Here is a 72,089-nt window from a genome sequence, read left to right as displayed (position 1 = left end):
ACAGAGGATGAAATTCGCATAGATGCCTAATACAATTGCCTTTTGTATTTTAGAACAATACTTTAATAGTTTTATTGTTTTAAATTCGGCCTGTTTAAATCAGATTTTGAATACGATTTAGGCGATTTAGATTAAAGCAGTATACATTTAATATAATGGGTTACCTCTAGATACACAGATTTGAACAATTATATTATCAAAGAGAAAAGAGCCTTGTTTATTCCTAAATATCACACTTTTCATTAATTTCGATTAAAATTTTCTCGGCATCCCGGAAAATTATAATTTGCCATAATGACTTATGCCGTTACATATGAACGTTTTTATTTCAATTAGGTCATTCGACCTTATATACTAGTCTACAAAGTAAATTTGAAAGTCAAGTTCCTATAGTCTTATAAGCTCATTGACTAAATCAATCTTTATTGCGTGCATAATTAACCTAGATCGTTACCGTATTTGATAGGGAAATCAGTGAGCATTACGTTAATACATGCAAAAAAAGGATTTGTTTAAAATCATACAAGTAGTCTTTGTGTTATGTGATTACAAATTACTGATACTGAATTTTTTATATTATGGTAATGATACGTATTACAAGTAATTATTAAATTTGACCCAAAAAGGGCCTTTAAAAATGCTAAGAAGGAAGATTATTATTTATTTACCATGCAAATTAAGTTTTATAACCAAAACATGTGTCTAGTCGATAAATTTTAACAAATTGAAAAAGCTTAGTACAGAGACGCCTTTAGAGCCTATTAAGTAATGAGCAAGTGGTTTGACATAAACTATGCGTGTGGTGAAAAGTTTTATGCGTCTCTTTATAGTCGCTTATTGTTAACACGAAAAATATTGTATTTATGTGGTCAGAAGTGTGGTTACGTTTTAATTTGAAGATGTTATTCTCCCTAGATTTAGCTAACAATACATTGAAATGTACATCTGCCCCTTACCCCACTACGGGGACACGGGACTTCACTATACTATATACATTGAAATGCATCTAATAAGACCATGCAAGAAACACTTAAATTAAATAAGTTTTGCGCCATATTTTAGTACATTAAAATGCCTCTATTCTTATTCACTTTTACCCAACTGCGAAAAAATTTTGTTTTTCGAGTGTATGTTTATGTATGTTTGCAATATTTTTTTGGCATGCCCTTCAGTCCAAACCACTGGACGGATTTTTGTGTCGTTGTAAACGTCAGGATTGTGGTTGTGACATATGACTACATAAATTAGAAGTAGGGTTTTTTGTTGTAATAACGGTATTTCGTCCAGCATGAAAACCTGGATTCCTTAAACATTTTTCTGCTTCAGTTTCAACTAAGAAGAAAGAAGGAAGCAATGGTAGTTATCTCTTACGAAAAGCAGCTTCAAGTGCGGATAAATGCGATAATATTATTATTTATTAGCAAATAGAATGCGGCCCTGTGCTTTGCAGTCATTGCAGGCTCCCCCTGCTGTTTGCAATAGTTAGACAAACCTGCGTCTCTATAAAAGGGACTGACGATTACAGGCTAAGTACAATCCGGCGCAAACGTCGCCGACCATCATCACATGGGATATTATTACACCCTTCATACAGTTATCAGTGCACTGCGAAGATGATTAAAATGGTAAGTCGTAGTTTATATAATTTACATCGGAATACAGCATTGAAGTATAGGTATACCTAGGTATATATTATGTTATGGTAACTTATAAACTTCTAAATAGGTAAATTGCTGTTGTCAAGACTGTAAAAGTTTATTGCTATTGGGATATTTGAATACATACTAAAATTTGGTATAAATCAATATAGGTAGTCTATCATAAAGTGATAAAAATCATTAAATATTTTTATAGCATATGCTGATATATACATGTCATTAAGGTTTAATGACTTGACACAATTAAGGAAATTAATTTCGTTTTTAATAGTTTATCTTTGAAATATTTTATTTCGATAGTGTTTTGTTCTTTTCTGTATCTTTTGGCACCATTTGTTGCTTTCTGTTTAGCTTGGTACAAAAACTAAGTATTATTTTCACAAGTATAATAGTATCTTAAAAATTGCAATTAACGAGCAATAATAAGGTAATTTTTCTTAAAAAATACAATTGATTAATAAAAATAAAATATAACTTTTTGTAATTTCGGAATGATCCTAGAAACAAAATCAAATTTCTATTGAAAAGCGTATAATATAAATTTGATTAATTAATAAATGAATAGAAAATTTTCGACATTTAGAAAAAAATATAATATATAACTTTACCTACTCATTATGATACTATCATATTGAAGCTGATAACAAATCGTAAGTTCAAAGCGCATCTTAGCATTTGTCGCAGTCGACTAACGCAAGACGGGGCATTTATTGCATCCACAATACCTAACCTTTGGCAATAGTAGTTTACCTTACTGACGGGCTCATCCTTATAAATTTATTTACATATGCAATCTTAAAGGGCGCTGCTAAGAACCGTATAATATAAAGTTCCAGCGAACTACGCAATAATTGATATGAATTTCAAGTGACAAAGGTGAGAAGGTGACGACACGTGTAATTTATATGTAAAGCATAATCACGCTCAATTGAAATTTTGCGAATTTTACAGCACGCTTTTAACTTTCTCATTATTAAATCCAATAAAATAAATGAATGTTAGTTGGGGAGTTAATAAACCTTGTTCACTTTGATTTTCATTCACTGTTACTTAAAGTGGTTAATGAAAAAAGCAATACAAATTGCAATATTTTTTTACATTTAATTTATATAATTAAACAAATCTCCGATCAGGCCCTGTATGCTTGTTTAGGCGTGCGAGTGCTTAATTAGGCGCACGCCTTTTGTTATTACTAGGAGGACATTGTTTTTTCGAGGCGACTCTCAAATTGTGTGTTCCCACAACTCAATACACTTACAAAACAGCTAATTATGCAGACGTCTGTACGTCTTACTGAGAAGTCTCATTTGTGTTTTTGCACGTTTCCACTCATTTGTAAATATGAGCTCTGAGTGAAGGATCTTGCGTGACACAAGAATAAGTTCACACGTCACAGCAATGATGAAGTTGAGACTTATTTTGCATTCTCGTTCATTACAACATTTCCATTAAAAATATATTACCATGCATATATGTTGATTTGTTGTTCAGTGTACCTTAATAATACATGGTGGTATGGGAAGGAAAATGCCTATGATTTTTTTTATGGTAATTAATTAGTGTTACTTTTCTGCGAAATTCTTACGTCTGCATGTACGAGACTCATCGAAGATTAATTATTCCATTATGCCCATATGTTATAGATTTTTTCTTTGAAGTATTTCCTTATTGAATAAATTTTATATTTGTCCGAAATTAATGATTCGTCAATAGGTACTGGGTCTGCAAAAGAGGTAATTCATAATAGCTCTATGTAAGGTATTATGCCAGTTAAATAAAAAGTTTAAATTATAATTCTAGTGTTCTATTTTAGCTGTAAAGTGACGTTTCGAACACTTTCGCTGTTCGAAACGTCGGGAAAATAATATAATAAACTAGCTTTCCGCCCGCGGCTTCGCCCGCGTTTTCAGAGAAAACCCCGCATAGTTCCCTTTCCTGTGGGATTTCCGGGATAAAACCTATCCTATCTCTCAAGTTGGATCGAACTGCACATGGTGTGCGAATTTTATTATAAACGGTTTAGTGGTTTAGGAGTCCATTGAGGACAAACATTGCGACACGAGATTTATATATATTAAGATAAATCTCGTTTAAAATCCGTTAAAAATCTTAAAATTCTAAAAGTTTAAATAATATCAGCAATCTAGAATTATATTATTAGCAAATTGTTGGAAAATATATCATATTCTAACGTCTTTTATATAAATAAATATCATGTATTCAAATATCTATAATAAATTAAAATAAATAATTATGTGTATACTGTATAGTGTATATTATAACCATAAATTCATGCATACTAAAGAGATAAGTTAGAATATTGTAATTTTTGTAATCTAGACTCTTGGAATAAAATCCTTCTTAAAAAGCTATATTCATAATAAACATTATTGCTTATTATAATTATCCATACTAATATTATAAATACGAAAGTAACTCTATCTGTCTGTCTGTTACTCAATCACGCCTTAACTACTAAACCAGTTTGCATGAAATTTTGTATAGAGATATTTTGATACCCGAGAAAGGACATAGGCTACTTTTTACCCTGGGAAATAGGATAGGTTTTATCCCGGAAATCCCACGGGAACGGGAACTATGCGGGTTTTTCTTTGACTGCGCGGGCGAAGCTGCGGGTGGAAAGCTAGTATTATTATAAAGCATTCATTAGCTAATAGCTATCTCATTGGAATAACATATTTAACAAAGTTTTTAATAAAAAAAAAAAAAAAAAAAAACATTTTTTTGAGTATTGTCAGTACTATTTATTGTTATTTTCATACAGTATATTTATTTATTGTTACTTTGTCTCGTAATAGGCTGGCATAGCAATAGGTATTAGGTAAGGATCATTTTAAATTTAGATTAAAATAAAATAAAGGGTTTTTTACTGCTGAAATTGTCATCCAAGATTCAGAATACATACACTTTTATTGCTTACGAATTAATGAAAAAAAAAAAAGATAATTTAAATAAATTATGCATGTTTACTATTACAAATCTGTTGATATATAATATGTATATTACTTAATACAAAAAGTATCTTCTTCATAAGTTATACATAAAATAAATTATTTATAGGACATACACATAACTACGTGTATTAATCCTCAATATTAAATATAGTTCTTACTCACCCATAAATGGGAATTAAATTCTATTTCTATTAGTTTCCTAATGATACTTTAAATGTCACGTGTACTAAGTATAGTGCATGCGATGCGCAAGCCGCAAGGTCGAATGCTTGTCAAATGTTAACAATGCTTAGTAAATGTAATGACTTGTTAGTTAGTTAGCCATTTTTCACAATTAGATTTTTTCTTTTCTTCTACACACTACGCGGATGCAAAAGACGAACAGGCTAACAAATTTAATTTCACTGTTACTATTTTTTGACACAGCAAAGATGTACACAGTCGTATTGCCTCGCTCACTTCATTAGGAGCATTTTTTTACGATATGATGACATTCTAACACTAGATAATAACATCATCGGAATTTGAAGGCTACTTGCGATGTCTGTATTACGAGTTATTGTTTTGCGCGAACACAATTAGCGAGTGGACTTAGCGTGTTTGCGTTACGTACATGCGTGACCTAAATGACATTTCTGAGGCTGTAGGATGCGAACCAGGAGATGCTTTAAATATTTCAATATGTATGAGGCGATAATCGATTGTAATGGTTTTAATATAAATATGAATCGCTGATTGCAATTAAACATACAATTAAATTATTATTTCATTCTTTGTATATATTATAAACAACATTTTATAATACAAATAATTAAAAAAAAAATTACACCATAACATAAATAACATAAGTTTTTTTATAGTATTGTAAAATAATATATGTACTTACTTATTACAATTCACATTTTAGCAGAATTATTGAGAAAACAACAACTTAAAATCAAGCCCATTTAATTTTCATTTTAATCTCCATTACATTTTTTTCTATATTAGGATACAAAATAGACAATATAATATATTCTACTAGCTTACCGCCCGTGACTTCGCCCGCTTTGTCTTAAACCTAATAAATTATTTATCAAAACCTTCCTCTTCAATCACTCTATCTATTAAAAAAAACCGCATCAAAATCCGTTGCGTAGTTTTAAAGATTTAAGCATACAGAGGGACATAGGGACAGAGAAAGCGACATTGTTTTACATTGTTTTACTATGTAGTGATTTAGTTATATATCACATACAACAATTTACTCTCGTACATTTTTGCTAAATAATATATTCAGGCGCCACTTTTTATATGAACATTTCAGAGTTTTAAAAGTAATTAATATTCATAAAGAGTGAGTTTATAATTTTTATATAACGCTTTCAGGAGATCATATGTTTACTGGGTGTGGTTGCGTTGGCGGTAGCAGCACCACAAGGTCCTGGGGATAAAGTCATAGCAATTATTAAGCAAGATTTTGACCAACAAGCAGATGGATCTTATGTTTACAGGTTCGTACCAAATATACTAAATATTATTTTAATATGATAAGATTTAAGCAGGTAATATTATGATACCAATAAAAATTGATGTGATAGAAGTAAAATTAAGATTCAGAATCATATTATAAACTTTTTATTCCTGAATTTATTATGTAGGTACTACTAAAATGACTATGTCGAATGCTTAATCCCTTTTTTGCTTAAAATCATAGAACGTCTCGTTTTGTTTAGCATTGGACAATCCAATAACAAATCATCAAGTACTTCTCATATTGTATATTTTAATCAAATTTCATTAACTTTCAGTTATGAAACTGAAAACGGTATCAAGGCTGATGAAACAGGAACCTTGAAGAAAGCCAGCGGCCCTGACAGTAATGACGTCATAGTAGCCCAAGGAGCGTTTAGCTACACGGCGCCTGATGGAACAGTCATCAATCTCAATTACGTAGCTGACGATGAAAATGGATTCAGGCCAGAGGTAAATACATATCACTTATTTTCATACATTTAAATGCATAAATATTTTAGAAACAAACTTATTAGGATGTCTTATGTAATTTCAATAACAAAACTCTTTTAGCGCAGCTGTATATTTATTTATAAAAATTTCTTGCCTATACCTATTTGCAGAACAATTTACTAGTCCAAAACATTAATGCACAAAAAAATGCTCACTTATTTTTTTCATAACTCTAAAAAGACATAAATGTATTCATCCCAATTCCTTAGAATGGTTCTTATTTTGATATTATGAAATAGACCGTCAATAAATTGTAACTGTTTTCTTTTTAATACCAAAAATACGTATTTATTCATCTTTTCAAGAACTACACTTACCCAATATTGAAGATATTATTATCAGACGGAGATGATAAACAATTGATTACATAAATCTAAAATGTCGAGCGTGCTATTTGCTAGACTTTATTTAGACATATTTTAGTATTACAATGACATTTACATACCGGTTATCAGGTAGAGAATCAATGGTAGTTGTGTGCCAGGGTCTGTGTATAATTCCCTAATTATATATAAGTAATATTAAATATATCAGAATATTCTTTGTTTAAAGTGAAAAAAAATTAATATTAATCATAACTGTTTTCGTATAATTTAAGGTTAATTAACGTTGGAAAATTATAGAGAATATGTGTGAACAATATACTAATATAAATAACATACTTAAATAAACAAATTGTGTTTCCAGGGTGCCCATTTACCAACACCGCCCCCGATACCGCCAGCAATCCAAAAGGCTCTCGACTACCTTGCCACGCTTCCACCGCCGCCACCATCCCGGGCTTAATATACCAATCACTGATGACCTACAGCTGCGATTCTGGTCAATGATGTCTCATACCACTTTGAACACGAGTTTGTATAAAATTACTTTTATCCCTTTAACATAAAGCAACACTAGCTCGTTTTCAAAATGGTACTTACTCTATAATAAGTAAAGCATAAAAAAATCAATAAAAATAAATGCTCAACAATTGATCTGTGATAAACATGAATGTATGCATGTAAACAAATTATTTTACCAATACGATATTATTTATTATTTATTGAATAAATGCAAAAACAGTGCCAAAGATGCATTGCTAATTATTTTCTTGTTTCTTTTTTCGATAAGCCGATGTCGCGTTTGAGATCAAACAAATGATTCTGAACAAAGGTTATAAAAAAATTTATACACAAGTGTTAATTTTCGACGTTAGATCCGAGAAGTTGTAATCATCACAAGTAAAACAATAGGCCAAATGCGTGACGCTATGGTCAGAAATAACTCTTGTTAATGTCAAAATTGATAAAAATCACGTCATCATATTACTACTTAGTTAATCGATGATCTTGGGATTATATTTTCTACCTGGTGTCTTATTACACATTTTATACTTCCTTGAGCTTTATAGTTATCTATAGACTTGCTAAACTGTGAAAAATAATTAATCAATTGCAACAGGGTCAATCTCCAGCCAATAATTGAAAACTGTAACATTATTAGAAAGAATTATAATTACACTTAGTTAATTAAAATGAATATAATTGTTTAAGCCTACATACATAACATTATTGTCTATCTGTAATTAAATTGGAAATTAATTAAACTAATACCAGCTTTTGCCGGCGGAATGCGGATTCGGTCGTATGATAACAGGAAGTAAATAAATGTAGCGTAACTAACACTCTTTAGCTCCCGAACTATAAACAAACACAAACATTATGATGTCATCAAATAACACACATTTATATCAGTATAGTTTTATAGGATTTTTAAGGATGTATCCAAAAACAAAATTGTAAGTGCACAAAATAATAACGTGTTCATGATACCACTATGCTAATGGGCTAGTCATTCACCCCTTTATTAGAAGCCGCTATTATAGTATATTATAGTTATAGTTTTACCTCATTGTACTACGTATTACTGAGAATTATTCAGGAAAAAAATGTTTATGAAAAACCCAATATTCACTATAATATGAAGTAATTCGAGAAGAATCATCGAGCAGAAAGACCACACAATATGCCGGCTACAACCTGTTTTGTTTGGGTGAACGTTGATGCAAGGTCACTATGATTACATCAATTCCATTTTAGTATTTTAATTTATTGGAATATGTACAATTCGAACTGTTATATGAAGAAAATGGTCATAATCATATTAAAAGTGAGTTATTATATTAATATGATCCTTCCGACATATTATATTTTCAAGCCATGAAGAGTCTCTTTATATGGTGGTTACATTCACAACACAATTATTCGCATTGTCATTATTAATACTATGGTCCTATCCCGCATAACTCGGTCAATCGGCCAAGAGGTCGTAGTACCTACGTTTATGCTGTTGACTAAGTAGTTGTCCTGACCAGGCATGTCTGAATGAATTGAACTGAATATTTACTGTGCTTTTTTAATATGAACATAAAACAATTATTATAAATGAAATAATTATTTCTTAAAATATACGTAACGGAGAAAAACTCATACTACGTACCTACATATATATACTCATAACGCGTACTAAAAATAATTTGATAACAATTTTTACGCACATAGAATTCTTATTGAAAATCTACCTAATTTTAAAATATTTTCGGTACTATTAATTTTCTTTTATTCATTCACGCATATTTCAATCTAATTCAAATTGGCTGTGTATTTAAGCACGCGAGATTCTGTTACATTAGTTAAATGTCACTGCATAATTTAACAAGACGAGAAAACAAAAAAAATACTAAAATTATGTCATAAAAAATTTCCTCTTGTCACGGATGTTAATCAAAAAATTTAACAATTCATTGTATATTCGAAGAACTGAAAGTTTGTCACGGAATCTATTTATCATTATTTTACTTAGCAATATGAATAAAGAATCTGCCCAACAGGCTGATCTGCCCCCCTAGACAAGTGGCTTTCTATTAGCGTAACGTTTGATAGAATAGATTATGAAATTATGAATGTATGAGATTGACGTAAGCTGTCGAATACACTTGTCTAACCCCTCTGTTATGCGAGCTTCTCACATAGAATTTTGTCCTTTATAGAACTTTGTAGTAATTAATTATTATTTACCTCATGGTCTGATCTTAATATTTTAGGCTGTGTTTCACATTTTACCTGTATTAGTTTTTATACGAATATATTTTGAAATGTTTTAAATTTTATAGCAATAAACACGTTTTCTTTTTAGTTTTCCATCTGGCTTGTATATTGAATAATAACTAGATGTTAGCCGCAGCTTCAACATAGTGACTACATGAAGTGTTTCTCCGTGTTAAATAAGTGGCAAATGTTTCTTTCAAGCCTCCTATACTATAACCAGACACAAAAATCATAAAATTACAGGATTCACTAGCACACTAGGATTCCCTGTAGTAATTGCTACATAGTATGATTTGCTTTCATCGTAGGAGTAAATGAGAGCGTTTGTAAAAAGTAACCGGTCTGAGTTTTCAGTACCTATGTTTACGATAGTCCATAATATGACAAATGTAAATCTATATGCATTTTACACCATCATATCCACACCACATAGTATTAAACAAAGTCGCTTACTCTGTCCCTATGTCCATTTGTATGCTTAAATCTTTAAAACTATGCAACCGATTTTGATGCGGTTTTATATTCGTTAGAATGACTTAAGAGAAAGGTTTTAGTGTATAATTTATTAGGTCTTAGACAAAGCGGGTGAATCCACAGGTAGAAAGCTAGTGTAATATAATCGCCACGTTACTAGTTACGACGATAATGAAAAATGAACATACAAAAACATCATGATAATGATTAAGTTTAAATATAAGTCTTAATGATTGACGAACTTTTTTGTAAAAATTAAAATTAAATACGCAAATGTCTTCTTAGAACTTTGCATTTACATATGAGGAAACCAAAAATTAATAATCCGCTCTAGTTCGTTGAATAATAAACTACAGATGATATTAAGTTTTGTATTCAAAAGCTTTATATAATAGTTTTTAATTTCCAACATTTTTGTCAATATTTTTAACCAAACGAAAAGCTCCTTTGTGTAAAAGTAGAAGATTCAGAATTTGCGCAGTCCATTTAAACATAATTTAGCATGCTTTTAAATGCCTTACATCTATTATATCTATTATATAATTATGAAATGCACACTAACCTATGCAAACTAGCCACATGTGAACAAATGACAATATTTTTATAATCACCTGTGATAATCACTAAAAGCTCTTTATCAAAGTCCATATGAAGGTCAATGTAATTGCATAAAATTAATTGTTAAAATATTTGTACAGATTTGTCTCGACAAATTGGCTGCGAAAAGGCGCAGTATCATAAATTTACATAGTCACACACATTAATCGTGTTAATAATAGTCTATTGCAAACCAAATCAACGCATACAAAATTCAATTGCTTGAATTATTGACCACAGATTATAATTATTATCTACCAAATAAACTATATTTTTCTAACCTCAACATCAAAGTCAACATTATTTTAGTGCTACGACAATCTAATTAACATCATTTATCATAATACATAAATACCAATCCAATAATGCGCTCAGATTATTTTATACAATGCAAGTGAAAATCAATTCGAGTTTTTTTTATTTATTAGATCACCTTTCTGGTTTTTAACGTATTCCATGTTGTATATTTATCTATATCTAGGTACATTAAATTCAGCATGCATATTTATCTAAAAGATTATTAAATACAACGTTATTTTTATACATGTATTATGAGTGTGATTTTTTGTCATCAATAATATCTATGGATAAGTTTTGCACTTAATTATGCTCTACAGTACTATATTTTATACAAATAAAAAATATGATTTTATCATGCAATACAGGATTATATTAATTATTTAGCAAATAAATAAGTAAAACACACAAATCTTATGTAATTCTATTTATTTTATATCGTATAATATAAACTTTATTTATTTTAGTTAACGTATCACTTCTTATCATATAGGTTAGCTAAGCTACATAATTTAAAGCCTTAGAATGTTATTCTTCCTATTATTAAGCGCAATTCATATGCGTTATCTAATCCGTAGTTTATTTTATACTCGAGTTTTCTTTTCTGGAAGTTCAGTGACGTCATCGGGTTTCTTAGTCGCCAAGTAGCGAAGGGCCCGAGCTATTGCTGGCGGGATTGGCGGCGGGGTGGGAAGGTGGGCGCCTACTGGTCTATATCCATTCTCGTCGGCGGTGTACGATAGACTGAAGTCATTTCCTTCTTGATCCTGAAATATAATACATGTTTTAGCCCTTGCTTTATAAAATGTTGAGGATTTCTTACTTAGCGTTGAAGACTGAATTGTATGGCTATATCCTAACTTTTATTAGTGACAAAATTTTTGGTATTCATTTAGGTGGCTTATTATATAACTTATCTGAGAGGAATATTTTGTCATTTCCTTTCTTAATCCTTTTTTTGCTAACGATATATTTTTATGATAAGCAGTGATAAAATATTACCGTGTAGAAAACATTCCCTTCTACAACTTCTCCAGTGCCTTCCTTAACATTGCGTAACTTTCCTCTGCTAGACACCTTCGTTCCATCGGATGAATCATAGCTGAAAGAAATGTAATAGGTACGGTAAAATATACTATTATCACAATAAAGAAATAAACTAGGGTCTAGGTAAATGATAAAGTAACAAAACTTTTCTAATAAATACAAAATAATAATTAACCTGTAATGGAAGTTGCCAGTGTGCGAATACACAAAGTTTTCAGAGTCCAGTATTTTGATAGCGGGGACTCGAATTCGAGATTGCCTCTGAAACTCTATCCTTTTACTATCTTCTATGGGACGCTTCGGAAAAAGTGTTACATCACGACCAGGTGTTGGAGTGGTTTTAACTGTTTCTAATAATGCTGGTGTAGGAGTAGTAATAATATTTACTTTGTTTAGATTTTCTGTTTTAAGATTGCTTCTTGTTATACCATTGTTAGGCGTAGCATTGTTATTGCTTTGCAGACGTCTTTTTAGTTTTCGTCTCCTTGTTTTATTATTTGCGGTATTTGATAAATTCTCGCTGGCTGGCTGGTTATTTAAATATACAGCACCAATTTCAGGTTCACTGCGATCAACGGGGTCTTGCGTCGATTCTAGTGATTTTTCTACTCGCACTACTTCTTTCTGTCCAACAAAAATGTCGTCAGTTGAATCAAACAGAGGTGGATGATTGTGTGCATAGGTAGGTAACTGTTTAGGCCGATGCACGTTTACACGAATATCATCATCGATTTCCTCACTTAAAACAATATTTACAATTAGTGTCCCAAGCAAAACAAATTTGCACACAAACATTATTTTGAATAATTAATTTATTTGGTAATTATTTATAGCAGTACAACGCATCGAATACACGTTTGAAATGACAATGAAGATGAGTCAGTATGCTATGGCTTCGTATAGAGTCGAAACACTAGTCAAACAAGATTAAAAACTTTATTTTTTATCCATCTATTACAATATTATGTAATAATATTCATGATGACAACAACATAATAGCCAGATTAAGATCACGGAAGTGATGTTATACTTAATCAATTTACATAAACTTACTGCAAACCCCATTATTTACTTCACTATGACATGCATGAGCGCTTTTTACTCTAATTTTAATACAATCGTGTTTTCTCACATTAATTAAGGGATTCAACAGATAAAAAATATGCTTAGATAATTGTAGTTTCGTAAACAAGCAGTCAAAATTTTGAAACATACCCACATTTACAGCAATATCAACAAAAGAATAATACTTTTTTCAAGATCAGTTTGTTTAGTCTTCATGGATCAACGAAAGCTTAAGTATCCACGATTCAGCTAAAACTGATGAACCTCGTGACAAGTACCGGTTAGATCACAGGCGATCGTCACCCTTCATGTCATATATTGACACCTCGACGATTGTGCAATTTTTCGAAGAATACATCAGTCAACCGTTAAGGTTGAAGTACTTAGCGTACGCTAAGGCTCCACCGGAAGGCGGGGGGAGGATAGTGTAAATAGACGAATCTTACATATAAGTCGTCATGAAGTCTGGAAGTATCATTCATTAGTGTTTTTTGGGAAGTGATCACTACTTAATAAGAATGTTTAGCAAAATAGTGTTTTTAAGTTGGGCGGCAGCTTGCGTCTTTGCGGCCCCGCCTGTCGATGTTGTTCCTCTCGAAAAACAACAACCCACGGTTATTCCCATAGTTTCACAATCGGATGAATTGGACGCTAATGGAACATACAAGTTCAGGTATTTATTAAGTCACTACCAATATTGGGATACAATCCAGTCTTCTTAAATATAGATTATATTTAATTATCCTGAAATCCTTAATTAAATTTTTTCCCATGACATCTTCTATTAATTTTATTTTTATTTCCAAAATATTAGATGAAATTTATAAATGCATAAGAGCAGAAAACAATAATTTATTAAAAATATTTATATTTGACGCTGGAAAGACTTCTGTTATAATGTTTAGTCATGAAGGATTGTAAAAATGTTTGTCTTCAATAAAACTCAGAGTATAACACTCATAGACATAAATTTTTAAACTAACAAACATTGCTAACCCAATTTTTATTACAACCATAAACAAACATAAGCATATATTCCTATAAAAAACACGAGTAACAGTAAACATTTCACTCAGCTATGAAACCGGTAACGGCATCAAACGCGAAGAGACCGCCTACGAGAAAGTTCTGCCGAAACTTGAAGGGCGGTCCGCGAGCAGCAACGAGGGCGGTGAGAGCGATGAAAGCAATGAGATTCACGTCCAAAGAGGCTCCTACTCATACACTGCTCCTGATGGAACTGTCATCACTGTGACGTAAGATTTACTTATAAGACTAACAATATATAGTACTAGCTGCCCGAGCAGATACCCTATTTCTCGTGTTTTCTCCCCATAAGTTTAGGTACAAAGAAGGTTTCCTTGTACCTTAAAAAACTAAAAAAAAGAGCCGTAGGTATTGATATATCGGTTTATTGTAATTTGAATAGCATTAAAATTTAATATACTATTAGTTAAAAAACAAAATACTTAAATTACAAATTTACGAAAACAGGATTTGAATAAAAGTTTAAAGTTCAATATGATAGGGCATTGTTGACAAGGTTCATTTTAACACAAATTACCATAATGTTCTAATTATGTGGAAAATTTTATAAAAATCAATGAATATATCATTAGGTGCCTGATTATAATTATATAAAATTTTATCAATATGCGGTGTACAATAATAAGAACAAAAATATTTATGAATCCAATTTAAAGTTTTATTAATGTGGTAATTGACCTAATGACTAAATGACCCCTGAACACCTGTAGATTGATCCAATGAATTCCCTTTCATACCTTAACCATATTGTTTTGCGTTAAACATATCTCAGTTCCGAATTAAATGAATTTCAAATCAAGGACAATACGATAAATTTAACACTTACTGTATGTGTTAATAAATATGGCAGCTGATGTTAAATGAAACCACTTTGTGATATTTGAATCTGTTTTAAAACCAAGTGTGCTCTAATAAATAAATATCGTTTTTGGTATGATATTATTTCAGTATTTTGCATGATCAGAACAATGAAGAATTGATATTTTTAATGATTTTAATATTTAAGTACCATAGTAATAATGGTCATCATTGTATATCAATCATATTTATAAAAATTAGTTTATTAATAGTCATCACATGACCTAGTCTCATATTTTATTATGGTCTTCACATTATTTTTAGACATTAGGAACGTTGCACTATTTTATAATATGTTTATAAAAATGATTTATTACTATTACAGGTATATAGCTGATGAAAATGGCTTCCAACCCATTGGCGATCACATACCAAGAGTACCAGGAATTTCTTCAGTATCATCCCATTCAGCGGAAAAGTCTGGTCGTGCACTAAAGAGCGATAGTGCAGAATCTGCTTCTGTACTAAAAATATCAAAGTTAGAAGCTACACCTGCTATTGTTTCTCAATCAGCACTATCAGAAAGCAAGACCGTTGAATCGTCACCAAAACCTAATGAACAGCTATCTGAGACAAAAGCAAATACTGAATCTGCACCTGCCAGCCCTTCTTCTATCGCAGAGACAACCAAGGCAGCACCTGTTGAGTTGAGCGATGCATCCGTTGCTACTTCTGCAAGTGAAATCTTATCTACACCTGCTTCAGAAAATGCGGAGGCATCTTCAGTAGGTCCTACCGAAGAAATAGCAAATTCAACGCCCAGTGAGGAATCTTCCACTATACCTGCTTCTTCAACAGTACCTGAAGCTGTAACACAAGAAAATGATGTTACTACTACTTCTCTACCACAAAAAGATTTGGAATCGTCAGTATCCACCTCCATACCTGAACAGGAATCTACAACCGCAGCTGTAGATGAACAGCCAAGTTCAACAGTCGCTTCAGAAGCAGAACCTACTTCAACCATTGCCGCAAATACTGAACAACCAGCATCAACAGAATCAAACGAACAAAATGTTTCAACTGAAGGTCAACAACAATCGACCGAAAATGAACAATTGACCACTGGTCCGACTACAGTACCTGAAGAAATTACCTCAACGACTATTTCTGCATAAATAAATGATTAATATTGTAAAAAAATTCGCGAGCACTATTTTTTGTAAAATTATCTTGTGATTTACTTCTATGAAGCGTGAATCACTTTGGTACGGGTGTTATTATTACATACGCATTGAGTAAAAGTTTAATAAAAATGTGATATCACGTCACGATTCTGTGATGTTGACACGATAAAGGTTTAGTCATTAAGTTATATAAATGTAATTGAACTTGTTAATCACGAAGTATCTCTATATTAAATTATATTTGGTTTGTTTAGTTGGTATTATTCTTGTTAACCCTATTTCCATATTAAATGGAAATTATTTCCAAATAATAAGCTTTTTGTATTCACATTAACGTAACTTTAAAAGACTCACAATATAATATAGAAATAATACAACACATGATTAAAAAATTTTCTACCATTATAAACGTGGCCTATTATTTATAGAAATGTTTCAAGCACTTTACATACAGCTTTTACGGACAGGCTTTGAATTGGATTATACTCGTGTAAATTCTAGCGAATCTAAGCAACGTCCTCAGACCATGACAATAGCCATCGTGCACTAATATTCAAATAAATAAAAATTAAAACACTCATTTCAGAGACATAATAGCAGCGAAATGAAGTAGATTATTTTTATTGACAAGATTTTTACATCAGGTTGTTATAATAATATGTTTATTGTTTATGTTTCATACAAACGTAGCTAACATAAATATCGATATAATTTTAAGACCAGATAAAAATTGTTAAGGAACAACGAAATAATGTGTGTGAAGTCCCGTGTCCCCGTAGTGGGGTAAGGGGCAGATGCATTATGCATACATCTGTTTCCTTGATCGATTTTCTTTAGGGACAAGTAGGTGATCAGCCTTCGTCCTACCAGACCGAGACATTTTTTTTTCTTCGTCTCCACCGGGAATCGAACCCAGGACCCCTCGGTTCTACGCTCACGCGTCAACCACTGTACCAAGGAGGCGGTCAACGAAATAATGAGTAGCTTGTATTTGTTATGCCAAGCTGGTGGGTCGCGCTATGGTAAGTGACCACTACCGCCCATGAATATTTTCCGTTTGCGTTGGCCACCATTAAATGATAATGAAAGACTCGTACTAATAACGAAAGACTCGTCGACCGGAATAAAGGAATAAACTGAGTCAGGCTAAGAAAAGTATACGGGACTCCGGCATATTCTGCCGGCTTAGATAGTTTCATTCTTGTTTTCTTTAATTTAATTTGTCTTGAATGATGAAATATATATTATGTTACCGTAAAATTATACTAGGTTCGGTATACCTATTCAAAATCTACACAGTTGAAGAAAGTAGACTGGCAATCTGCACCTGACGGACGTTTGAGAAAAGAAAATTATTCATAATACATAGAAATGTATATTTGGATATCTTTTGGTGACGATGATGATAATGTAGAGATATAGAGTAGGTACCTTAACTCTACATTATAAAGTGTAAGTTCAAATGTAAATTCTAAAGCCATTTGTCCGTATTTATGTTTTATGTTATTAATGATGACCAAAATAATATATTTTACCTTATAAATGGCAACCATTCCATAGACCATGCACGATAAAAGTGCAGTAATTTGTATTTTATAAGACATCCTGCAATTTTGAGATAACTCCTTTATCCATAATTAAACCATAACCTATATACTCGAAATACATAATGCTTCTTGTGACAGTGCAAGGGCGCTTTCAGGATCGACGCCTGATTAAACCAAAATATATCTTCGATTAAATAATAACCATTTTGGTACCTAGCCTAACATGCATATATTATGAAGACAATATGACAATAACATTGTCATCGATCACAGGAAAGTACCATCCTTTACACATTCCTCAGCTATGATAAACAATAAATGTCAAGATCAAATAGGTATCGTGGGTATAAGCGACGCACAATCTTGGAGAAGCGTTCATGCCTCCTCTCACTTTATTGTGAAACTAATAATGTGCCGTACCTATGTCAACGGTGTAGGTTCTATGCAATAAGAATTGCATTTTATACCGGATGTAGATCTTAAATACTAAAATTGTTGCTCATGTCTTAGTCATCCTAACGAAATATGAATTATTTAACTCCACTGATACACTTTGACATAATATGTTTACTTTTTAGTAGTGGTCTTTTTTAACGATAATAATTTTTAATTTAATTTTTACGATATATTTTTGAATTTTTCGTCATACGGTTTTTTATTTTAGTGTCTTAATATTTATATTGGCTATCGTTATTTCAATTGCTTTAAACAGACTTTTACCATACTTACTTATAATTAACTTTTTCACTGCAAGTGCTTTGAGCTTCGATTGCAACATAAAAATTATAGGATGTTTTTACCAGCCATTTTTAAATGCCGAAAGAAAAACAGTATTTCGATATCTTGTTTAAGTTAGTCATTTTGTGGGTTGGTGATAAAAAAGCAAAATAGTTTAAGGAATAGCGCAATGATCTAATATGCAAGGATGTCTGTCTGTATATAACCTTGACAACGAAGACTCCTCAAATATGTATTCCGTTCTCGTCGATTTTACTCTGTGTGAATAGTTATGTTTGTATTTAATCCTTTTCAAATTTTGAATGAGGATTCTTATATCAATATGTTTTATGTGATGTGATATAACATGATATGATATTTAGTTATTATTGATATTTATTTAATTAGTAGAAACTTGTGCATTGCATATATTCTTAGAGTATTTATAATTATACACAATTACTTTTTTATAATTGTTCAAGTCACATGGTCTCTAAAATAAACCGATAGGTGGGTGAAACAATAAGATGCCTCTTTCTGATTACAATAGCAAGGTGACGAGGTTCAACTGCTGACATCGCATCGTAGATATGCAGCGACTCACGATCACTGTAGAGTGTAGGTACATTCCATAATTTGGGTCATAGTAAGAAATGTTTCTATTAGAAGTACACGCTCAGGACGTCTGCTTCTATGAAACAATCACTGTTACGAATATCTGAAAGTGCAGATTTGTGTGAATAATAAACGGATTATCTATACTAATATTAAGCTGAAGAGTTTGTTTGTTTGTTGGAACGCGCTAATCTTAGGAACTACTGGGCCGATTTGAAAACTTATTTCGGTGTTACATAGCCCATTTATCAAGAAAGGATAAATAATATCATTACACAAGACTTGTGAGTCTTGTGTAATGATATTATTTATCCTTGGCCCGCGGTCTCACCCAAATTGCTCCGGTCCTGTGGGACCGGAGCAATTTGGGTGAGACCGCGGGCCACAGCTAGTAAATTATAAATGATGACAAACAAGACAACCTTTTTACTGTTGACTGACTACCTAATTATTGTTGTTCGGAATATTTTGGATTATATTTTTTATGTTATATATTATAATTTTGTATAGTTGTTACACAAGTGTGCTAACTCGTTTTTTATGAGCATATTCATATCGCATTTATAATATACTCTAATAGCAAAAAAATGTTAATTACAAAATGTAAGATAGGGTTCAAAAATTTTAATCTTATAATGTATCTCTTGATTCCAAATGTACTATGTTTGATCCTTTAATTGTATGCTTTTAATTATACACATACATACTTCATTCACACATTCTTTGTAGTTATAAGAAATGATTACTTGTATAAAATATGAAATGAGAAATTATGCATGTGGTTTCTTTACTTAGGTACAAAAAATGTGGGAAAGTTTGATAATACATAACGAGGTACAACAATAGAATTGGCTATTTATATAATTGAAATAGTCAATTCCATAACAATATAAATATAATATTTGTATACACAAAAATATCAGGCATAAAATTTTATGTATCATAGCGATTGATTTAAACACATGTTAAACTTTCACACTGTAAGAATGCTCAATAGATCAATGTATACAATACATATATGTATGTATTGTATACATTGATGTATACATTGATTGATGAATGGTAAGCCCAAACTCGAGAACTGCTGAACCGATTTCGTTAATTTTTATTTTATAATATTCCTTTGAGCAGGTACGAGGATGGTTCTTATGGAGAGACAACGTAAACATGTACATGGCGACGCCGGGTGGACCGCTAGTTTACAATGAAATTTTTTAATACGTGAGTATTTGTAAAAAAATAGGTAAGTACATAGTTTTCTTTGACGTTCCGGCGTTTTTCGAGAAAAGATCGCCGATTATTATCTCTAATCTACATAATATTTAACCTTTAATACACAAGGATAAAATTAATATTAATAGTATAGTGTAAACCTTTACATTAATATTTATGATTATTAATTCAAAAACTATATATTAAACCAGTTTTATTTACGTGCGTGATTATTATTTTTATTGTATCAAAATCGCTATATTTGGTTAAGGAAGTGCCTTTTAAGGTATCATGCTGTTAAACAATATTAAACATAGGATTAAAACATTGTATTTAATGATTTATCTCCAAATATATAAAATTCCCGTGTTACAATGTTAATTACCATACTCCTCTGAAACGGCTTAAATTTATCATACCCCTAAGTGATAAGAGCAAGGCAGAACAACGTTTGCCTTGGCAGTTAGTTATTTTATAGAAACCAAATGTATTCCACTTAACAAACGCATGGTAGCAGTTGTCTGTACTTGTAATGTCGGTTACTTATGGGCGCAATCTTATGTAACTGCATCATCAACGGAAGACACATCTTAAAGATAGTTATTATCGTGTTGCCAAATGTAGATTGATATCGAACATTACGAATTGAAAATTTATCACAGATTAGTTATGACTTTTACTGTTAGTTCTATTACTGTATACTATTTTTTAACCGACTTCAAAAAAAGGAGGAGGTTATCAATTCGGCCGGTATGTTTTTTTTTATGTATGTACACCGATTACTCCGAGGTTTCTGAACCGATTTACGTGATTCTTTTTTTGTTCGATGCGGGATGGTGTCGAATTGGTCCCATAAAAATTTTATTCGGATAGGCCCAGTAGTTTTTACTTTATGGGCATTTTTGCAAGTGCAAGTTTGAAGTTGGTTGTTTTTAACGCAGTTATCACTTGTCTACTTCACCGACATTCTGTATGTTTTGAATAAAATATGTAAGTTACATAAAATTGTTGAATCAATTAATAACTTATTAAGATTATTGTTATGAAATATTATATTCGTTCTACGTAATATTAGTAAATCTCTGGAATATATAATAACTAGATTTCCGCCCGCGGCTTCGCCCGCGTTTGCAAAGGAATACCCGCATAGTTCCCGTTTCCGTGGAATTTCCGGGATAAAAACTATACTATGTGTTAATCCAAGTTACCCTCTATATGTGTGCTAAATTTCATTGTAATCGGTTCAGTAGTTTTAACGTGAAAGAGTAACAAACATCCATACATCCATACAAACTTTCGCATTTATAATATTAGTAGGATCTTTCCAATATGTTTATTCTTACAGGCGTAATAGTTTTTTTTTACAGTACATAACAATAAACTCAAAGGTTTGCTATATTATTTAAGTTATGTCTGTTTTAATTTTGAAGCTTCATTTTTTAGTGATTGGGATTTATTAATAAAAAAAATCTTTGGCAGTTATTTGGTAAGGTGAAGGTTCGGATCCCACATCATACTCGTTTTTTTTTAAATCTTCGTCATTGAATATTTCAAAATTTTATGTAGGTACCTATAGCTATAATTATTTGATTTATGCATACAACTAGCCCGCTCCGTCGATGAATATGAAGGTAAAATAACAATTTTATTAGACACTTTAATATTAATATAATAGTTGTGATAAAAGTAGAGCATACCTACAATCTACATGTTATTTATAAAAAAAATGTCGCATTATTGATGTCTTTTTTTCTTATCTTCTTATACATAAATCGAGTAAAAGTCAACTTATACACGTTACACTGCATTGCTTTGGTTCGAGCAAAATGAATTTAATACCTACCTACTACTAATTTAATTACTAATTTTTTTGTATGTCAGAGGATAAATCGCTTAATTTTATAAAGAGATCGGAACATACAGCGATTTATTTAGTAAATATAGGTTATTCAATTTTATAAAACACTTTAATGTAAGCAAATAATAATTTGTTTAAAATTATCTAGTTAATAAAACTTTAACATTGACTTAATAAAATAAACAACAAGAGACAAAATCAAACAAAAGTTACAATCGCAAACGTGCGAAAAAATCGTGAGTTACCATCCTCGTTGGTAATGTTCCTAGACATTAAACTACTTATTAAACATCTGTTGGATAATCAAATGCGTTAATGCATCTTTAAACACGAACACCGCTTGTTTGTTTATTTAACCGATTTATTTTTGTTTATGTTTTTTTATTAGAACATTCTGATAGCACTATATTATCTATGGTGCAATATGAAATGCAAATGTGTGAGTATTCGTGCATATCGCTTCGTAGAAATTTGTATTGTGCGCATTATTTCATACTAATATTGTCTAAAAAGTAACTCTGCCTGTATCTTCTTCACGACTCATTCATACGAGAAAGGACGTGGGATAGTTTTAATCCTGGAAATCCCACGGGAACGGGAATTACGCGGACGCAGTCGCGGGCGGGAAGCTAGTATATAGGCTAACGTATGTGTCTGTGAAATACGTGATCTTCACATTCCGCGCTAGCATATCTTAGCTACCTTAATTAGCTACACAATTAAATCGTTGCAACTTATAAAAAAAAATATGGAAATACAGGTTAAAAATACAGGAAATGAGATGAGTTATGAAAGAACCTTTAACTGCTAATGGAAGAAAATTAGATCAATGGAACTTAGATAAGCCCGGAATGGTCTAGTACTAGTCGAAAGGTTTGATTATATTATCATCTAGTGGACTATAGAACACAATAGATTATATAAATATATAATAAATGTTAAAAGGTGAATATCATATTACATCAACGATTAGTTACTCAATGTAGGCAGTTTATATATATGGCAACGCAATATGAAGCAAAAAATATTATCAATATGTTACAGAAGATAAAAATCAGGATTAGAGCACCCTTTGAACTGGTTGCACAAGTGGTATGTTAACTGATACTAAGCTGTTGCTACAGACGAGCGAAAACAACGGGTTATATAACCCAGGTGATTCCTATAAACGTTCTTCCCATTGCATTAGTGCGTATCGATGCGTAGAAAAGCTAAAAACAAAAGTCCGGAACACTTCGATATTAGTTAACGGTGCTCCGGCTATTTCCATGACTGTCTGGAAAATTTCAAATGTAATCACTCACATCAATTAAAAACTCAAAACTAAGCATTAATTACTGACGTTAGATGTAAAAATATCTTTATACATTAAAAACAACATTAAAATAACATATTATGAAAAATAAATTTTGTCCTAATTTATTAACTTAATAGACAAAATCAACTTACTAATTAAAAAAAATATGTATAATTCCATAAGTATATACATTTTTCTCATATACAATTGTTTTTCCTGCAAGAAAACTCCGTGCTCATCCTCCAAAAACACTCTGATAAGAAACAGAGGCATCTGATAAAGCTAATCCAGTATTGCGGAGACAAATCGGGTATGAAAGTGTGATGTCTCAGGGCAGAGCGCGAGTAAGTGGCAGGGGTGAAGTATATAAGTGAGCGTACAACTACCACTCTGAATAGTTCCAAGAAGACACCGTGCTCCACTGTTGCACGCGCACCCACGCACAATCACAATGAAATTACTGGTGAGTCCAAAAAGTCCATTAAATAATCTATTTAATCGCTGCTTCCATCTCAACAATCCTCGATTATCCTCTGAGCACGGGATCGAAAAGGAAAGTATATTATGTATCCGTCAATTATGTTTTTACTTCGACGTAATTAGGTCAGGCTGATCATTTGGAATGAATCTTGCTAATGTAAGAGTTTCCGCAATCAGAGGCTGTAAGAGTCAACACAAATAAGGTCAGTAGATATGTCGGTTGTTGAACTTTGACATAATAGCAGAGTTCTATGTAACATTGGTACTATCTTTTAAATGGAGTTATTCTTATTGATGATATTCATAATATTTACACTTGCATTTTTAAATTGAAGAATACAGTCCTTTTAAAGTATTTTTTTATTTTTCAAAAAATGCACTGAAAAATATTAAAGAAATATTTTTAGTATTCCTAAAATATCTTACAATTTATTAAATAATCCTTACTTGTAATAGGCTTAAATAATAACTGAAACTTACATAATAAAGTTACATTTTTATGCTTCATACATAATCTTACGCGAATATTCATTGTATAATACATATATCAAAGAGAAACATTTATCCGTCCATAACGGAACGTAATTGATAGAATGATTTCTGAAATACCTATTACTCATTGTCAATAAATAACCTCATTTAGAAAACATTATGTTATACAAACGGTCTCGTTCATCGTGTGGACACATTACATAACATCACTTTCTAGGTCACAATTTAAAGTTCAGGCCAACATATTTTTTTATTAGTAAACTATATTCGACTATGCAAATATAAATTTAATCGCTATTTGAAAATTAGAATAATTATGGGATAAAAATGTTAAACGTAGGTTAATTCTTTGTCCTACCGCAGAAAAATAATAAAAGTTCATAAAAAACAGTGATTTACATTAAATTATTCATTCACGTGTAGTATACGTGCGCGAGTATATTTGATATGCTAACAATTCGAGAAGAGTCACGGCCTTGACATACAAAGCCTGATCCCTTTCTTGGATATCATCTAATCAAGTTCTTTATCGAATTTTTGGAATAATTTTACATAAATTTATTCACGCTTAAGTCATGTATAGATTTAAGGTAAATTTTGAAAGATTTGTAGAGACTGTATTAAATTTAATATAATTTTGTATTGATGTAATATAATACAATTGCAAAAATGGTCGTTGGCTTGAACATGATCTATTTACTCGGTTCGCTTTTCAGTAACTGTTTTTTGTTATTTAATATTGTGTTAGATCATACCGGTCACGATCATTGTTACAAGCGTCTGCACTCAACTTGCATTGTGTAATGGAAAACATTGTTCGATGTGAGAGATTCAATGCTAACGAAGCGTAACTTTTAAGTACATCTCAATGAAAACAATGTCTAGTTATGGACGTGTTAAGCCAATACATGTTTTACTGGGCTCACTTTCGCCCAACCTGCGTGGCGAATGAGTGTCGCAATAATTTGGTACCTATTGTATCCGTCCCACCTGATCTTGCAACATCTCGAATATGATTAAGCTCTTCTCCGGCTGACATCATTTTGTTCGATTACTCTTTTAACTTATCATATGTGTATTTCAGGTAGTATTGTCGGCTGTACTAGCCCTTACAGCGGCTATCCCTCAACGGCGGGTATCGCTGAAACCTGAGGCCGCTGCAGCTGCTGACCAGCAGACAGCTGAACAAAACTACAACTTCCCACAGGGTGACTACAGGCAACAGCCCCAAGAATACAGAAAACCCGTCGAAGACTTCAGACCCAAAGTCCAGTTGGAAACTACCACTTTCATTCCCATCATCAGTTTTGACAAGGAACAAGGAACCGATGGAAGCTACAAAACAGCGTAAGTTGCATAATATTATGTCAATGTATATTCACTTACACTCGACTTACCTTAATAGTTTGCATGTAAATAGCAAAGTGGAATTATGCATTATGCAGTAAAATAAATATTTTACTCATATCAGTATAATAATAAAACAGAGTCTAATTATCACTCTTTTTTAATATTGCGAAGGCAACGTAATCAAATCTATATAATATTGATTTCAGTTACGAAACTGGCAATCACATTACTGCCAATGAGCAAGGTTACCTGAAGAACGTTGGCGAAATCTCAGCCATCGTGCAACAAGGTTCATACTCCTACACCGCTCCCGACGGCCAGATCATCACCGTCGAGTACACAGCTGACGAAAACGGATTCAGTGTCAAGGGCGACCATATCCCCACCCCCCCACCAGTGTCACCTGAAATCCAAAAGGGACTTGATCTCATCTACGCTGGAATCAAGGCCAACCAGGTAACTTTCTTTATTGCAACATAACGATGCGCTAACCCACATATTTTGCATTTGACCTTTAGGGTATTTTTAAAGTTTTAAAGCTATGATTGGTAAATTCTTGTATCGATGAATTGATGAAAATTTTATGCAATACTCACTCGTTATTCGATGAAATAAATTTATTTATCAGGAACTAAAAATACGCAAATTAATACATAATCAAAATTGCATAATACGTTAAACTACATGAATCATACTTTTGTATCTTCAGACAAGCTTATTCCGTGTTTTAAAATAAACTTTACGTTCCGAGCGTGTTTTTAACAATTATGTAAAGGAATAGTTAACACGAAGCTTAAGAGTTTATTTGTTTTAACGTGATAATCTCAGAAACAGCTGGACCAATTCCAAAAATGTTTTTACCATTGGATATTTACCTGATCCCTGAGTGCTCTAAACACATATATGTACCACGAGTGAAGCCAGAATATATATAAGTTTAAAACTTATATAATTTATCATTATATAATTATAATATTATCTTATATAATTTATAAAGTATTTTTTTATGAATTTCAGGAACGTGTTGCATCTGAACTTAAGAACAACCCTGAAGCTACCAGACAAAACGAAGAGAGAGCCGCCTTCGACTACAAAGGTCAATACTACCAACAATAAATTTCATGAAGTGGACTTAACAGTGAAATAAGTGACCCGCACTTTTTATCCGAGGCACATTGTTATTTTATAGTGCAACAGTAATGTAAAATGCTCTATGAGCATTTTCAAGTCAGTTTAGTGTTATAATAGAAGTTTACTTTTTTTACAAACTCCGTAAAGATTTGCGCCGGTACAACGTTTTCTTGATGTGATAATTCATAGTTTTAGATACAAATAATTGTAGCTGTTATCTGAAGTATATATAAAGATGTCAATCTTTTATATATTCAGTAACGTTCACACTGCCAATAATAGAATAAGGATATCTGATTGTGACAAGAACGATTTCTCCGAAAACATTAGGAAGAAAAATACTCATAACTACTGATAAATGATTATATATGTCACATAATTCTGATAACTCAAGACTGTTTATTGTTATAAAAGAGAAGAAAGTTCTTTTGTCATATTTTTGTTTACCAAAATACTTTTATGGATTTTGTACATAGCCTAATTTTTATACTATTTCAATAAAATGTTGAATAATTTTATAATAATAATAATAATGTATAATAAAACATGATTTGTTGTCATTTATGTACCTTTCCAATCTGTCAAGACTTAAAGAAAACATAAAGGGCTTTGGGTAAAGGTAACGTTGTGATGAACATTCGCGGCCAGTGGATGAAACTTGGATATTTTATAAGAACAATATATTTCGAGCAAATGTTTGGTTTACCGAATAATTGTGAGCAAACATTTGGTTTTGTATTATTCATTTACCTAGAATTTAGATGATTTATTATAAGATTTTTCGGAGTATAATCAAAACGATGTTTAAGAACGCTTATATACGCAATATATTGCTGTTTTAAAATATTATCCAAGTTTAATCACTGGCCGCGAAAGCCTGATGCCACTAGCCCATACAAAAGTACCCAAACCCCTTTATGAAATGATCAATAATTTTATATTGATATCCGTCTGCTATTCTACATTTCAATATATGTATATATTTATTACTACTATATAATTCAATCACTACACAGTATAAAACAAAGCCACCGTCTGTGTGCATGTATGCTTAGACCTTTAAAATTACACAACAGATTTTGATGGAATTTTTTAAAGATAGAGCTACTCTAGAGGAAGGTATATTATAATTTATTAGATTTTAGACAAACCGGGCGAAGCTGAGGGAAGCTAGTATATTATAAAGATAACCGATTCCCTACCCATACTGTTTTAAACAATAAGTTTTACTTTAAATTTCCTGTATTTTTTTTTTCATCATTATAGTAATAATTATTACCAACATACCGCAACAAATCAGGATGGTGAGAATGCATGTTTTTCGGACGCTCCGATAGGAGTAGCGCACACCACCGAAACTCATCAATGTTTATAAGTAACACAACAGCAAACCAGAAGTATATGTAAAATAAAAAATAAATAAAAATAACCTTTAAGTATCCAGTAGTAGTCCATTAGAGGAATCCAAGAAATCCACTAAATTTTACAAAAGTTTCGATCGGATTCAAAAAATTATTTATTATGGAAGCAATGTAGAAAGTAAAAAGTAAATTCGTTAATTTTTAAAAATATAAGGGATCCTGAAAAATGAGTCGAATATTATTATACCTCTAATTATCTATCTTACTCTAACTCTAGTGATTCAGTCAACTTGTGGAATTTGTCGAGCCTCTTTCGATTCTATGGAAAAAATAATCAGAAAATATATTACATACTACGTAGGATTTTTTGAGGGATACTACATAAATAACGAAGGTCAAGGTAATGGAAGGTCAAGAAGGCTAACAAGACTTTATAGAATACTCAATTATTTAAATTTATGTGAATAGAATAAAATAAAATAAATCCATCAATTCGAAAATTAAACATGTCAATGAAATGAAAATGCTTGTGTTAATCACAATTTACGATCATTATTTTTATTATTTTTTTATTTTCACGTATAAATATGTACGCATTGTAATGCCTTATACTTAAAAAAACAAGATATAGTTATTTGGAAGGCTTACGTGGGAACATAAATTCGACGTGCAAAGGCCTAAAATTTTTTCTAATATTATGTTGTGTGTATGTGTTTTCTAAATTCTTGCAGATAATACAGATAATTGACAAAATATACATGAAACAGCTTCCTTTAATTATTTTGTAAAATTAACTATGTTTTTATTAAAATTAAATTACCAATAAATACTTCAATTGAGATAAGAGTTTAGTCCTTGTTGTCCGTTTTATTTAACAATGATGTTCTAAAGTATCTCTTAAGCAAAAATTATTTAGTTATGCTGCTTCAACTTAATAAATAATTCAAAAAAAAAAACGCAAAAAATAAATAACAATTTAATGTAAAAAACATTAAAAAGCTAAGCAAGTCTACGAGTATGCTACGCACAATTATCTTGAAGCAAAAGAGTTCAACGCTTTGCCCACGCAGTTTATTTATACGTAATTTTATTAAAATTATAATCAGCGTATGTTATTAGTGCCACTAAATACCACCCGCAAAACAGGATTTAAGTAGTGATTTTCTTTGGATGTTCATAAATATTTCTCAATAAATACCTGCCCTTTATGGACACCAAATGTCCGATTCAGATGATACCTCCGTAAATTCACTAACCTCTATGTAGTAATTTAAATTCACTACGTCATTAAACTGTCGCTAACTAAATTAAATTTCGTTAATATTTCTGAATATAATTATAGTGTTACCCATAGTAAGAGCATTTGGTAAAATTTTAGCAAATACGTATGAAAATAAAAGACGCTGACATTTTCATCAACGCACTTTCATATGTGACATTTGATTATCGATAAGCTAGAGAGAGCTTAGTATTGCAGAATCTACTTGAATATATTATTTGATGCGAGCTTCCGTGAAGTGTTACCATGAAAATATAATAATAAAATTACCCTAATAGCATTCAGCACGTTCTAATATTTATTTGTTGTCTTTCAATAATGATGTATTTGATTAAAGGGTCAAAGGTTTGAATTGACATATAGCATACATAGAAATAAATCATAATTGTGCCCGTTAACACTTTATTCAATATTATTTTGTAAGATTCAAGGCAAACAAGTAACTAGAAAATTTGTAAATAATATATTTTTGATCTATCTCAAAATTTAATCGAATTGAGTAATATAGTCTTCTCCCTTGTAATTCCCGAATAAACTGTTATTTTCAAACAACTCGAATTTTATATTGATAATCTGTATTAAAATATAAGAAGTAGGTTATTATTAAAGCCAATTTTATTGTGAACCAGAAAAAATATTGAACGAGTATCAAAATTCAATAAATACTGTTCAATGAAAAGGTCGCGTAAACACGTAACTGTTCAAAATGTATGTAGAATACGCAGCATAATTTAAAAATTTAAAGTCATGTCACGAGAATCGCGTGCATCATACAATATGTAGGAATTAGTTTCCACAACAATATGTACACAATCATTGTTTTATTACTTTATAAAAAAATCAAAAGACGCCGAAAGCTATTTCGCCACAAACTTCATCAAAGTTTTAATAAGTTTAATCGTAAATTCAATTTCGATAGCATTATTTTCAAAACTTACTTATTGCTTTATAATTTTTTTGTTGTAATGCATGAATATTTGCACAGCGTATTTTGTTTCCCACAACCATCTTTGGCTTTAGATTAATTTTATTACATGTGTATATTTATGGATACTTGAAACAGTTCCTTAAAGACGACAATTACGGCGACATACAACAGCATCAAAAATACAAGAAATTATTGTATTTAATTATATTTTTCCATCCTCATTAATGTCCATCAATAAAATGTATAATGGGCGAAGAGACACAAATACCAGTAATAGCTCTTACAAACAATTAAAACATGAGCCATGTCATGTCACGTATTAGTGACTAAGATTATAATTTAAATTTTTAAGATTTCAACTTTTTGAAGTTAAATAAAATATTAAATAAAAGTTATATAAAGTTAGTTCATTGTGTCATTTTTAAACTGGTCTTTAACAAGGTAAGCCAGTCAAACAGATAAAATAAGCGATTTCAAAGGAAGATCTTGTGAGGATCCTGTATAACAATAGCTTCTGCTACTGTAATAAAAGTACATAGTATTGCAGTAATCACTGTTATCTTCAATGTTGTTTGAAAGTTAGATGTTACGATAGTTCTTTTAAATTAATAATTAAGGAGAACTCAAGTAACTAGAAAATTTGTAAATAATATATGGTTAAAGTAAAGCTTTGATATTTTAATATCGAAAAATATTAATTAATGGAAAAATGATCCATATTCACGAGGTACACGGTAACTCACGGTAACTTCGATAAGTCCGTGGTTCGAGACCAGGCGAGCGCGCAGGAAATAAATTGATTTTTCAATTTATCTGCGCATGTTGTAACATCACCACTGCTCGAACGGTGAAGGAAAACATCGTGAGGAAACCGACATGTCGAAGAATTAAAAAGTTCGACGACATGTGTCATCCACCAACCCGCACTTGGCCAGCGTGGTGGATTATGGCCTGTACCCTCATAGGAGGCCCGTGTCCCAGCAGTGGGAACGTATATGGGCTGATGATGATGATGATGACACGGTAACTATATTTCAGAATGAGCGCCATCTAGTATCACACTCCTAATGTTCCTGCATCAAAATGAGATGACTGAAGTTATATTTTTTTTCTTTTCATATGTGTACTTTTTCATGACTTTTATGCATCGAAATATTTATTTTAAAAATTATATGTGCGTGCTAATATTGTGTTGGAATCGTGCTAAATAAATTGTGATCTTTTTTAAGTATCTAATGAAGAAGATGCAATTTTTTATTATCTACATATACAATTAATTAGGAAGCTGTTAAAACGAATTAAATATAATTGACTTATATTGATGTACAAAAAATATCATTTTATTATATTTATAATACGCTAATGGTTTTATTTTGCACTTTGGCCGCCAAATCATAAATCACTCCATTAAATTTTAATATTATAAAACAATTAAGATTCCAAGAATATTTTATGTAATAATTTCCATTAAATTATATTAACATATAAACGATACATAATTCAGGTGTTCAAAGCTTATGTTTGGTGAGATGTATCGTAGGGATGAGTTTCTCGGGTCGCACGAAGTTCATAGGTAAAGATACTGGTATATAAACCCTATGCAGTGTCACTGAGCACACACAGACTGCATCTTTGGACATACCTGACAGTTTCTACTAATCCCACAATGGTAAGAAATTGTAAAACATTTTTAAATAAAAGTTTAAGCACCTACTGCGATTTTTTACAACTATTTTAACAATTTAGAAAACTATTTTAGAGTTTTAAAGTAAATTTTAAAATGTACCTAAATATTATCTAAAAAGATATGAGGAGTGTTGTCAATAATCCACAATATAGTGCTGTGTTTTTACGGTATAATTTAGCTCTAATTTATTTTCAACCTCCTCATAATTTCAATTAATCCGATTGGCATATTAAACTGTTTAAATCTAATTTGCAATTAGAATAATATACTTTACAATTACTTATATCTTATTAAGTGATAGTTTTCGCAAGTAGGTACCTAATATTTAATACCTATTCTCTCTATTTTACTACACTTTAATATATCTTGAAAAATGTTCGTGCCCAAGAAATTATTACATTGCGAAATCGTTCCTTTCCTCAATTTACTACCACCATCATCATGTCATATTTTATGCATGTCACGTTTTACACGTGAGAAGCTTTAAGAAATTCTTTAGAGACTATTTCCTTTATTTTTACCCACAGCAAACTTTTCTTTTAAATCCATGTATTATATGCAGTATTGTAATACTCATTCGTTAGCTCATTAAACTTTTTAATGGACAATAAAATGAAATTAACCGTTACTTACCCCATAAAAACATCATAAAAGGCGTTTTTCTTCACCCACACCATTTTTCGTCATAAAAATTAATTAGAAAATTTGCAATATTATCTTAACACTGTTAGATAAGTTTAATTTAGAACGTGACCGCAAATAAATCACGTGCGGTTTCTCAGTTCATGCATTTCATTGTTCACGAAGAAAACATCCTGACAGCCTTCCGGCATTCGTTTAAGATGATATTGTATGCGTTTGTTGCATGAATGTAATAGTAGAAAATCGTTATTTCCTATTGACATTCCACCTTGGTATATCCTCAAATATTGTTATATAACTGAGTTTCCTATATTTCTGTTAGGTTTCAATAGGTTTCAATAGGTTTTATTTACGTCTAAATTAACTCAGTTATTTAGAAATAAAAGAGTTAACTTAGTAAAATAGTTAATGGTGATTTATGCCATAGAATAAATACCCGCCGCAGGTACATAATCTACGAGCAAATTTTGCATTTTCCAAGTGTATATTTATTAAACTCAGGCCGCGCGATTTCATCAAACATCAGATAATCGTGTTACAAACTTTGCTCGTTTAATTTCCCAGGCGTATTAAAACTTATATAATCATCAATATCATTTAAAGATTTATATATTCGATATATTTGTAAAATGTATGAAAAATATGTTATTTGGTTCCAGATCTCATTTGTTTTCTTATGTATGATCGTGTGCGCATATGGGGCGTCGGTACAATCACCCAACGAACAAATACCAATTGTGCGCTTCGAAACGGATGGACCGCATGTTGATGGTTCTTACAAATGGCTGTGAGTATACAAATTTATTTAGTGTAGTATTTTATAAGTGTTTCTTTGAAATAAAACTGGGAAATTTTTTTCTATTCAAAATACTGTTTAGTTGGTAAGGTGTACATTATACGCTCAAAATATACAAATAGGTAATCTTCTTGTTCGTGTATATCGAAGCCACAAAAAAATATAAATTATAAGTGTAATCAATAAATTTAAGAAAGCAACATTACAAAACAGAAAGACTTACTAAGATATAATAATATTTGGGGTATAATAATGAAAACTAGTGATTTGTGACAAAATTATAATTAAATGTTTAATTGAGCACGAACTCTTCACATTAAAGATAATTTCATAAACCAGTAATTAATTTGTTAGTTCAACTTTGCTCTTTCATATTACATGTGAGAATTAGATTTACAAAATGGCCCTCGAATTTATGTTTTATGTGATGTGTATACAATGTGATGCAATTTCATCTAATCGGGCTGAGATACATTATTGTATACAGATCATGGAATAGTTTTTACTTTTTACCGTACTAAACCTGTACGTTATATAATGTGAAGTATCCATTGCGATTTAATTTAATTAAAAATATTAGAACAATGGCCCTCCCAATCTTAGATCTATTTCAATTGTGCCCATTGCGCAACTCTTAAAGTTGCAGTTGTTTAAAGTTCAAGTATTCTTTAAAAAATAATAATACATTAGAAGATCTTGAATTGTTTAACTTATACTGATAACTGATATTCAATGTAAAAAAAATGTTATGTAGGCGGATGCAGTAACTTTTTGATGAATTTCTCAACAATACAGACAATGTTATTAGAAATCTATGACTACATACCTCACCTTTTATTATCAAATAGCCTTTGCATATTATACAAGACGTGTAACAATTTTTAAAAAATGATACCTACCTCTACAGGAAAGTTCATACAAAATACATTTCTAGACAACCTTTCTTTAAATTTACTTAATAGTAAGTTATGTTATACAGATACCAAACTGGCAATGAAATAAACGCAGAGGAATCTGGATATGTTAAAAACTTCGGAAAAGGGGAGGGTGAGGAGGTTCAGGTGGCGGAGGGGAAATTCAGCTACAAGGCGCTTGACGGTACTCCTATTGCCTTGACTTATATTGCTGATGAAAATGGCTTCCAACCACAGGTATGAATCTTTTTAAAGTGGTTTTATCATGTTCTTTTCTTTTTCTGTGAAAAGTAAAAAAAAATTAATTGTGTTAAAACTTAAACTATTTTCGAATCTAATGTACCTAACTGTCTCTATAAGTATGATTACGTCTTCTTCATATAAATTTATTGTTATTTCTATTATCATTAAAATTTAAACTTACCCATAAGTTATAAATGAACACTGCATAAATAGGATACAATCGAAGCCCACTGCTTACATTTGACTCATATTTTTGATCTATCTCAAAATTTAATCGAATTGAGTAATATAGTCTTCTCCCTTGTAATTCCCGAATAAACTGTTATTTTCAAACAACTCGAATTTTATATTGATAATCTGTATTAAAATATAAGAAGTAGGCTATTATTAAAGCCAATTTTATTGTGAACCAGAAAAAATATTGAACGAGTATCAAAATTCAATAAATACTGTTCAATGAAAAGGTCGCGTAAACACGTAACTGTTCAAAATGTATGTAGAATACGCAGCATAATTTAAAAATTTAAAGTCATGTCACGAGAATCGCGTGCATCATACAATATGTAGGAATTAGTTTCCACAACAATATGTACACAATCATTGTTTTATTACTTTATAAAAAAATCAAAAGACGCCGAAAGCTATTTCGCCACAAACTTCATCAAAGTTTTAATAAGTTTAATCGTAAATTCAATTTCGATAGCATTATTTTCAAAACTTACTTATTGCTTTATAATTTTTTTGTTGTAATGCATGAATATTTGCACAGCGTATTTTGTTTCCCACAACCATCTTTGGCTTTAGATTAATTTTATTACATGTGTATATTTATGGATACTTGAAACAGTTCCTTAAAGACGACAATTACGGCGACATACAACAGCATCAAAAATACAAGAAATTATTGTATTTAATTATATTTTTCCATCCTCATTAATGTCTACAATAAAATGTATAATGGGCGAAGAGACACAAATACCAGTAATAGCTCTTACAAACAATTAAAACATGAGCCATGTCATGTCACGTATTAGTGACTAAGATTATAATTTAAATTTTTAAGATTTCAACTTTTTGAAGTTAAATAAAATATTAAATAAAAGTTATATAAAGTTAGTTCATTGTGTCATTTTTAAACTGGTCTTTAACAAGGTAAGCCAGTCAAACAGATAAAATAAGCGATTTCAAAGGAAGATCTTGTGAGGATCCTGTATAACAATAGCTTCTGCTACTGTAATAAAAGTACATAGTATTGCAGTAATCACTGTTATCTTCAATGTTGTTTGAAAGTTAGATGTTACGATAGTTCTTTTAAATTAATAATTAAGGAGAACTCAAGTATGTTAGACGTGTTAAAAATACGTATAGAATTTTTGAATGATTTTCTATAAAAATGTTATTGTGAAAGTGATATTAACACCTGTTACATATATGCAGAATGACCCGCCCGTATTGCCCTTGACATCTTCTCTTCGCATTCACGGCGCTCGCGATGTGTCATGTAGTTTGGCTTGGTTATAGTTAAGTTACAAGGTTGTTTACGCAAAAAATCGCATAAATCGTAGCGAATCTAACAAGTTTTATAATTTTCATAATGTTTATATGTACGCAATATCGATATTGTTTATAATATTGATAAATTGAAACAGGTGCTCTGTATAAGTTTTGCTTAAATGATTAACGTTTCATTTGCCCTTAAACAGTATTTGAAATTCTGTATTTGGCTCTATAAGCGTCTATTTGACTCTATAGCTCTAGCGTAGTTAAAAAAGTGACCGTATTTATGTGAAGTTAACTCATTGTTTGTAGATATTGTTAAGACGAGATTACAATTATCGCTTATCTATTGCCCACGCACAATATAAATCACATACAAATAAGTAGCCATTGTCTCGGAGATGCTACATTGATGAATGGCGCGCCATATAATGCTCATAATGATGTTACATAAACTGACATTTATTCATTATTACGTAGGTTTGTAGATTCGACTGCAACCAAATTTCAAATAACAGGTTTGTTGCAACTTTTCTGAATGAGGCTGTGGAATTAATTATACAAAAACTTACAATCTGGATGATGCTGCCCTAAATCTATCGAGTTATGGAAAAATATATTTTTAGGATAACTGTCTAAATAACAATAAAATTGGGTGTGGTGAGAATGTAGAATATAAATAACTGTATAATGCACGAATGTCTCAAACCAAGTCTGAATCATCGTAATTGCGTAAGAACATAAAGGAAGACATATTCTGAGAGGCTTAGGCGCGGGTGTAAGGTTGGCTAATGTGTGTAAATGTCACTTCAAAATATCAAACTCCGACCTGTGATCTAGGCTTAGGAAATGGGAATAACGTTATTGTTGACATTGAAATTAAAATTTCAATCGACATTCAACCATGTTACGACCCATGTGTCTCGGATTCCGTTGGTTTCTGTGTTTCTGTCAATCACGCAATCTAACCGGTAGCATTACTAAAATTCGAGAAATCTTCAATTTAAATATTATTGTCATAAATTATTTTAAAAAGAGATTTCATTTATTTCACAAAGCTTTGAGAAGTTGAATTATATACTTTAATAGGTAGATAAATACCGATTTACACATTCTTCGACATAAATAAATATGTACTAAATAGCGACATCTATATGAATGTGTATAATTTTACGTATTTTGTGGTAAATAGGACACAATAAATAGACTGAAAGTAAACTTCAATAAAATGTGTATAACTTAAATATAAATTGTCTCATTCCAAAAATTTAGTTTTTAGTAAATTTAACGAAAAATAAATAAATGTTTTGTATGATCACAATTGATATACGTGTTAGTTAGAAGCCTAACCAACGACACACATCAGCAAACATTCACGCTTAAATATTAATTATATGCATAACTGTGACTGTACCTACATATTATTTTCTCTTTTATTTGAATCGACGTAAAAAAATAGAGGAGGCTTGCAATTCGATAGAGTTTTTTGTTTTCATTTTTTAGCTTTGATACCTCGGAACTTTTGACTGATTTGATTTTGACCAGATTTTTTTTAATTATAAAGCTGGTGCTTGCCATGTGGCCCCATTTAAATTTGGTTAAGTTCTGACAATTCGAAAGCGGATTTTAGTATTATTAATAAAAACATAGGTATATGTATATAAAGCTAAATTCATTTTCATTTTACTTGCATTGCAGGGAGACCATCTGCCCACACCACCGCCGATTCCAGCAGCAATTCAAAGAGCACTCGAATATTTGAAGACCTTACCACCAACGCCAGCGGCCAGCAATTTGCAACCACAGTACCAATCCCCTGGCGCGAAAAATAGAAGATTTTAAACCCACTTGGACCATTGACTGAAGATTTTTCACATTCATTATTGTAAATATCGCAATCATCATTATTAGAATTACTTGAGTAACATTTTTAAGAGTTAATAACCTATATTGTATATGTATAGAGAAAAGAATAGCTTTTTTTCTGTTAATGTGTATAAATAAAGCTACTTACTGTCTTCTAGTTGTATGAACACGATACCTTTTTTATTCCGATGATTCTACTGTCCGTTATTTGTAAAAGATGTCAAATTAAAAAAGCGGTGTATTGTTAATTTTTCCACTAGATATACTTTAAAATAATTATCTATAAATTCATTTTATTATTATTATTAATATTATACGTCAGATTTCAATGCTACAATCATTGAAAATTTAAATCCTTCTTTATGGTTGGAGTCATTTCATGATAATTATTTTTAATATTATTAATTATAAATGTGCACCATGGCAAGATGTTACAACACTACACATTTTCGTTATTTTCGGTACAAATTAACAATTGTAATTATGATTTTCGTGTTTCTTTTTTTAAGTAAATGAATAATTCGATTATTTATTCGATTAGGGTTCTATAAAAATTATTTTGCTCCAAGCACCGTAAATTTCGATATTTGTATTTAATTATAATAATTAAAGAAGATAACCAATAACTAATATACATAAGAGCACATATTATTCTTCTTTATTAATTCTTCGATGTTAAATCTATAAAATCTAAATTAAAGTTCTGAAATATATTTTTCGTCTTATTACTTTATTACCATCTACCATTAGAAAATGTTTCCCTTGATACAGTGCTACTGAGGATTTGTTGTACTGAGTACACCTCAAACAAAGTCGCTTTCTCTGTGCCTATGTCCCTTTGTATGCTTAAATCTTTAAAACTACGCAACGGATTTTGATGCGGTTTTTTTAATAGATAGAGTGATTCAAGAGGAAGGTTTTAGTATATAATTATTTAGGTCTTAGACAAAGCGGGCGAAGCCGCGGGCAGAAAGCTAGTAGTATACTAAAATATCAATGTAAAAAGTACAAATGACATTGTTTGTTTCTGGACACCTTAACCTCTTAAATAACTACTACTTTACGAAAAAATTTGAATCTCTTTATTGAAAAAATATTGACAAATATGAGGAATTTATTCATTGTATAAAATAGAATAAATAAAATAGAATATATAAAGCACATATTTTATCACAACAGTTATCTAAATGCAAACAAATATGTTAATTCGGTTGCGTAAAATATAATGGAAATAATCGATTCATTTTAATATTGTTAAACAAGGCATATAAATCCGTATCATAAAAATTTAACCTCGCCTTTACTACACATAGGTCTTCTATGAATACTAAAAGCCAAATGAAATAGGCTGTTAACTATATTTTTTACGTAATAGTAACTATTTTTGTAATCAACGCGTTATAATGAATTGAATTGGTAGCTCAAATATTTTTAATGTATTTTACTTTAGATTATCAACTGACTTGAAAAAAGGAGGAGATTCTCAATTTAAATGATTATTTTTTTTATTTCAAAACTTACCTTCCATTACCACCCTTCCATTTGAAATCAGAATGGTTTATAATTTTAAAAAAATTGTATGAATTATTTTGTGTTCTTCGTCATACTTTTACCTTGTAACATTTCCTTTCCAATTTGGTGATTCACTGAAAGGAATTTCCTTAGTCTTATATTCCTAAGACGGTCTGGAAATCGATCTGAACACTACGAACATTGATCGCTCATTTGTAAGAAAACATTATTAATGAGTATTCTGCAGTGCTGACGGATATTATATTATAGCCCTCCTCGTAATGTATTACAAAGCAGTGGTTATCCTTACATCTTGACTATAAATCAAAAATTATATATTAAAATAATGTCATTAATTAAGGCTTTAGTCCACTACTTCTATGTTACTTTAGATTTTTGTGATGAAATATTCAGAATACAAAATGTAAATAGGTGAAATGCATTTATTTTATTCCTCTGTAAAGTAAAAAAAAAATATATATATAATATGTATATCACATAAACAAAAAAATAGACTTTTCCAAATAACGATAAGCCATTTTTAGCTCATACTGTAGAGCATAAGATGAATAACGATCTAATTATGCATACTTATACGATAATATACAAGCTTATTTATACGCTAACGTTTTTGTGATAATTTATAATACATCGAACACTATATGAAACATTGCTTCATATGTGACATGCACTTTGCTTTAACAAGAATTATAATTAAGTCTATCATTGTAGGTCCAAGCTTGATAAATTGGATCCTTTTGCCAGCTGTATGGTTATTACACGTCTTACACCGTTTTGCTTTATTGGGGTAACGAGGTCAATAATTGTGTGTTAGTCAATTATAAGAAGATGTCGTTCACCCAACGCGAACAACTTGCAGAAAGTCATCAATCTTGCAAGCTTGCGTGCGAAAATTTTTGACATTCCATATTGCTTACTGCTAAATGTCAATCGAGTTGGACGATCGGGACTTTGCTATTATTTAGGATAAACATTTATCCAACTTAGTGGAAAATAATGAAATATTGAAAATATAAATAGAATCGTATCGTTAAAGATCATTATAATATAAAAATTATACACCAAATAGTACTAATAAACTTTGATGGAAAACCAATGTAAATATAATATTATACCAATGGCTTATGGTAAAAGCTAAGTTCAATTTTTCCTTTTAAATTCAATATTCCTGTGTATATATATATATATATATAGATATCTCCATGGGCACTATGTTGATCAAACGTGCCATATAGTTAGTAATTATTTGATCCGTTTTCACTTGTTGATCCGGTTGGTATTTGTGGATCCATTGCCACACCACCGTTCGTATGTGGATCCGAACGGAGCCACAAGTGTCACCATCAGTAATAATAATAATTACGTGCTTTTTATATAAATCCACCTTTTTTGCGTTTTTGCTCTTGTTGATCCGATTCAAATGAGCCAATCAGAGCCCACCGAGCTCAGTCATTGGTCGCTTGCGGCCTTAGCCATTTGAAGTCTTAAAGACATTTATTCCCGTTATAGAAACGTATGTTGCCGTTCGCCTTCCATAATTTGTTCGGATCTTCGGGAGGGCAAGATAGCTAGCTCGTCTATTAGGATAGTGGCGATTTGATGTTGAAAATATAATATTTGTATTTTGTATTTATGTTTCTATGTAGCGCTTTGCGGATGAACATACACGTAATATAAAAGTATAATTGTTTTAAATTCATTATTTTAGTGTCGTCGTAGATTTTATTTGTAGAAGTTAAAAAAGGATAGTTAAAGATAGTTTTAATGATTTTATTTTGTAAAATTTGGAGTGGCGCTAATTTATTTTTGTAAGCACTCCCCGATACTTCTATTAAATACATTAGGTGCGGCTTTACTAACGTGTTGTAGATGGTGTGGCGTAATTTATGAGGAATGCAAGAAGTAAGGTATGATTTAATTTTTAACCGACTTCAAAAAAAAGGAGGAGGTTATCAATTCGGCCGGTATGTTTTTTTTTATGTATGTACACCGATTACTCCGAGGTTTCTGAACCGATTTACGTGATTCTTTTTTGTTCGATGCGGGATGGTGTCGAATTGGTCCCATAAAAATTTTATTCGGATAGGCCCAGTAGTTTTTATTTTATGGGCATTTTTGTCTGTATTTGTAAATGTTGCAAGTGCAAGTTTGAAGTCGGTTGTTTTTAACGCAGTTATCTACTTGTTCTTTGATGCATTTAATTGTTTTTGTAGTAATAGCATCAAGACCTGTACTACAGTTTGAATTAAGGTTATTTATAATTATATATTTTTTTTACTGGCTTTGGTAGGTCTGAACTTATTAGTGAGGTAATTTTTTAAAATTTCGTAGTTGTCTTTAGATTTCCTCTCCTTTGAGTTATAAGATGTCGATTCTAGGAAACGAGTAAAAATTACATTTTTTTCGCGGCTCTTTCTGTCCCGTAGTTCCTTGATTAAGTTTTAAATTATATGAAGTTGATTTTTAGACGTAAAACCCGATGGATTGGCTGACTGATTTATTGATTAAAGATTTAATTCCAGTGATTTTATTTTACTCTCACCCTAGTTTATCTGGGATTCTAATTGAGAAATAGTACTCTTCAATATGTTTTGTTCAGTAATTATCATACATGCTGATGACTTAATTTCATTGATTTGATTCGTATTTTGGCGAATTAAATTCAAGGATTGTTCATTGGACGATTTAATTTCGGTAATTTGTGTTTTTACCTCAGAAATGTTTTCATGAATTTTGTTTACTTTTTGTTCATTTGAGCATACATATTTTTCAAGTAATGTACTAATACGGCTCAACTCCGACCGAATATCCTTCATATCATCACTAAATCTGCAATCTGGTTCTAGCGGTTGTTTCCGTTTTCTGTAAGTAATTTGAGTATCAGTTGGCGTAGAACTCGTAGAAAACGAACTTAGCTTCGATAGATCGGGATGCGATCCACCGGCAGTACCCACTGCACCACTGCTGGTTAAACGTGTTGGCGATTTGCGTACACTCATATTTACTCCGTAATGGATAATTTGTGCAGGAATATGAGTCGTCATTTGTTTGACCTAAATCTAACATTTTAATTATTTTATCAGATTGATATCAGAATCAGAGCATAGGCTACGTCAATAAATATTATGATAATTATCTTGATATTTACTGATGATTCAAGAGGTAGGTTGTTATTTGTAGGATGCATACTACTTGAGAATTATCACCGTCACTGTATGACGAAAGGTTCGTCCAAATATCTATCTTTTTAGGGTTCCGAATTTTTAGTTTCACAACGTTTTCTATAAGTTTCAATTGAATTACGGTCGACTTCTTCAACTTCCATAAAACTCAGGAGATTTTTTGCTAGCCCTAATTTCATATCCCCATGTCAATGTCATGCAAGTGCATATAAATGGAACAGATCAACATACGACTTATGATTTGGTATATAAAACGGAGTCAAGAAGTGTTTGAGCATTTCAAAATTTGAACCGTTACGGAGTCGAGTTCGTCTAGTCTAGGCGGATTTAGCAATGTATGGAACATTACCTAACTATAATATGTTTGTGTACGGAGCCAACAAATACTGTAGGGTTTACGAAAAATAATCTATGTTACTTAATATACAGTTTCGTTTTGTCGGATCAAATAAAGCTGTAATTTTGATAGTATAAATGATAATGATCAACACACGACTTTGGATTTGGTATATAAAATGGAGCCAACAAGTGTTTATGGGTTTCTGAATTTCGGCCGTTACGGAGTCGATTCAGTTCGAGATCTTATCAATAAAAATGTTGAGTATATCAATTTCTCCATGAATACGTTTGGCAACGTCGCCCAAAAATTTGCGCCGTTGCCACTCCGGGCAAGATCTATGCAACCGGAGTCGAGTAAAATGGGGGAAAAGGTGGAGTCAGGAATGCACGGCAGTCGGGCTGGATCAACTTAGTGCCCAAGTTGGTATTTATATATATATTTATATATATATATATATATATATATATATATATATATATATATATATATATATATATATATATAAATACCAACTTGGGCACTAAGTTGATCCAGCCCGACTGCCGTGCATTCCTGACTCCACCTTTTCCCCGATATTACTCGACTCCGGTTGCATAGATCTTGCCCGGAGTGGCAACGGCGCAAATTTTTCGGCGACGTTGCCAAACGTATTCATGGAGAATTTGTTATACTCAACATTTTTTTTTGCTAAGATCTTGAACTGAATCGACTCCGTAACGGCCGAAATTCAGAAACCCATAAACACTTGTTGGCTCCGTTTTATATACCAAATCCAAAGTCGTATGTTGATCAGATCCAATATATATTATCAAAATTAAAGCTTTATTTGATCCGACAAAACGAAACCGTATATTAAGTAACGTAGATTAATTTTTCGTAAACACTGCAGTATTTGTTGGCTCCGTACACAAACATAAGTAATGTTCCATACATTGCTAAATCCGCCTAGACTAGACGAACTCGACTTCGTAACGGTTCAAATTTTGAAATGCTCAAATACTTCTTGACTCCCTTTTATATACCAAATCATAAGTCGTATGTTGATCTGTTCCATTTATATGCACTTACATGACATTGACATGCGGATATGAAATTAGGGCTAGCAAAAAATCTCCTGAGTTTTATGGAAGTTGAAGAAGTCGACCGTAATTCAATTGAAACTTATAGAAAACGTTGTGAAACTAAAAATACGGAACCTTTCGTCATACAGTGACGGTGATAATTCTCAAGTAGTATGCAGCCTACAAATAACAACCTACCTCTTGAATCAGGGCAACTCTTTGGCGAACTCTACACGTAAGATCCATATTGTGATCCGTCAATATTTACTATCGGATTACGATATTTATTGACGTGTAGGGTAGTGTATTGACGGATCACAATACAGGGTTAGTTTTCAATGACCAGACAAAATTTAAAATTAAGATCTAGATATTAAACCAAAGGTACATTTGAAACATTATTGTCGAATAAAATAAAATAAAAATAAAAGCATTCATTTGAAAATGTCTTAAAAATTGCCTAAATCGTAAACACCGCCAGAATCAATGCACTTGGGTGCGTGCGCGCATCGCCAAATTTATGTGTGTGCTAACTTCTACCTATCTAGGTTGTTGAACTGAATTGTGCTTTTGTAATGTCCACACGTTCGCTTTTTAGTGGTGGACAGGAATGAAATCTAATTTAAAAAAAAAAACGTTATTTTTTTCATTAGATCTAAAATGTTATCGATTCTGAACCATTTCTGAAAATTTGGCCGGTCATTGAAAACTAACCCTGTATATCGCTGGATTTCTGGAACTCCTTGTGATCTGATCCCAGGACCTACATCGCAATATTTATCTTGCCGTCATCACTTCTGGCTCGTACAAAGAACGTTTCAGTACTGACGCGATATGTATTTATGGTGTAGGGTGTGCTGTGATCCCTCCCAAGATACATCAGTAAATATCAAGATAATTATCATAATATTTTTTGACGTGTAGCGTTCGCCTTTGCCCTGATTCTGATATCAATCTGATAAAATAATTAAAATGTTAGATTTAGGTCAAAAACAAATGACGACTCATATTCCTGCACAAATTATCCATTGCGGAGTAAATATGAGTGTACGCAGATCGCCAACACGTTTAACCAGCAGTGGTGCAGTGGGTACTGCCGGTGGATCGCATCTCGATCTATCGAAGCTAAGTTCGTTTTCTACGAGTTCTACGCCAACTGATACTCAAATTACTTATAGACAACGGAAACAACCGCTAGAACAAGATTGCAGATGTAGTGATGATATGAAGGATATTCGGTCGGAGTTGTGCCGTATTAGTACATTATTTGAAAAATATGTATGCTCAAATGAACAAATAGTAAACAAAATTCATTCAATTAAACATTCATTTCAACATTTCATTCAATTAAACAAAATCATTTCGGCGGTATGGCAACCATTTAGAATCGTCTGAAAAGTATGGCATGGCGATTTTCGTAAATGGCTGCACGACGATGGTTGCCTGTGCAAAAGATAGCCTGGTACCAATGGTTGAATTGTTTTATAAAATCAACGCATTCGCGTCGGTATGGCGGGATTTATGTCACACCGGAAAAGTATGGCATGACACTACCGTCTACATCTTTTTTTATGGGCTATCGGTAAATTCTAAAATGTTTGTGTTACAAATCGTTTGACTTTCGCTATTTTTCCGACGAGTTCGACTAACGCCCACGCGACTAAGCTGCCGGTACCAGCGTTCACACCATCATTTTTCTTTTTGTCATTGCGTACTAAGACCCCTGTAGAACCGCCATCCTGTTACAAATGACTCGAAATTTTGTGTCAATATCTCCCGATCTACTAGGTTTGCGAATCGACAGCTCTCTAAAATGGAATCATCACATCGACCATCTAAAAATAAATTATCAGCACTTCTTAGATCTCTGCGTAATATTACTTCTTGCATTCCTCATAAATTACGCCACACCATCTACAACACGTTAGTAAAGCCGCACCTAATGTATTTAATAGAAGTATGGGGGAGTGCTTACAAAAATAAATTAGCACCACTCCAAATTTTACAAAATAAAATCATTAAAACTATCTTTAACTATCCTTTTTTAACTTCTACAAATAAAATCTACGACGACACTAAAATAATGAATTTAAAACAATTATACTTTTATAATACGTGTATGTAGATCCGCAAAGCGCTACATAAAAACATAAATACAAATATTATAATCTCAACATCAAATCGCCACTATCCTAATAGACGAGCTAGCTATCTTGCCCTCCCGAAGATCTGAACAAATTATGGAAGGCGAACGGCAACATACGTTTCTTTAACGGGAATAAATGTCTTGAAACCTTCAAATGGCTAAGGCCGCAAGCGACCAATGGCTGAGCTCGGTGGGCTCTGATTGGCTCATTTGAATCGGATCAACAAGAGCTAAAACGCAAAAAAGGTGGATTTGTATAAAAAGCACGTAATTATTATTATTACTGATGGTTACACTTGTGGCTCCGTTCGGATCCACATACGGACGGTGGTGTGGCAATGGATCCACAAATACCAACCGGATCAACAAGTGAAAACGGATCAAATAATTACTAACTATATGGCACGTTTGATCAACATAGTGCCCATGGAGATATCTATATACACATATAGATAAATAGATATATAAAAACATATATAAAAATATATATATATATATATATATATATATATATATATATATATATATAAATACCAACTTGGGCACTAAGTTGATCCAGCCCGACTGCCGTGCATTGCCGACTTATATATATATATATATATGTATATTTAGGTATAGTGATTTTATAGAGATTCAAATCTGGAATCGCTTAATTTGTAGGCGTAGAGCTAACCACTAGATCATCGACACATTTAAAACTCAAACCTTGTGAATAAGGACACGATATATTTGCAGATAATTTAATAATAATTCACTGTATCCAACTTCATCTTCGTAAACTGCAGTTAATAGCAGTGGTTCTAATTTATGCACATGTTTTGATTAAATAATAAACACCATGGAATTCAATTAGTAGTAGAGGTACTCGTAACTCGTATCGTTATACGTCATCATATTATCTTTATCATTACAAAGAGGGAAAGGTAGCTTTTTACGGATCGCAGCTCTTAAAGAAAATGTCAAATTTTGATGCATTTTTTCGTATGTGAAAGCTACTGGAACTTTTACTTTTTTTTGAGTGGACATTGAAACTGAAATTTCTAAATAAATGAAATAAATGCAGATAATGTAATTGAATGAGTCATGTGCCATTCAACGGGTCTTTAAAAATGAAATAAAGTACAGCCACATTTTGCAGTCCACGTAAGCGAAGCCTTGGGCGGAAAGCTAGTCACTCGCTCCGTCAAGAAACTAACTTTTCATTTTATTAAGGACTAGCTTCCGCCCGCGACTCCGTCCGCGCGGATGTCGGTCTTCGCGTGGATGGTTATTTCTCCATTTTGAGTACCTCTGTCAATAACATCTTATAAATATCTATTGGACCCAATTCCCAAATACGGCTAGGCCTATAATAATACGCAACGTGTGTTCGCGGTTCTACGTAACAACGTCTATGGATAAAACTGAAAAATTAAGATTAATTTTTTTCTACGTATTTTTTCAGGATAAAAAGTATCCTATTTTACGCCCAGGATAATAAGGTATAATTATACCAAGTTTCATCGAAATCGAACCGCTAGTTTTCACGTGATGCCTTCACATACAGACAGACAGACAGACAGACAGACAGACAGACAGACAAAAATTTTTTAAATCACATATTTGGGTTTGGTATCGATCCAGTAACACCCCCTGCTATTTATTTTTTCAATATTTTCAATATACAGAATTGACCCTTCTACAGATTTATTATATGTATAGATTGGAATAAGTCAACGTGGACAATGTAACGATTCATATCAATGCTTAAATATAATGTAGGTACAAATCGAATTAATGGAAAACATTTTTAGACTTAAAATCCGCTGCAGGTGCCCACTAAACTAAAAGTATACCTAAATAATAATTAAATTGGTTTCTTACTTAATATCTGAATTCAAATAAAGATTTATTTATTTATTTACTTTTTAATACATTAGGTATTTGTTTAACGCTTAACAGTTTACATTATGTAAACAACATAAACACGTATAATCGTAGTAATTTCTCACACCAGTCCACACCAACGATGGTCTCCTTTATAAAAGCGATAAAGTAATAGTGAATATTAATCTTTGTTTCATTTGATAAATATGTTGAAATTTATAACAATAGCAAAGGTCATGGATCAAATAACATAATTACAGAATTTGAATAACAATCTGTTATTGAACAGCTATTTTATGATACGGAAATAATAATTTGTTTCTATTTTATTAATAAAAAAAAAACATACTCACCAAGGAGTGAATTATTATTTACTTAATATATATTTTTTTATGTCAGAGCAAACAAAGGGGCAGGTGGGCCACCCGATGTTAAGTGGTCACCACCGTCCATTAACACTAGTAACGTTCGCGTTGTTAGTGTTACTGGTGCTTTACCAGCCTTAAGGACAAATAAGCTCTTTTCAATTCGAATTTCAATTAAATTCATAAAAAATTACATTTACGTATTCGATACAATACGATATGAGAAACACACTTAGAATTACAAACGTTATGTTTTTGCCCTTAATTTTTGCCCTTTCAGATATGAATAATGTATATGACAATCATTTTATGTAAGTGATTTTGTATTTTTAAACTAATAGGGGCATATGATCTAAGTATTACCATCCTCAGCCGTGGATGGCTTCCCCATATGTACCTATGTTTTATTTAGATTTGGTGTCATCCTTTAATAGAATTTCTGATTTGCATAAAAGGATTAGCGATAAAGGTCTTCTGTCAAACTATAAAAGCTTATTACGAACATAAGTGAACTTTTAACTATATTAACTTTATTCTCTTTGTCTGTAATAAAAGGCACTTTTAATGTTTGTAACAATTATTAATTATATTAAACAAGATTTGATTACATGATAAAATCTACATTAGACCCAACATAAAAAAAAAATATTTTATATGTACGTACCAAGAAACATGATCAATTTTTAGATAGTTGGTTACCAATCCCTGCATCGATATGGCTACAGTGTTAAATAATTTTATAGATAGATAGTAGGCTACCAATTGTTGCAATCTATTGTATGAAATAATTAAAAAAAATAAGTTACCGCGATCTAATAAAAAATAAAAAATAAAATACAAACGAAACTATGTATATCAATTAATTTATTGATGGATTACCAAAAGTTGTATTATATTAAATATTAAAACAAAATTGAATAATCGACTGAACCTTTTAAGGAAATTTTCAATTAGAAGAATAGGTATCAAACATAGTTTACGTTTGATGCACTCCTACGAAATTTCTGAAGTTGACATGCATAGGCACGATTTCTATCGCATTCTTCAATCAAACAAATAACAAATAATTGCTATAATAGATTTATTTTTGAAAATCATTACAAATGAAATTTTGTTTAAAATGTGAGTCCTAAAACGCATAATCTACAAAAAATAATGACCTTTGCAGGTACCGGTTGAGTCTACCCATGCAATAGCGAATGATATTTTTTTTATTTAAATCGACCTTAAAAGTGATACTTCCTACCATAACTATTCTGGCATTTTAATAATTCACAATTGTTGTTAAATTTAACGAGTTGTAATAAGATACACGTTTGCGTTGCCTGCTATGTAAATCGTAACATAAACTATGGCTTCAAGGCATGAAGAGTTTGTAGGCTATGGGCAAATGGGCAATTTGATTACTTACGCCATAATACTTAAATCCCAGTAACGTTTACAACTAAAGACGTTTCTATAAATAGTAAGGGCAGGATACACAATAAGCCTTTGTTGTTTAAATTTCAATAATCGAAAACAAAAGCCAAACTGTTAATGTAACTTTAACCGTTGACTTTGCTTAAAGTATTATCATATAAATGTCTTCGAATATGGGGAAGTAATCAATTTACTGCCGTATAAGCCATAACGGATGGTGCTTGTTGTAGTTGTCGTTGAAGTTAATTACTCTTTAATAGGACATAGACAACCTTGACTTGATTTAACAATATAATAATGGGGTGCAATCAATTTAAGGTCAAGGCCAAGGCAGTTTAAATGAAAATGTACCGAAAATAAAAGTTACATTGCACGATTTGATATAGATGTTATTTAAATGTCGAATGATATCATGGCATAGAATGTCGGGCGTGATCTTGTAGAATCATTTCTCTTATTACATTTTAACAACAAATTAACGTTACCTATATAGGTTGTAGTAAGATTTTAATATAGTTATTAAAAACTGTTTAAGGCGATGAAATCTCGATTTATTTACGTATGTATGGCTTCAATTTTTAACATGATAAGTAAATCTTAAACAAACACAGCCAATCGCGACAAAAATGTGATGCTAGAATATTAAAACACTGGGAAATTGTAATATTATTAACATTTTAGTGTATGAAAATCAAAACGAAATTGCATTCATAAAATCTATCACTGCAATAACACTAGAGTCTACTATCTATATAAGTTGTATATACATATGAAGTATAAACTTAGGATATATAGCGGATGTGTCGCGGGCGGGCGGGCGGTACAGCGCTTTGATGTACTTATGCGTAACGCCAGCGTCCGTCGCACGCAGTACTCTGATTTCACGAGATGCGCCGACGCCGCATCGTATAAAAGCCTCTCCGCTCGATCTGAAAATCATTCCCACTTCATACATCCATCGAGGATCATCACACCTCCCTTACATTTTTTTTATTAAACTAAAATGAAATCGGTGAGTAATAAGCCAGATTCCATATTCGGGTTCAGTTATTTTGTGTTATTTTTCATAGTTTGTTCCATTTCTATTGCATTTTTTGGAGTATTTTATCATTTGATATATTTTACATACATTAACATTAATATAATAATGAATAAAAAATAAGAATTGAGAAGATAATACAAAACTCTCACATTGGAAATAAATGGACATTTTCTATGTCACCATCTCATCTAGCAAGCCATAACTATGATTTAATTGTTTACTTATTGCCTAGTAACTAAAGAAACCTTTTATATTATTTATAAATTGGAAACATAAAACTCTCTCGTATATAAAGCTGGTGATTTGATCACAGAATTACATTTTACTATAATTTATTTTATTTTTCAGTTCGTAGTTCTGTCAGCCCTTGTGGCAATCGCGTGCGCAGCTCCCCAGTTCAACTACCCTCAACAACCGCAGTACCAAGGACAAATCATCCCGATCCTCAGACAAAACCAGGAAATCAACCCTGATGGTTCATACCAATGGAGGTAAGAACTACCTGCTAAAATTATACCGATATCGTTATATTAGTTTTTTGTTGATATGAATTAATACTAAACAAAGTTTTTTTTCAAAGTCGTATTAACCACATTTATATCAAAACGTATAAGCAATAGAAATAATAAAAATTTTGAATTTATAAATTTATATGAAAATTTTGCATATTGCAGTTTATATATTTCGCTTTATAATTAAAATTTGAAAGATTTATAGTTCTCAATAAATTATAAGTCAATAAATTGATGTGTTCAATTTAATTGCATTAATTGCCCAAATGTTGAATAAATTTATCGTAGAGTAAAATTTAAGGAGAGGATCAGTTATTTAGATTACGTTTGTAAGTTCATTAGAAATTTGATTTCACACGTGGTTATATTGAGAGCGATATGCAAATACTATATATATTATACCTTTGTAGAGTTAATATGATAATCATAAATGTAGATATCTCTGGTGTCAAGATATTAAACCGTAAATTTTGAAGTCACCGTATTCTCGGGCAAGCCCTCCTTACGCAACGAAATTGGCTCAGAAACACCTATGTAACTATCTTGATATGACACTAATATGGTAATTCATTGGGAAATATTAAAATCGAAGTAGTAAATTTTGTAAGATATAGAATGTCAAAACCGTCCATCCCTATAGATATACCACCATTTTAATAGCCAATGAAATCATTCTTCAACCTGTCAGGCTTTGTCCTTGTAATAATTGAAAATCCTACATTGCTTAAGATTTATACGATAAAGTTAATCATCGTGACTAATCTTCCATAAATAAGTTTTAGCCTATGGGAGATTGGTAAATGTACTTTGAGGTCCAACAGGTGGCTTGGACATACGGTCAAAATTACGTTATGAAAATGACGATATTACGCGAACTATTATTATAAATCCAAGTTTGGCTGATATCTAATATATAAAAATCAATGCCACTTTTCGTTGTAATTCCATAACTCGAGAACGGCTGAACCGATTTCGATAATTCTTTTTTTATTATATTCCTTGAAGTACGAGGATGGTTCTTATGTAGAGAAAACGTTAATATGTACCACGGGCGAAGCCGGGGCGGACCGCTAGTATAACATAAGACTGAATGATAACTCTTATATTTGAGCCGTGATCTAAAAATACTTCATAAAAAATTATGATGGGCAATACCGCGTTACTATTATACCGTAAACGATGGAAACCTTATTTCAATCGAATATTTATTTATTTATTTATTTATTAAGCCAAACCAACAGTAAATACATACAAATCTTGCAAGCTTAAATCTAGAAATACATAAATGTTATATTGAATGAATTGATATTGAATATGACGAATTGTTTCCCAACACCAATGTAAGGCATTATCCGACCGGCTCAACATTATGCAGAAACAAAAGATTCCCAGAGTAACAGATTGACAATACATCATGATTGCATAGAACGAAATATTAGTTAAACCTCTCATTAAATTTGATATTTACGGCTGTGTGGTCCCGTCTCAGCAAATAAACCTCTTACGTATATTATAGTGTACAAAGTACATACCTACTGAATTCAATTAGATAATATGAAATAAAAATTCATGATGTGATACTACAATTCACAAAAGTATCCTGTGAGATCCGCCTGGTGTTTACTAAAACTAAGACAAGATCACTTTATTCTATAAATAAGTACGGTAAGGCTGCGTTGATGTTTATCTGCTCATAAAACTTGAAGAGCATGCAAAATATGAATGTTTGTACATTTTATGATATCTTTTGTCGGGTTTTTCAAGTTATATTATCACGCACATAGATTAGAAATGCCTATCTTGCCAAGAAATTTTAGTTTCATGATGTAACATGTGTCAATTTGAACATTTGTGGTGCTCTTCACCTAAATTACAAAACATGTTGTTATGCGAGAATATTATGATATATTAGTTTTCGAAGATTTATACGCAGGTAATTATTTTTTGTGAATGTGTAGATAAATAAAATATAATTCGCACACTGAATCCAATATCTGGAATGCAAATAAATAAGAGGTGCACAGCGCTTTACCAGCCACTAATGAAGCACGCCAAGCCGTCAATCAATAGCAACAAAAGGCTATAATTATAATATCCTCGGGGTGTCATGACGTATTTTGCCTTTATGTTATATCATCAATATTAAATATTATAATGAGAGCTAAATTAATAACCTTAATTGTTTAAGTTACGAGACTGGTAACGGCATCGCAGCTCAAGAGCAAGGTTATCTGAAAAACGCTGGTATCAAGGATGCTGAGGCCCAGGTCGCCCAGGGCTCCTTCTCATACACCTCACCTGAAGGCATCCCCATCGCTCTTACCTACGTCGCAGACGAGAACGGTATGTTTTACTTGTTTTATTTTTAACATTATCATAGTCTCACGCAAAATAATACTTGTTCAGTGTAGGTACATTCCGATATATAACTTTGAATAGCACATAATAATTACCTACCATAATCCGTCAATTTTAACAGTTTTCAGCATATTATGTTAAAATTCTATAGTAAAGTTATTTTGCCTCTAGAACTTCTTATACTTTCGCATTATGGGAAAAGATTTTTTTAAGTTCAAAAACAAATGACTTGTTCTATGTTAATTTGGACTCTGTTTTTAAAATAATTTTATGAAATAGCAGCAAATATTTTGCAAAAATATCGCAAAGTTGCAAAATGCTAAATTCATAATATAGTATAATTCTTACGAAACGTATCATCACATAATATAACATCACATCGTCTTGCTTGTCTTTTTTCAACTGTTTCTTTCATATCTGCGAATACATTAATTTAATAATTTTTCTTCGAACTTTGAAATAATGAGTTGAATTTGTGTCACAGGTTTCCGTGCTGAGGGAGCTCATTTGCCCACTCCCCCCCCAATCCCAGCTGCCATCGCTCGCGCCCTCCAGTACATCCAGTCGCAACCCCAACAGCCTCAGCCAGCCTTCCAAGCCCAACCCTTCCGGGGCTAAGTACCACGTGACTGAACTCAACGCAACCAAGACACCCAACGCAAAATAGAGGAACAATGACATGCTACCGATAACTCGACGATACCTTTAGTTTAAGTGTTACTGTGATGTAATTATAGTTTAAGGTATTTACTAGATTTACAAATACATACGAGATTTATAATATTGTCTTTTTTATTTATATAGCATGTCTATACATACCTATGTCTATATCATTATTGAGAAACGCTAATATTGCAACCGAATATTTGAGGAAAGAAAAAATATAAGATGAAATGCAAATATAATTCGAATTTTGACAGAGTGTAATGTTATAAATGGAAAAAGAAAATTATTTTATATCAGATTAATGTTAAAATCATTCATCTTTGGGTAAAAGACAGGCTCTTACATAAAATTCATAAATTATTTTTATCTGCTTACATTACATAGTAGGTATTTTACATTTTATACATCATCATCTTCCTAACCTTAGTTCGGGGTCGGCACGGTATTTTATATTTTACAGGAATATAAAACAAAAAAAAATCACCTAGCTGCCCAGCAGTACTTTGACGTTTCAAACATAAAGGTACAAGTCCGAGACGGGCCGCAGACCGCAACCGCAGGCGACACTGTGGCTACCGGCTGCGGTTACCGCAATGCTGCCTGCGGTCGCTATTCCAACTGCGGCTGCATGCCGTGGCTGCACAATGCACAGAACGCAAAAGTCATAAGAATTCACCAATTAAAATATAAATAAACAAATAGTTGCCATGGCAATAATTGGCATTTGCATACTGCAGTCTGCGGTCGCTGCGCGCCGCAGCCGCACGCTGCGCGTTGCGTCTGCAGGCAGCAGTGTTGCCGCGCTTGGAATCAATTTCATAGATGTTCATAGAAACAAGTGCTGTCGCTTGCAGTTTGCTGTTGCAGTTTGCGGTCTGCGGGCTGCGGCCCGTCTCGGACTTGTACCTTTAGCGTTATAGTACAAGTATTATTCTTATTCAAAAACCCGACTGCTATCTTTTTATTAGTTAAATGGCATAATTGTGAAGAGTAATGTGAATTATTCCTATTTGAAACTCGAATAAAACATGCTTGTGAATCGTTAAATAATCATCAACATTAATTTAATTTGTTATTGCTATTGTAATTTATTAGGTATTAGCTTTGTCGCAAAATGTTGGAGCTGTACCTATCTACCGATGTAAAATTAAATTGACTCACACAGAGCAGATTTCTCTTTTGGTTTTTATCAACACATTTAAATATCGGTCAAGATCGACCGGGCCAGATCAGTTGGTTAATATCCCAATAACAAGTAGGTATGTGTCAAATTGTATAATTTCGCCGTTTAAAAACACCATCGTCAGTTTACAAACGGTTTTGTATTATGCTGAGAAATTACTTTTTTTAAACGTCCACAAGAAGCCGGTTAAGAGACTTTCTGTGAGGTTTAAAAATACAAACGAACCTAACCTGACCAAAAATTTTTTATTCCGAATTCACGGACTTTATCAAGTAAAATACTTGGATATGGTGCAATAGTTACATATTTAAGATCAGCTTTCCTCCGTTGCTTCGCTGGTATTGAATACCAAATTAAGCAAATTGGTAGATATGTGGATTTTCAAAAGCGATGGCTAGGTGAAGGTGAGGTGGTACCGTGGTAGGTACCTATGACATTTTTATGATATTCAAGATCATCGATTTTTACTTAGATAATTTTTTTATGTATATTATACTTGTATATTCACGCAACCGCGCACATGCAACTGTGAAAAAACAAGTGATAACTGCGTTAAAAACAACCGACTTCAAACTTGCACTTGCAACATTTACAAATACAGACAAAAATGCTCATAAAATAAAAACTACTGGGCCTATCCAAATAAAATTTTTATGGGACCAATTCGACACCATCCCGCATCGAACAAAAAAAGAATCACGTAAATCGGTTCAGAAACCTCGAAGTAATCGGTGTACATACCTAAAAAAAAACATACCGGCCGAATTGATAACCTCCTCCTTTTTTTGAAGTCAGTTAATAAAAATAAAAGGTGAAACATACCAAAATCGTCGCTTTGCTCAATGACGTGACGGTATTTCTTGAAATTTTACTATCAAGAAGTTTCGCTTCAAAAATGCATGAATAGTTTGAAATATAACAATGAATTATAGTCTGAACTAGCTTCCACCCACGACTTTGTACGTGCATCCCCGTTTTTCCCCGTTCCCGCAAGAATTTCGGGAAGTCCTTTCTTAACGGACGCCTACGTCCTAACATCTACCTGCATGCCAAATTTCAGCCCGATACGTCCAGTGGTTTGGGCTGTGCGTTGATAGATCACTATATCAGTCACCTTTGAGTTTTATATATATAGATAAGGGCATAATAATACGAAATTATACATATAATGTTCTGCTATTTATAATAATACCTATAATATAATATGTATAATGTATATGTATAAAAATAAAATAACTATTAAGATATTATTAATTAAATTTAATTCAATAATAATAGAGACATGCTTGATAAATTATGATTTTATTTTATTTTACACTTATCGAATAATCAAAATACAGAGAAAAGATATTGGTTCATTACAGTAATAAAAAATAAAGAAATATCCCGGCCGAATTGATATCCTCCTCCTTTTTTGAAGTCGGTTAAATTAGTATAAAACAACTAAAAAAACAGTTAATTATGATAAACTCATGAAATTATTGTATTGTCACAATGACATACAAAGTTTGAATTTAATGAGTAGGTTTAAAGTGATAAAAATCTAGTAAAAGGAGTAGGTTATTTACAAACAAGTTAAGCTTATAATATAGAATAATAAAAGCTTTTTTTTGCAATTAGTCACTCCTGCAACTAAAACATGAGCAAATAAAACTGTGCTATTTAAAAATCCAAACTGAGAGAGGGAATAATTTTTGAAATCGATATTTTGCAATCATTTCACTTAGGAGTTCTTCACACACACTCACTTAGGTAATAGTTATGAGTTAGTATCAATAAAACAACAACAACTCCCAAGCTAGGTACTAAGCCTTTAATGATCAATACTTGATCTATTTGAAAGCCCTTGTTAGATCTTGTCGTATAACATTAGTTGTTGAATTTTAAAAGAATCCGGGTGAAAAAGTAAGAATAGCGCCATCTAAGGCAGTTATTGCAGTATAGAGCAAAAGCTCCATGGACAACTTGTTAGTTTATATGCAAGACTTAATACATATTATGTATATGATAATTAATGATATCGTTAAAGTGTTTCGTTTTTGATACAGAAGAGGGCGCTGTATTGAAAATCCAATAAAAAAATATGTTCTCTAATTAATTATTTTGTATTTCAGACTCTTGTTAGTACTTAGTTCTTCTGCACAGTGCGAGGACAAATATAATTATAGAAGTTAGGATTTTATAGAAGAACATAAACGAGCTTTCCGCCCTCGGCTTCACTCTTGTTGAGTAGTTTTTTTTTTACTTCGTGGATTTTAGGAAGAAGCATAATTATTTTTTTCGACTTTCAATGCGTGAATTATAATATCCCATTGTGTTTTGATTTCGTATATTTAGACCAAATCTAGACTCGGGTTTTTAGGGTTCCGTACTGAAAGGGTATTAGTATTACTGAGACTTCGTTGTCTAGACAGACGTCCCCAGGTTGTATCCCATAAACCGTGATTGGTTCCCTCAGGGGTATACGCCTCTCATCGACACCTTTTTATTTATTTTTAAAGTAATTCATAAAACGTGTTTATATCTTATGCTTACCTACCTTTACATGTCGATGATTTGAATGACATATTTTTATTTTGTAAATTACTAGCCGTTCCGCGGACCGCGGTATACCTAATTAATGTGCTTATTTTAATTTGGTACCTAACTTACCAATAATCCAAACATTATACATAGGTTAGATGATGATGAGTTGGTTAATTTTCATACAAAAACTGAAATTTCTTTATTAAAAATAGATAAGCGGAACGCTTTATTTTTTTTTCCAATAACGTTTAAAAAACTTGGATCTCAAAGCGGAAAATATGCACTCATTATTATTTAATTACTTAATGTATTTTTTCAATAGCCTTGTTTTGATTTAAGATTCAAACCAGCAATATTCATGGTCTATGGAATACCTATATTATAAGAACCAGTGTTACAAGTTACTCAGATCAAAAGTCTACATAGCCGACGAATGTTGTGCCTATTTCGTCAGCTTTTATTTTTTAATCTTCATCAATCAGCGTTGATACTTTGTTATTATTTTAAAGAGCCAGAGATTTAGGTGTCAAATCTTGATAAAAAACAGAGGACAAAATGCAAACGACTTATATTGTATTTTTTGCCTGTTTTGTAAATGTGTGGAATTCGATCTCTGCGGCACCTCTCTCAGACAATCCTGCGTCAGCAGCATATGCAAATATTATAAGATATGAAAACGATAACGATGGCAGTGGAAATTATAAATTCAGGTATGATAATCCATTTTTTAACCGACTTCAAAAAAGGAGGAGGTTATCAATTCGGCCGGTATGTTTTTTTTTATGTATGTACACCGATTACTCCGAGGTTTCTGAACCGATTTGTAAATGTTGCAAGTGCAAGTTTGAAGTCGGTTGTTTTTAACGCAGTTATCACTTGTGTTTATTCTTTTTTAATCAAGTAGGTACCTAATTTATTTAATTATTTTGATCTTTCCACCCAATGTAAATTTTAACCTTTTGAACACCGATAAAACCTTATGAAACTTTATTTTTCACTTGTATTTTTTCAAGTTTTGAGACATCAGATGGAACAAGGCGAGAGGAAACTGGTACGCTGGTGAATGTCGGTCAACCTGATGAACATATAGCCGTTACAGGCTCATACTCTTACATTCGTTCGGATGGGACATTAGAGACTGTAGAATACACAGCTGATGAAAGTGGATTTAAAGTAATAATCCCAACTAATTTACCGGAAGAGGAAGACGTTGTAAGTATTATTTAGCTCCTTTTATAATATGAACCTCGTAGTTTGTGAGGATTAATTTTATTGATTATAACATGTTTAGATGGATGTTTGTTACCTATCTGCTCTTCCACGTCAAATGAAATATCTATGCACAAGCAAGCCACTACTAATTAAATTTTATTTAAAATTATATTCACTTGACTAATATGAGATTATCGAAATGCTAATATTATTAACATTTAAGATAAAGGGCTGATTTTTCAATCCTTGGATCAAACTTATTCGTCGAATAATGTATAAAACTGCCATTTTAAAAACGTATTCTAATTGCCCGTATTTTACAGTTTACGTGACATTTTAATATTATCGTGTAATACTTTATTGATCGGATAAGTTTTAACCAAGCATTGAAAAATCGGCCCTTAAATGAATAAACAATTAAATTAATCTGACAATCTAAATCCATACTAATATTATAAATGTGAAAGTAACTCTCTCTGTCTGTCTGTTACTCAATCACGCCTAAACTACTGGACCAATTTGCATGAAATTTGGTATGGAGATATTTTGATACCCGAGAAAGGACATAGGCTACTTTTTATTGTGAAATATCTACTACGGGCGAAGCCGGGGCGGACCGCTAGTACATAATATTATTATTTTATTATTTATAACTACAATATTTTAAAAATTTAGCTTTATGTACAAAGGTATATTTTTTATTGAATTACCTATATACTTTTCCTTTTCAGAGTTTTGCACTGCCTGCTGGTGTTGTTGCAAGTTTATTAGGATAAACTTTTTTTATATTATAATAAGGAAATAGAAATAGTTGGATTACTAAGCATCTTGAACTATCTATGAAATGATTACAATTTTATGCAGCATACAATATAAAAAAAAAAAACAATTAATTTAGGTAAAATTTACAAAATTATTTTTGATATTAAGATAATAATTAATATTATTATCTTATTTTTGTAAGAACATTTTTAACAGTAATATTATCTACCAATAATTTACATTAAAGTACATACACCAAAATTTTAAAACAATTTTTTATTACGGACGAAAACGGGTTTCATTTTATTTTTATAGATAGATTTCAGACTCTTGTTAGTTCTTCTGCACAGTGCGAGGACAAACATAGAAGTTAGGATTTTCTAGAAGAGCCTACTTCCTATATTATTGTAAACGAGCTTTCCGCCCTCGGCTTCACTCTTGTTGATTAGTTTTTTTTACTTCGTGGATTTTAGGAAGGAGCATAATTTTTTTCAACTAATGCGTGAATTATATTCCTTATGTTTTGATTTTGTACATCTAGACTCGGGTTTTGAGGGTTCCCTACTGAAAGGGTATTACTGAGACTTCGTTGTCTGTCTGTCTCCAGGTTGTATCTCTTAAGCCGTGATAGCTAGAAAGCTGAAATTTAAACAAAAAAATATTAAGGGGGGTCCACATAGTAAGAAACCATACGTCGCGAGCCCCACTAGTACTTGGCCGGTTTTGTATAATAGCTTGTATATAATTATTGTGTGAGTGTCTTATTAATATATGAGTTGTTTGTTGCTTTATTTAAATTTTATTGTACATCGGTTCCCTCAGGGGTATACGCCTCTCATCGACACGTTTTATTAATAATGATTATTAAAGTAATTCATAAAACGGTTTTATATCTTATGCTTAGGTACCTACATGTAAAGGATTTGAATGACATATTTTTATTATGTAAATTACTAGCCATTGAACCTTCGGGTCTGTACCGCGGTCCTAATTAATAATTATTAAATTAATGTGTTTATTTTAATTTGATACCTAACATAATTGTTATGATAAACAACAAATTTTATATTAAAATTAGTGTTTGAGTCGTTTGGAATATAATTTTCTGGACGAGGGAGGTGACAGCTGCACACGAATGTTCCATTTATCCACCACTCGGAAACCTTGTATAAAACTTTTACTATTAATGTATAAAAATAAACTATAACCTGCTGTAATTATAAATTAAGTCTAAATTAAATTAGATTTTTTTCTAAGGATCAATGCAATTTTTTGCTCAAATGGCAAGGTTGTTAACCATGAATGGGGTCATTCAAGTCATGAATCCAAACATTATACATAGGTTAGATGATGATGAGTTGGTTAATTTTCATACAAAAACTGAAATTTCTTTATTAAAAATAGATAAGCGGAACGCTTTTTTTTAATTCATTTTTTTTCTAATACCATTTAAACTTGGATCTCAAAGCGGAAAATATGAACTCATTATTACTTAATTACTTAATGTATTTTTTCAATAGCCTTGTTTTGATTTAAGATTCAAACCAGCAATATTCATGGTCTATGGAATTACTTACCTATATTATAAGAACCAGTTGTTACAAGTTACTCAGATCAAAAGTCTACATAGCCGACGAATGTTGTGCCTATTTCGTCAGCTTTTATTTTTTAGTCTTCAATCTTCATCAATCAGCGTTTATCTTTTGTTATTATTTTAAAGAGCCAGAGATTTAGGTGTCAAATCTTGATAAAAAACGGAGGACAATATGCAAACGACTTATATTGTATTTTTTGCCTGTTTTGTAAATGTGTGGAATTCGATCTCTGCGGCACCTCTCTCAGACAATCCTGCATCAGCAGCATATGCAAATATTATAAGATATGAAAACGATAACGATGGCAGTGGAAATTATAAATTCAGGTATGATAATCTATTTTTTAACCGACTTCAAAAAAGGAGGAGGTTATCAATTCGGCCGGTATGTTTTTTTTTTATGTATGTACACCGATTACTCCGAGGTTTCTGAACCGATTTACGTGATTCTTTTTTTGTTCGATGCGGGATGGTGTCGAATTGGTCCCATAAAAATTTTATTCGGATAGGCCCAGTAGTTTTTATTTTATGAGCATTTTTGTCTGTATTTGTAAATGTTGCAAGTGCAAGTTTGAAGTCGGTTGTTTTTAACGCAGTTATCACTTGTGTTTATTCTTTTTTAATCAAGTAGGTACCTAATTTATTCAATTATTTTGATCTTTCCACCCAATGTAAATTTTAACCTTTTGAACACCGAAAAAACCTTATGAAACTTTATTTTTCACTTGTATTTTTTCAAGTTTTGAGACATCAGATGGAACAAGGCGAGAGGAAACTGGTACGCTGGTCAATGCCGGTCAACCTGATGAACATATAGCCGTTTTAGGCTCATACTCTTACATTCGTTCGGATGGGACATTAGAGACTGTAGAATACACAGCTGATGAAAATGGATATAAAGTAATAATCCCAACTAATTTACCGGCAGTGCAAGTTGTAAGTATTATGTAGCTCCTTTTATAATAATATGAACCTCGTAGTTTGTGAGGATTAATTGATAAGTATAACATGTTTGGATGGATGTTTGTTACCTATCTGCTCTTCCACGTCAAATGAAATATCTATGCAAGCAAGCCACTACTAATTAAATTTTATTTAAAACTTGACTAATAAGAGATTATCGAAATGCAAATATTATTAGGCTACGCGCAGACATACAGCGTTCTGCGTTCCGCGTTCTGCGTTCTGCGTTCGTCAGTTCTGCGTTCTGCGTTCTAGCGCACACAGGAGCCGTTCAAGACATTTGCGTTCTATTTCGTGACTCTCCGCACGTGAAACATGTCTCTCGAAAGTTCATCTTCCGAAGATGAAGCCTTGCTTTTGTGGAGTCTAGAGGAGTCAAAAAAAATTAGAAAATGTTGAGTATATCTTATCCCTGATGTGATAAGATATACTCAACATTTTCTAAGTTATTTTCGAATAGATAATAGCAACCGAATGACCACCGCGGTCTAACTGCGTTCTGTGTGCGCCGGCGCTATAGATCCTTCACATTACAAAGAACGCGGGACGCAGAACGCAGAACGCGGAACGCAGAACTCTCTCTGTCTGCGCTTTCGTTCTCGCGTTCTCTGTACAGAATTACAAAGAACTCGCGTTCTCGCTATGGCTGGTCCGTCTTCTCCAATTGGTGTCTTGTTTTTCTATTTCAGATTTTACATAGTCATGTAACTCATTGAAGCTATTTATTGACATTCGAAAATAAATATAAAATCTCTCTTCATCTTGAAGCAGCTCAGGGATAAGAATACTAAATTCTCCCATATCATCTCGTTTCGTGTTGATAAAAGTAGAAAATGTTGAGTACACCCTACTCAACATTTTCTACTTTTTTTGACTCCTCTAGAATCCACAAAAGCAAGGCTTCATCTTCGGAAGATGAATTTTCGAGAGACATGTTTCACGTGCGGAGAGTCACGAAATAGAACGCAAATGTCTTGAACGGCTCCTGTGTGCGCTAGAACGCAGAACGCAGAACTGACGAACGCAGAACGCAGAACGCGGAACGCAGAACGCTGTATGTCTGCGCGTAGCCTTAACATTTAAGATTTAAATGTATAAACAATTAATTTAATTTGACATACTAAATACTTAATATTATAAATTTATTTATATACAAAACTATATAGATTTAGCTTTTATGTAGTTAAGTACAAAGGAATATTTTTTATTGAATTATATACTTCTCCTTTTCAGGTACAATCACTGCCTACTAGTGTTGTTGCAAGTTTATTAGGATAAACTTTTTTTTATATTATAATAAGGAAATATAAATAGTTGGATTACTTTCCAAGCGATCTATCAAATTATTACAAAAAAAGACAATTACTTAATTTTGATAAATTTTACAAAATTTTTTCAAATTATTTTTGATATTAAGATAATATCTTATTTTTGTTAGAACATTTTTAACAGTAATAATATCTACCAATTTACATTAAAGTACATACACTAAGTTTTAAAACAGTTTTTTATTTAATAAAAAATGAACACCTTACATATATGAAAGCGAAATTGTGTGTGGATGAATATTTGCTACTCTTTTGAACAAAACAGTAGGTAGATATATGGATCAGAAACCAGAGAAGAGTTCTAATTGGTAAATCAGTCATTTACTATCCTTTCTATTTGGGCATTAGCAATGAAATTTAGCACCTAATTTTTGATATCACTACACTAAAATTATAAAGCTGAAGAGTTTGTTTATTTGTTTGAACGCGCTTTTATCACAGGAATCGATTTGAACAAATCATTTACTGTTAGATAGACATAGTCCATTTATCGAATAAGGCTATAATATAATATTATGATCACGCTAAAACCAATTGGAGCGGAACAAAGCGGGTAAAACCGCGGACAGCTTTTCTTAAATAAAGACTTAAAAATCAATTTCGGAATTTCGAACATGACAATAATCACGAATATTAGAATTTATCTAATATTTTCGATTATGATTATTTATATAGGTAAACGAGCGCAGTTTAATAAGAAACCTCAAAGAACTATTGCAACTTGAACAAAGAAGAAGAAATAATTTTCTAACTGACACAATATTTAATTATTACAAATAACGTATGACTTCTCCTTTTTACTTTTGCGTCTAGTGTTTTTTATAAAATAATATTACAAGTTGCATTCGCGTATTATTACTATTGCGACGTATGCACTTACGGCCTGTCCTTATTGCAGGCTTCAATTTAAATAGATGCCTCATTTCGAGTTACGATTTTATGCAGTTAAGCGAGCACTGAACTTTTGTACCAACCACTTGATTACAAGCGCTTGTATTACCTACTGTACTATTTTTAACATTTTTACTAAAATAATACACTACGATGGGTCAAAGCTTTCATCACAGCTGCAGAGATGTTAATGTTATATTGTTACCATAGAGTACTATAAGTATATGATTGTTACTTTTAGATACGAGAATTATGCAACATAATACTGCCCATAACTACGTAACTCATTGATAATCAGATTGGGTTCACCTATGAACCGATGTCGCTATATTTATAGAAAGGTATTGTAACCGCATTCAAAATGTGATCAATAGTGACGACATTTCAATTATTATAAAGAAATACCGCCTATGAATTATGAAAGGGTAGTTATTAAGATGTTTTGAAACGATTACACTTGGGTTTTGCAATATGTAAAAGGAACTTTAAAGATGATGCGTGATGATTTGCTTGAAATTTGTACGTGTTAGGTATTATAGAACTAAAATTAAATACCTATGGCTATATAAAATATTGAAAACACAAAATGTTTTTTACACAACTAATATTTTATCACCGATATTTATACCGATTTTATCACTTTTTTACTGGGTCGCCAATATTAGATAAGGGCAAGTCTGCTCGAATTATTCAAAATACCATCAGAATAAATAAATGTTTTCTAAAAGAAGGTGATATATTTCTTGGCCATAGCCTTTGATTTGAAATGAACTCTTGTTTAAAATACTATAAAACCATCTTATGATTTATGGAATTGTTTTAACCTCTTAGTAAAATAGCCTTGATGCCTGTGTGAATATAATATACAAATTTTGACAAGAAATTTCTTATCTCTCTAATTATTGTTCTTGTTCTTGTTCTTCATAATACTTATATTGCAAATTAAAATTTCAATTATAGACATACGAACCTACAATAATTATAATAAAGAATAATTAGGTAGCCAACTTAAAAATCCATAACATACCACTTGCATATTTTTCATTGGTAAGATTAATTTGATTCAGTGTGTTTCATACATGTTATATTCTAATTTATGGCAGATATTAAACATCTTGGAGGATATGAACCGGATTTTTATACGTTAATTTTTTATAGTTATAGAAAAATACTTCGAATGTAATATTTTATGGTGTCGTTGACTTGTTTGTCGCTTTAGTGTAGCATTGTCAGCAAAGGAATGAAGTCCTGGCTTGATATACTCATAGAACTGGATATAAGGTGTGGGCAGATGTCCCGATATCGCAGTCACTAGATAACAATTGGGAAGAAACTATAAAATGGTGAGTTTCTAGAACCACAATTTGATCCATGTAAATTTAATGGTCAATTTCAATTTAATCAATTTGATACGCTGTACCGTGGTCGGTGATTCAAAAATAATCCAGTCTCAATTTGATATGCAAATATATTGAAAAAGGAGATATCCATACTGAAAAAGGCATAGTTTTTGCCAGGAAAACTTAAATAAAATGTCCTCAGTTTTTATTTCAAATCAGCATAACAGGATCCTGGTTTGAAAAAATTCCAAGTATTATAAAGAAACGATAATGCATCCGCATTGAACTTTATACAACATATTCGTTTTTTATTTGCCGCCATTTCTAATAAGATGATGCTTGATTCTGACTCGATAACCTTGACATATGGTATTCACATACAGGTAAAAGGTACGCGTCTCAGGTGCTTCATTGCTATATTCTTTGTGGCTGTCAGCGATTATTGGCCAAAGACCTTTGGACTGGGCAATTTGGCGAAGAAACATATTTACAACAACAATGGTTTCGGGCAATACAGTTTTGAGTAAGTGAGGCTGTAGGTAATCTTTTTGTCATAATAAAAGTCAAAACCAATATTCATCCACGAGTATTTGCTTAAAACTATTACCATGGAATGTTTTGATTTAATTAAATATTGATAGCTAGGCATAATGCATTGTTTTAACTTTAATAAGCTGTTAATGTTTATTTTCCAGAATTTAAAATTTTGCGTACAAGTAAATTTTTAATATGAAACAATATTTCTACAGTAAAATTTGTTTCTGTTATTTAAACATTTAAATAATACAAAAATAATATGTGATCTATGAATGCAATAATTGTTAAAAAGAATATCATAATCTCCTAGGTTCGAGACATCAGATGGAACCTATCGTCATGAAGATGGCGGACTCTTTCTCAATTTTCTTGGTGTCAGTCAATTTGCAGTACGAGGAGAATACCGTTATAAGGACCCTCAAGGGAACTATCACGCTATGAAATATATCGCAGATGAAAATGGATTTCAACCTGTAGAACATGATGACTTGAACAGATTCAATGATAGAAGAATTGTAAAATAATTACTAAGTGTAATATTTCAATTTAAAATAGAGTCATCTACGAATGATATGAGTGTATACATTACAACTATGAGTGAAATTAAATGTAAAATTATAAGAATGTTGTCACATAGCCTCGTAACGCCCAGGCTATTTTTACCAAACATTGGCTTGCAGCCCAAGTACCTTTTAAAAGGTTCACATGGTGCGGACCCAGAGGTGATGAAATCTAAAAAAAGTGCCTTTTTATTTCCGTATGAGCGTGGGATTTTTTCTGCATGTAAATGTATGTCAGTGGAAGGTTTTGAGACACTAAATAACCCCAAATTCGTTATTCTTTATTTAGGCATATGGGCTTTAATGTATTACAAAACCCGATTTCGCAAAATTCGTATTTTTGATATTATTGATTAGCGGTAGACAATATAGGGTTTATTTTTTATTACAAAAAGCAATGAACATAAATATTTGGATTAATACATGTCTTCCAAAATTTTAATGACCAAAAACATATCTCACACTTACACTCTGAGAAAAAAATATCAATTTTTGAATAATATGATCATTATTTTCTGTATTTATTATTTTTAAAGGCTAGTTTATCACGTGTTTTAGGATTTCTATCAGAAGAAATCCACTTCCAACAGATGCCAGAAGCAAAAATTAACAAGTTTCTAAATTGGACCCAAAAACATTATATAATAGCAACCCATATACCTTTTAAAATCAGAATGATAGTAGGTAAATAATTGATATAATATTTATAGAACTTTTAAATACTTAATTTTGCTAATAAGAGTTGGTTTTTAGTAAAAAAAACTATTATTTTCAGATTCTTCAGAACTGGAAGAGCTTTCTTGGTTTTGGTTTATGTTGTAATCCTCATCTCCAAATAGTTCATACTTTTCTATATCTGACTGATTTAAGCTTCATCTATTTGCTCATCTCTCATTGGGTTACCTGAAAAGGATAGGTACTAAAAGATTCTGTAACAGACTAAATAATTTACTTTATATTATGAAGGAGAAAACGGTCTAAATCATAAGTTGCAAAGGCAAATCAAATTGATTAGTGGTTTATTCCCTTATACCTTTTAAAATCCAATAATATGTTAATACTCTTATACCTTCTAAAAGGTATCCAGACTTTACGAGGTTATTTTACACGCATATTCTTTATTTTCGCGTAAATCTAAATGTAATTATAATATTTACTTATTTGTCAACAAGCAGAGTAAGATACTCTCAGTGAAAAACCTAAGATTGCATCAATAATCATGGATTGAACTTACCACGTCCTCTAGTCAGTCAAGATGGCCAGACTTTTCGCCGGAAATTACATATATTTTATATTTCTATTGGCACTATTGCTTAACCATAGACAAAAACATACTTTCCAGTAGCCGGATAAAAAACAGTAATTAGATTTGGCGCGTAATTTAAAATGTTACGGCGTTTTCAAATCAGATACTGTCAGATACCTTTAAAAAGGTACCGTGGGCGTTTATGTCATAAAGTTGGATAACAGCTTGGGCCGGTACCACTATCGAGCTGCATGCCTTTTAATAGGTATCTGGGCGTTACGAGGATAAATAATATTCTAATTTTATTTATTAAATTAATAGTTTTGTATATGCCTGTTTTTGTTTCTTGTTATATTTTATTTAGGTAAGTTTAGGTACTTCCTCATCCTTTTTATTATATTATGTTATTATAATTAGAGAAGACAAAGAGAAAGAGATAAGTACTTTCTGATACTTGTTTCACTATTCAATAAAAAATTAAGAATTTAAAACATGCGTAGTAGGTACTTAGAACTCGACAGTTTTAAAAGCTAAACTAAGCTCGTAAAGAAAATATTATATTCTATTTCTAAATATTATTATTATATACCTAATGTAAACACTTATAAACTATCATAAATACAAACAAGGTAAAAACACAAACTACACGATATCATTCATCATAATATTATAAGTTATAAGAGTGTTATAATGTTGCGGTATTTATTATTATTATTATGTATCTCAGTTCCATAATACACGGGTACCATCATAAGGAAAGTACCCGGTCCTTTGGAAGGCTTACGTGGGGACACGGATCCAACACGCAGAGGCCCTTTCGAGAACTTTACTGTGTTGTGGGACACCAGCCGCAGCCTGCCCATGACTGCACTATAGAGATACAGCCCTGGGCAGTCCGCGGCCGATGTAGGACTATTGCAAGATAAGGAAACAAAATAAACTGGGCTATGGAATGGGATGTTAATGGACCGGAATTAAGGACTATGGAAGACTATGGCACCTGCCTTTCTACTAAGATATAGCAAAAAATTGTTGGCAGGTGGCGACTCGCCCTCTCACTGTATGGGCCCCCGAAATAAGTCGCTGCAATAGTGCGACAAGGGGGCAACATATTGTGAGCAGCTAAGGGTGGAGAGGCGTCCCTGGACTTTAAACTACGATCACGCGCTCCCTGAGGGTCCAGCATCACGTGCCCACTCGCCACTTACGCTTCGCATCCACCCTTCGAGCTAAAAGCTCTCGCGACTCCACTCTGGCCGGCCGGTTAAGGCAAGCCAGAGGTGGGGGTCCTGTCCTCGTCAGGCTTCACTCCGACCGGCCGGTGAAGGCAAGCCGGAGATGAAGACAGGGGCCTCCCCCGGGAGCGCTCGGTTCCCGCGGGGTCGCTACTCCCCGACACCCCGCCACAAGGTGTCCTGCGGGTTGACTGACTGCACGGGTGAAATATCTATTGTCACGTAGACCATAGATATTTCAACCGTGGGCGATGGGGTCGTCACATCCCTACGCCCCATTATTATTATTAATTATTATTATTAAACATACATACATACAATAATTACAATTACAATTTATTACAATAGGTATACAATTAATATTCATGTAAAAGTATATAAATAAAAAGGCTACCAAAACAATTATTAATACAAGCCAATGTTTCCCTAGCTAGGTTACTGGGCAACCTGTGTTTAGGAGAAACAGCTTGCCTCTAAAATAAATACACAAAAAGCCTCTTAGCAAGTACTTAATTATTATAAACTAGCTTCCGCCCGCGACTCCGTCCGCGCGGATGTCGGTCTTTGCGTGGATGGTTTATTTCTCCATTTTGAGAAACTCGGACAATGACATCTTATAAATATCTATTGGACCCAAATACGGCTAGGTCTATAATAATACGCAACGTGTGTTCGCGGTACCTACTCCAGAACAACGTCTATGGATAACTGAAAAATTGAGATTATTTTTTTTTCTACGTATTTTTCCAGGATAAAAAGTATCCTATTTTACGCCCAGGATAATAAGGTATAATTATACCAAGTTTCATCGAAATCGAACCGGTAGTTTTCACGTGATGTCTTCACATACAGACAGACAGACAGACAGACAGACAGACAAAAATTTTTGTAATCACATATTTGGGTTTGGTATCGATCCAGTAACACCCCCTGCTAGTTATTTTTTCAATATTTTCAATGTACAGAATTGACCCTTCTACAGATTTATTATATGTATAGATTAAAATTGGTTACAAATTACAATAGGGAGTAAGAGAAAAAAAAAATATGTGTAAAATTTAAGGTGTATAAGAGAATGCGGGTGTGGCGAATGAAACTGTATCTTATGAATGTATATATATTTGTGTGTGTATGTGTATGTGTGTGCGTGTGTTTGTGTAAGTGTGTGTGTGTGTGTGTGTGTGTGTCTGAAATATTATATTATAGATATCTAAGCAAGAGTCACGTTTACACTTAAGCCAGTATCTCAAGAAGTTGTTCTGTCTCGTCATAAGTTTTTCCTAATAGAAAGAAGCGTACGGTTAATTTACATTTAGAATACGGTAAGGCATAGACGCTAAGACTATAATTAATTTTGTTATACAAATAGGGTCCGAGGAAGTAAAAGAACCTCTTGGTGAACATGCTATAAGGCTGAGGAACAGTGCAGATTTTGTTCTTTCGTCGAAACGAGGTTGTAACTAGAGGTGTTAATCGGTGTTGTAAAATAATAGTCTGTAAAATAAAATGTTGTCTAACGGTGAGAACCTTCCAATCTTTGTACAGGTCGGTTGTACAATACTGCATAGGTTTAAAGGAGACTTTCATAACTGCTCTTTGAGCCACCTCGAGGGGCTTCAGTATGGTTTTTGCGGCACCTCCCCAACATACAATACAGTATGTGACAATAGATTCGCACAAGGCATCGTAGACGGTACGTAGAACGGCAGTGTTCGTGACGTGTCTCAAATTTTTAAAAATAGAAATAAGTTTTCTGACCCTAGTTGTTAGGAGACCAATATGAGTTTTATAATTTAGAAGTTTATCCAGAGTTATGCCCAAGTATCTAATATTATCTACAGAATTAATGGTTGGACAGTGACACAGAGCTGTTGTTGGCGTGTGACAGGAGTGAGCTTTTACTGAAATTGGTGTTTGAGGTTGTGACTTTGAAGAAAGAGAAAAGGTTATTAGTTTTGTTTTAGAAGTATTCAATGTCAGGGTGTTAGTAATAAGCCACTCATGTATATAGTTAAAGCCATTTTGTGCGATGTTTTGAACTTCAGACCACGAATTTGCGAAGAATGTTA

At 32.0% G+C, this 72,089-nt stretch overlaps 9 protein-coding genes across 11 annotated transcripts; 8 read left to right on the top strand and 1 right to left on the bottom strand.

Moving 5' to 3' along the window:
- The first annotated feature begins 1,493 nt into the window (after window positions 1–1,493).
- LOC123692301 (endocuticle structural glycoprotein ABD-4) lies at window positions 1,494–7,728 on the top strand. Its single transcript, XM_045637032.1, has 4 exons — window positions 1,494–1,625; window positions 6,002–6,126; window positions 6,424–6,598; window positions 7,328–7,728. Exons 1-4 carry the CDS (start codon window positions 1,614–1,616, stop codon window positions 7,424–7,426), a joined length of 411 nt encoding a protein of 136 aa, XP_045492988.1. The 5' UTR covers window positions 1,494–1,613; the 3' UTR covers window positions 7,427–7,728.
- A 3,819-nt stretch (window positions 7,729–11,547) lies between these two features.
- On the bottom strand, window positions 11,548–13,577 carry LOC123692291. Of its 2 annotated transcripts, XM_045637018.1 has the most exons (4): window positions 13,360–13,577; window positions 12,320–12,768; window positions 12,100–12,199; window positions 11,548–11,864 (listed from the first exon to the last, which is right to left on the bottom strand). In XM_045637018.1, exons 1-4 carry the CDS (start codon window positions 13,363–13,365, stop codon window positions 11,682–11,684), a joined length of 738 nt encoding a protein of 245 aa, XP_045492974.1. In that variant the 5' UTR covers window positions 13,366–13,577; the 3' UTR covers window positions 11,548–11,681. The 2 variants fall into 2 exon arrangements, with proteins under 2 accessions (XP_045492974.1, XP_045492973.1); XM_045637017.1 differs by lacking the exon at window positions 13,360–13,577 and having other exon boundaries at window positions 12,320–13,205.
- A 99-nt stretch (window positions 13,578–13,676) lies between these two features.
- LOC123692289 (cell wall protein RBR3-like) lies at window positions 13,677–16,494 on the top strand. Its single transcript, XM_045637015.1, has 3 exons — window positions 13,677–13,882; window positions 14,286–14,465; window positions 15,440–16,494. The coding sequence occupies exons 1-3, from the start codon at window positions 13,728–13,730 to the stop codon at window positions 16,230–16,232; spliced, it is 1,128 nt and encodes a 375-aa protein (XP_045492971.1). The 5' UTR covers window positions 13,677–13,727; the 3' UTR covers window positions 16,233–16,494.
- A 7,362-nt stretch (window positions 16,495–23,856) lies between these two features.
- On the top strand, window positions 23,857–27,487 carry LOC123692297 (endocuticle structural glycoprotein SgAbd-2-like). The gene is made up of 4 exons (XM_045637028.1): window positions 23,857–23,950; window positions 25,544–25,806; window positions 26,016–26,265; window positions 26,827–27,487. The coding sequence occupies exons 1-4, from the start codon at window positions 23,939–23,941 to the stop codon at window positions 26,923–26,925; spliced, it is 624 nt and encodes a 207-aa protein (XP_045492984.1). The 5' UTR covers window positions 23,857–23,938; the 3' UTR covers window positions 26,926–27,487.
- Window positions 27,488–32,086: 4,599 nt separating this feature from the next.
- LOC123692299 (endocuticle structural glycoprotein ABD-4-like) lies at window positions 32,087–38,866 on the top strand. The gene is made up of 4 exons (XM_045637030.1): window positions 32,087–32,177; window positions 33,497–33,624; window positions 34,613–34,784; window positions 37,986–38,866. The coding sequence occupies exons 1-4, from the start codon at window positions 32,175–32,177 to the stop codon at window positions 38,127–38,129; spliced, it is 447 nt and encodes a 148-aa protein (XP_045492986.1). The 5' UTR covers window positions 32,087–32,174; the 3' UTR covers window positions 38,130–38,866.
- Window positions 38,867–50,930: 12,064 nt separating this feature from the next.
- On the top strand, window positions 50,931–54,758 carry LOC123692300 (endocuticle structural glycoprotein SgAbd-2-like). Its single transcript, XM_045637031.1, has 4 exons — window positions 50,931–51,077; window positions 51,456–51,598; window positions 53,808–53,962; window positions 54,462–54,758. The coding sequence occupies exons 1-4, from the start codon at window positions 51,069–51,071 to the stop codon at window positions 54,593–54,595; spliced, it is 441 nt and encodes a 146-aa protein (XP_045492987.1). The 5' UTR covers window positions 50,931–51,068; the 3' UTR covers window positions 54,596–54,758.
- A 4,017-nt stretch (window positions 54,759–58,775) lies between these two features.
- LOC123692303 (endocuticle structural glycoprotein SgAbd-5-like) lies at window positions 58,776–60,523 on the top strand. The gene is made up of 3 exons (XM_045637036.1): window positions 58,776–59,062; window positions 59,366–59,564; window positions 60,296–60,523. The coding sequence occupies exons 1-3, from the start codon at window positions 58,908–58,910 to the stop codon at window positions 60,338–60,340; spliced, it is 399 nt and encodes a 132-aa protein (XP_045492992.1). The 5' UTR covers window positions 58,776–58,907; the 3' UTR covers window positions 60,341–60,523.
- Window positions 60,524–61,220: 697 nt separating this feature from the next.
- On the top strand, window positions 61,221–64,196 carry LOC123692304 (endocuticle structural glycoprotein SgAbd-5-like). The gene is made up of 3 exons (XM_045637037.1): window positions 61,221–62,247; window positions 62,661–62,856; window positions 64,117–64,196. Exons 1-3 carry the CDS (start codon window positions 62,093–62,095, stop codon window positions 64,159–64,161), a joined length of 396 nt encoding a protein of 131 aa, XP_045492993.1. The 5' UTR covers window positions 61,221–62,092; the 3' UTR covers window positions 64,162–64,196.
- A 1,504-nt stretch (window positions 64,197–65,700) lies between these two features.
- On the top strand, window positions 65,701–67,599 carry LOC123692302 (endocuticle structural glycoprotein SgAbd-5-like). 2 transcript variants are annotated; one of them, XM_045637034.1, is made up of 3 exons: window positions 65,701–66,445; window positions 66,826–66,965; window positions 67,290–67,599. In XM_045637034.1, the coding sequence occupies exons 1-3, from the start codon at window positions 66,443–66,445 to the stop codon at window positions 67,501–67,503; spliced, it is 357 nt and encodes a 118-aa protein (XP_045492990.1). In that variant the 5' UTR covers window positions 65,701–66,442; the 3' UTR covers window positions 67,504–67,599. The 2 variants fall into 2 exon arrangements, with proteins under 2 accessions (XP_045492990.1, XP_045492989.1); XM_045637033.1 differs by lacking the exon at window positions 65,701–66,445 and having other exon boundaries at window positions 66,594–66,965.
- Window positions 67,600–72,089: the final 4,490 nt, after the last annotated feature.

The sequence above is a fragment of the Colias croceus genome, chromosome 6 (genome assembly GCF_905220415.1).
Source record: "Colias croceus chromosome 6, ilColCroc2.1".
NCBI classification, from domain to species: domain Eukaryota; kingdom Metazoa; phylum Arthropoda; class Insecta; order Lepidoptera; family Pieridae; genus Colias; species Colias croceus.
This window is presented reverse-complemented; position numbering and strand designations above follow the sequence as displayed.

Coding starts and splice junctions, on each gene's coding strand:
- LOC123692301 (XM_045637032.1), top strand. Junction 6,127..6,423: donor GATGGATCTTATGTTTACAG/GTTCGTACCAAA, acceptor ATTAACTTTCAG/TTATGAAACTGAAAACGGTA. Junction 6,599..7,327: donor AAAATGGATTCAGGCCAGAG/GTAAATACATAT, acceptor TTGTGTTTCCAG/GGTGCCCATTTACCAACACC.
- LOC123692291 (XM_045637017.1), bottom strand. CDS start 12,939: ATGTTTGTGTGCAAATTTGTTTTGCTTGGGACACTAATTGTAAATATT. Junction 12,200..12,319: donor ACTGGCAACTTCCATTACAG/GTTAATTATTAT, acceptor CATTTCTTTCAG/CTATGATTCATCCGATGGAA. Junction 11,865..12,099: donor AAGGGAATGTTTTCTACACG/GTAATATTTTAT, acceptor ATTATATTTCAG/GATCAAGAAGGAAATGACTT.
- LOC123692289 (XM_045637015.1), top strand. CDS start 13,728: ATGTTTAGCAAAATAGTGTTTTTAAGTTGGGCGGCAGCTTGCGTCTTT. Junction 13,883..14,285: donor AATGGAACATACAAGTTCAG/GTATTTATTAAG, acceptor CATTTCACTCAG/CTATGAAACCGGTAACGGCA. Junction 14,466..15,439: donor GGAACTGTCATCACTGTGAC/GTAAGATTTACT, acceptor TTACTATTACAG/GTATATAGCTGATGAAAATG.
- LOC123692297 (XM_045637028.1), top strand. Junction 25,807..26,015: donor GATGGAAGCTACAAAACAGC/GTAAGTTGCATA, acceptor TATTGATTTCAG/TTACGAAACTGGCAATCACA. Junction 26,266..26,826: donor CTGGAATCAAGGCCAACCAG/GTAACTTTCTTT, acceptor TATGAATTTCAG/GAACGTGTTGCATCTGAACT.
- LOC123692299 (XM_045637030.1), top strand. Junction 33,625..34,612: donor GATGGTTCTTACAAATGGCT/GTGAGTATACAA, acceptor TATGTTATACAG/ATACCAAACTGGCAATGAAA. Junction 34,785..37,985: donor AAAATGGCTTCCAACCACAG/GTATGAATCTTT, acceptor CTTGCATTGCAG/GGAGACCATCTGCCCACACC.
- LOC123692300 (XM_045637031.1), top strand. Junction 51,599..53,807: donor GATGGTTCATACCAATGGAG/GTAAGAACTACC, acceptor TAATTGTTTAAG/TTACGAGACTGGTAACGGCA. Junction 53,963..54,461: donor CTACGTCGCAGACGAGAACG/GTATGTTTTACT, acceptor TTTGTGTCACAG/GTTTCCGTGCTGAGGGAGCT.
- LOC123692303 (XM_045637036.1), top strand. CDS start 58,908: ATGCAAACGACTTATATTGTATTTTTTGCCTGTTTTGTAAATGTGTGG. Junction 59,063..59,365: donor AGTGGAAATTATAAATTCAG/GTATGATAATCC, acceptor TATTTTTTCAAG/TTTTGAGACATCAGATGGAA. Junction 59,565..60,295: donor TACCGGAAGAGGAAGACGTT/GTAAGTATTATT, acceptor TTTCCTTTTCAG/AGTTTTGCACTGCCTGCTGG.
- LOC123692304 (XM_045637037.1), top strand. CDS start 62,093: ATGCAAACGACTTATATTGTATTTTTTGCCTGTTTTGTAAATGTGTGG. Junction 62,248..62,660: donor AGTGGAAATTATAAATTCAG/GTATGATAATCT, acceptor TATTTTTTCAAG/TTTTGAGACATCAGATGGAA. Junction 62,857..64,116: donor ATTTACCGGCAGTGCAAGTT/GTAAGTATTATG, acceptor TCTCCTTTTCAG/GTACAATCACTGCCTACTAG.
- LOC123692302 (XM_045637033.1), top strand. CDS start 66,775: ATGATGCTTGATTCTGACTCGATAACCTTGACATATGGTATTCACATA. Junction 66,966..67,289: donor TTCGGGCAATACAGTTTTGA/GTAAGTGAGGCT, acceptor ATAATCTCCTAG/GTTCGAGACATCAGATGGAA.